Source organism: Alnus glutinosa, chromosome 9, assembly GCF_958979055.1.
Source record: "Alnus glutinosa chromosome 9, dhAlnGlut1.1, whole genome shotgun sequence".
Taxonomy (NCBI): domain Eukaryota; kingdom Viridiplantae; phylum Streptophyta; class Magnoliopsida; order Fagales; family Betulaceae; genus Alnus; species Alnus glutinosa.
The window spans coordinates 14,128,347-14,200,435 of NC_084894.1; the positions used below are offsets into that span (position 1 = coordinate 14,128,347).

Here is a 72,089-nt window from a genome sequence, read left to right on the forward strand (position 1 = left end):
TCTTTTATCACCATTAATTCTACTTTCCATCAAAGTTAGAATTAATTAATAAGAAACATTAACTTCTCGTAGTTAATTAACCAACACTTTATTAAGGTGTATTAATTAACCATTAACCAACAATAAATAAAGGAAGATTAATTAACCAACATTAAGATCGAGTCTAATAAGTTGTCTTATGTGCCAGGTCATGTGGGACATTAAATTCTTACATATTCTCGTTTTATATCCTTCCTTCACCTATCCAGAAAATATTTTGGTGGCAACGTTTTCAACTTCTCTGTCAGTAACACAGAAATAGAACGTCTACACAAGATGCCTCTTAATTCAAACAGTGCACAGGGGCACTTCACTTCCAATTCATCTTCATTGAATTAAACTTCAAATGTTTTTTCTATCATGTGATTTCCAACAATGACAACGTATTCATTCACTTTGTAGGTAAAAATCGCACATTCACTTTGAGATGACAGTTATTACAAGACATAACTTTCACAAACTGCTCATCAAATTCTTTGAACTTTACATTTGTGTAAACATCTTAAAACTGCTTCTCCATAGGAAAAGAGCTTATACATGTTATTGTGCGGTTAAAAGAATCGAAATCTTATCTCATTCTCAACCATTTTCCTCAATGCATTATCAAATCGATCAACAAACTCTTTTAATGTGGCCTGTGAGTGCACGTAAACATAAAAAAATACATTCATAATTTCACTTCGCTATGTGGTATTCATTCCCGCCCAATATGTATCTTTCACGTATGCCGACACCCAAAAAGTCCTCTCACTATATAACCCATGCAGCCATGCATTATCCTGAAGATGATAACTCTCAAGTAGAATTTTTCAATTTTCCTCAAATTCTTCACATGTTTAAGAATCATACAAACAAGTATGTAGAGCACTCTTAATGCCATCAAAATTAGCATGTGCTCTAAAATTTTCAGGGAGTTTTCTCATAATGTGCCACAAACAATATCTATGTCGAGTTTTAGGGAAAACTCACATTTTAAATATCCCTATCTTGGTTTGTCATAATTTCTCTTGAGGCTCAGCCTTTCATGCACCCCAACCAAGAATTAAAGAACCACATAAATGTGTATGTATCCTCGTTTGATATTAGTCATGCCCCTAAAAGTATAGATTGTCCATAATGATTCACTCCTACAAAAGACGCAAATGGCATGTCATATCTATTGGCCAAGTATGTCATGTCAAAAGTAATAACATCACCGAAGAATTCATATGTTGCCCTTTTTTGTGCATCAGCCCAAAAAACATTTCGCAACCTACAATCATCATCCATGTCCATCACATAATAGAAGCCATTATTTTGCTTTTGCATTATTCTGAAGTAATCACAAAGCGCCAGGGCACCTTCTTTACCAAGCCGGAGCTCTCTTGCCTTGTTAATATAATTTCAGCAATCTCTCTCTCCAAAGGAAACACTTTCAAACCCCTCTTCATTTCAACAACCAATGAATTAAAATTCTTATTGGTACGTATTCATGCTCTATCATTTAGTTCAAGCCTTCTTTTGGCAACCTCATTTATAATCTTATTGCTTCTAAAACAATATTGCATTGTCAAGGCTTATGTCATGTCCAAGAAAATAGTTATGGGTTTATTAGGATTAAATAAAAATAAGTCTATTTAGTGTGGTAAAATAAAACAAAGTATTTTATTTTTATCCTATGGACTTGTAAATGGTAGCCATGAAAAGAAAATATAAGTGATATTTTTAGGTCCAAAGAAAATATAAAAGAAAAGAAATAGAAATAAAATAAGAAAAAAAATGGAATAAGAAAAGAAAAGAAAAAATAAATAAATATAAAACAAAAAAAAAAGGGTGTGCACCCCACATGCGGTAAAATGAAGGGCCAGGTGGCCCTTCACAAATAAAAAAGAAAAAAAGAAAAAAGAAAAAGACAAAGACAAAGAGGCGCCTAGCGCCTTTATGCATAGGAGGCTCTTGAGAGCCTCTTTTCTGTTATTCCGGAAAACAAAGGGGAGGGGTTTCTCAAATTCTCTTCGGTTTTTCATAGAAAAACCTTGATCCACGGTGATCCAACAGTCTAAACTCAAATATAATTTTAGAAACGTAATCTACGCGTAAGGATCTACGTTTCTACCGATCGTTTTGAGGTAAATCACTAAACTCATGTTTTAGAGATTTTTTGGTAAAATCTTATAAATGTGAGTTTAATTTTAAGTGTTCTTTAGGTATTTGGCTATTTGGAACTTGCTTGGGGCTACCCAAACCTTGGGCATTGGTTTGGTGAACTTTTAGTAAGTATTCTCACAAACCTAACTTTTGGATATTTTATTTAAGTGTTATTTATGTGATTAACCCTAAGTAAATACTCATGGCTTAACATTATCATGGTTAGATTAGCATTTTATGATTATGGGTATGCCTTTAGAAACCCTAGAATTTTATGGGTAACTTGTAATGTAGCCTTTGAGTGATTCAAAGTGCTACTTAGTGTGGTTAATAGCTAGGAAACTAAATGGTGCAATTAGTTTTGTTTTAGTGGCATTTTGCAAGTTGAATTTAGAGTCTTGGAGTTGGTATACAAGCGGCCTAAGTAGAGTATTCTATTCACTGAGAAAACTACTTTCATATATTTATAGAATTGCAAACATTATATTGTTTTACATAACCAAACCGACTGTATGTTAATTATATCTATAGAATTGCAAACATTATATTGTTTTATATTGTTTCAAATATATCAATGATGTTTATGAACTGATGCATGAATAAAAAGTGTTGAATTGATTTAAAGTGTTTGAATATGTGTTGCGGTTGAGATTTGAATTATGCAAAGTAGATTGATAAAGTTGCATGTTGATTGATTTATTGTTTGAAGAAAGCATAATTTGCAAAGAGTAGGTTATATAGTTTGAATAGCAAAGCATAAGGCATGAGCATATAACTCGAGGGTAAGCCTCACAAGGATAACTTGGGGGTAAGCCCATAACAAAATGACTCAGAGGTAAGCCCCATAATAATGATTACTCGAGGGTAAGCCTCATAACGAACTAGAGGGTAAGCCTCGCAAAGAATAATAAGGCTATCATGAGCATTGTTTAAATTGTGTGATGTTTTCATATTATAGAATATTGTATTTTCATGCTAAACGTATTAGTATTCATATGAGTTTTAATGGCAAAGAACATATGTATATTTTTATCGACTGGTTGCATGTTTTAAAAAGGCATTGAACTTAGAAGTACATAGATGTTCAAGTTATCCAGGTATGAGTAATGCAGTGTCTTGGGAGTAGGTAGGCAAAATGTCACTTGTTCTTCAGTAAAGACATGCTTGCATATTAGAGTTTCACTCTAGCGCTCACATGTTCAACTGAGGTTCAAGAACACGAAGCTATAATGTCCTGGGATTCAGTGTTACCTATATTTGGGAAATGAGGATGTCTTTATATTAATGAGCAAGATGTCGTTGTTTTAAGCTTCGTTGTAAGTAGATGTTTACGTTGTCAGATTAGGTAATGCATGTATTGATAGTAGGTAGGCAGAATGCTATTTGTTCTTCATCAAAGACGTGCTTGCATATTAGAGTTTCACTCTAGTACTTGCATGATCAAACTATCGCATCAAAGGCACGAAGCCGTAATGCCCGCATGATGTTATCTATATTTGGCAATGTTGGGTCTTTGTACAACTGAGCCACCGATCATAAAAGTATTATTGTAGGTGGGTCTATATATAGGAGCGTCCAAAGGATTGGAACTTCTATATATGTTCCTAGCTGCTTAGTATGCTTTAAATGTTTTCTTAATAGTCGGTTTTTACTGTATCAGCTACAAAAGTTTTCAAAAAAAGTTTATAAAATTGGTAGTTGTTACAGTGTACGTAAGGCTAAAAGAAAGTCGGTTCTTTGCGAAAACTCAGTCAGTTTTATATCACTGATACTTCAATAATTTATTACAGAAGTGGTGAACTCATTCTTTCACCTATAAGAATGTGGCTACCACCACAACCGTATAGATGAAGTTCCTTTGGCTGCAGGTACACTTGTGGAGGACGATGATCATGTAGCGTTATATTTGAGATATTACAATTGAAACCTACAGCGACAGTCTTAATGGGTTGGACAAGGGTATCCTCTCTTTTGGTATATTTTGTATATGGCTTGTGACATATATATCACGTATTCTTTTATAAAGCCATTCTTTTATAATAGTTGTAATGTTGCCAAGCCTTAAACAAATAGACTTATGTATGACTCTTTTGTGTAAATAACAGGTTTATTTTTAGATATGCCTTTCCACTGAGTAATGATTGTATCATTATATTTTCTGCTGCATAGATATAACTTAAAATATCAGGTGCATGTTATGGGGAATGTGCCATATGTTGGTTGAGTGACATGTAGTCGTGCTACTGTGAGGATCCGTTTGTATGTTTTAAAAAAAAAAAAAGGGTCGTCACAGCTTAGTTGATGATTATGCTCAAGCATAACTTTACTTAAAAATAACATTCCATCCACACATACCGACTCACAAATCCTGGCATGACAGCTCATTCTATTAATTGTTGGAGTTGGTTTCACAGCAGCTTGTTCTGGGGCTCCACGACTACATACACGGACTTTGTATCTCGATGACCATATTTTGTTTTTTTTTTTTTTGGTGGTTCTTGTCAGCGCACCAAAACTAGTTTGCTTAGCAAACTTCCTATAATATGAGATGACTTCATCTAATGAATAAATGTCATTGATTCCTTCGGTTCTTCAACTTTTTCATCCTCATAGATCATCTTCAATAATACAACACTATCTTCCTTATCATTCAAATCTTTGTCCGAACTAAACGTCATTAATTCCTTCGATTCTTCAATTGTTTCACCAATGTCTATCCAAAAAATGATACAAATTTTAAAACAAGGAAAAAAAACAAAAAGCCATATTGGTGGGTAAAAGCACAATTATAACCCAAACAAAAGTGAAAAGCCTAACCATTTTGAGGGTCATCTTGGTGGTTTAAAGCATTGTCATTTGGAATATGAGTATACAAATATTCAACTTCGCCCTTTTCATCCAAGCATGAACTTGAAGAGTCTATTTAGGAAAGTGCTATAAACGAAAGTTATATTTTCCACCATAAAAAAGTATCAAAATAAGGAATGTGCAATATAAAGCAAGGCCTACTGTACATAAACATAAGATACATAATCAATACGAATGCACACTATAAAAGGCCTCCATGGGATGAAAATAACATAAACAAAAATTTTAACATCTAATAAGAACCAAATCGGTTAAACCAAGAAAAATCACCAACACCATCTGACAGTTAGATTATATTATTTCCAAAATCAAAACCCAAAATAAATCAAAAGAATCAGAACCAAGTAAAATTATATTCTTTTTTTTTTTTTTTTGTCCTCCAACCGAATTAGAACCAAGTAAAATCACCAACACCATCCAACAATCAGCTTAAATAATAACAAAAGTTAATAACAAAATAAATCAAAAGACCTACTGTACCAAAACAAATCAGTTTTTTTTTTTTTTCCTTAAATGGAATCAGAATAAAGCAAAATCACCAATACCATCCAACAATCAGCTTATATAATATCAAAAGCTAATACCAAAATAAATCAAAAGATCTGTTGTACCAAAACAAATAGTTTTTTTTTTCCCCTCAAATCAAATCAGAACCAAGCAAAATCACCAACACCATCCAACAATCGACTTATGTAATATCCAAAGTTAATACCAAAATAAATAAAAAGACCTACTTTACCAAAACAAATCATTTTTTTTTACCTCAAACCGAAACAGAACCAAGCAAAATCACTAACACCATCCAACAATCAGAACCAGCAAAATCAGTAACACCATCCAACAACAAACAAAAGATTGAACATTTTTCCCCCTCAAATCAAATCAGAACCCAACAAAAATTTCAAACAATAATTTCAGAGAGAGAAATAGAGTCGACAGTGGTGGAGACGACACTGGTAGAGAAGAGAATGCCGGTGGAGAAGAACGCTAGCGTGAAAGACAGAGAACGAAGGTTAGATCTGTAACATGGAGAGAGAGAGAGAGAGAGAGAGAGAGAGAGAGAGAGAGAGAGAGAGAGAGAGAGAGTACCTAAAATGATTTCGCCAAAGACAGATCCAGTCACCAAATCCACCAGAGACATGAAAATGCCAGCCAGAGAGAGAGAGGGACGGCCACCTCCTGACGACAATTGCAGAGGCTAAAACCGGTAGAGACCCGTTCTAAAAGGAGAGAGGGAGTGAGGGTTTTCGCGGGGGGGGGGGGGGGGGGGGGGTACCTCCCCCCACCCCACCCCCATGATGGTATCAGCGTTTTTCTTTTTCTTTTTCTTTTTTTTTTTTTAAAAAAAATAGAAGCCACGTCGACAGGGTTGTAAGGGAGTTGTAGGAAAGTAGTCAGGGAAAAGTGCCAGAAGTAGCCGTAGTTGGAGGCTTTTGCCCTTCCTTACTCTGGACAAGGATTTGAACTAGAGAGTATAGGAAAAATTATCTCCAAAAATGTGAAAATATAATTTTGCCCATCACTTTACACTAACTGGATACTTTCTCGTTCATTTGAATGGTAGAGGATCCAGATCCCTTTACTCTCTAGAATGAAACAAGACTTGAACCTTTTTTTTTGGCATTTCTATATCTCTCTATCCCTTTCGTTCTCATTTATTCCAAGTATATACATAGCTACACATGTGGAATATATAGATAAGTGATGTAGGAAGTAGAATATGCAAATACCTAGAATTCAAAACTTTTCTATAAATCCTAAAAAAATTTAAGAATTATAGGAATTAAAAAAAATAAAAAAAAAACTATGTCAAGAGTGCTCATATTGATAAAACTAAGAAAATAACATGAATAGAGAGACTAAGCCGTCTTTGTTGTACTTAAATATAAATGGGGTAGCAACCCTCATAAATGTTGTAAATTGTTTTTTATTAAAAAGATTGCAAGTTCGACCAATTGAACTCTCATTTTTTTCTCCCCTGGCATCAGTCGCAAGTTCGATCCATCAAACTTAAACCAGATTTTTAAACTTCTATTAACAACCCGTTGTAACTCAGTAAATGTTGAAATTGATAACTTTTTGTGAAATAAAAAATTATAGCGCTTTAAATTAGCTTTCCAAAGGTGTTAAATTTTCCCTCATCTGATACTGAAATTTCAAGGTATGATTGTTTTATTTTAATTAGTTTGCTCGTAAACTGGTATCTTTCTTGAGTTAGAGAGAATTCATCCTCAAATTTGAATCGTTTTTACATTAATTATTATGGTGAAAAGCCTCACATGCATCGATGAAACATATACGATTGAATAGAAAATGAGGCTCACATCACACATATTTTGGTCAAAATATTTTTACCTATTGAGCTGTAGATTCACATATCCACTAATAAAATTGTTGTGATTTTACATATGTCATCAAAGAGACTGATGGAGACGAGCCATATGTGTGCTTAGATTTCTATCCTTAAGGCTGGCAAGCGGCCTCACTTTTGAAGAGCTGACTTGTGATAAGTCAGTGTCTGATAGATAAGTATATATGTTGCATGTGACATATTTTTGATGGTCATGTGAAAACAATAAGGATTTGAGTTTTGTAATAACATTATATTATCAAATAAAAGCTATGCTATGTTTACTTTGAACTTTAGATCCTTAATAATGTATATAATACTGTTAGTTTGTAATTGGCCACATTCTGTTGGACAAAATCACTTCTTTGTAAAGATGTTTTTTAACAGGGATTCCACTATTCAGAAGTGCTTCCAGAAGATTCTACACATTTTGCAAGGCAGAAAATTCGATTCCCTACTAGCCATCTAGACGATGTGTCATAACGTCTGGACGACGAGAACTTTCCATCTAAACCTTCCCTTGTGTCGAGAAGTTTCGAACTGCTCCAGCTTGCATCCGTCCGGACGTTTCAGCAGCACGTCCGAACGACTCTCAGTGTTCGACAAGCTTCAGGATTTCTTTCAAAAACACAGATATGGGAAGATCGCTGCAACCGTCCGGACGACGTGGATTCCCATCCAAACGCGCTCCTCCATAAGGCAAGTATTGCATTCAAAATCCAGACGTCCGGACGCCAGTCAACATGGTCCGGACGTGTGTGCATCAAGTATGGAAATTGCGTGCATCAAATCAACCGTTCGGACGACCATTCCCCCGGTTCGGACGCGCGAAGCCTTTATAAGGAAATTGCTTGCAACGGAAGTGCGACTGTCCGAACAATAGGGCAACACCGTCCGGACGCGGCTCAAAAACAGGAAAGAATTTCAGCGAAATTCTCGAGAAATCGATCGTACAGTTGTCCGTCCGAACGGCGCTTAGTTTTTATCAAGCCAGACGCTCATTTGAACCCTGAGCCTATAAATAGAGGTCCCTAGGCTTGAGAACATAAAGAATTCGGTATTGAATTCCATTAGTGCTTAGAGAGCTATATTGTGAGATTATTGAGTTGAGTTGATCTCTTTAAAGCCGTTGTTGTGTGTGCTATTGCTGCGCTTAATCTGAAGTTTATCTTAGGGGTTGGCTCTAAGGTAAAGGATTCCATTGAAGACCCCTTCAAGTAGGAGACCTGGTTGGAAGGCATTCGTGTTGGGTTACACGTTAGAGTGCAAGGTAGAACCACTGCATCAGGGGTATGTGAGTGCTACTACTTTGTAACTAGTCTTGTCTTCTGAATAGTGGATATCCTGGGTTTGGCTGCCCTAGAGTGGTTTTTCTCATATTGAGTTTCCACTTCGTTAACAAAAATTCTTGTGTCTTTTAATTTTCGCATAGTTATTTTGTTAACACTTTGTGCACACACACATTTACTTTGCTTTTAGAAGTCATTTCAATTTTTCATTTGGTATCAGAGCTTGGTACACTCGGTTGAGATTAAATTCTTGAGTTTTATCTTTTTTTGACTTCTATCTAAAATGTCTTAAACTCTTAATACTGTTCCTAACTTTGACGGTACAAACTATGGCTATTGGAAGGCTCGTATGCGGTTCTTTTTAAAATCTATTGATTGTTGGAGTATTGTTGAAATTGGTTGGACTAAACCAGCGGATACAGCACTCAAACTAGTCCCACAGAAAAACGCACAACTTTCAAATGAAAAAGCCCTCCATGCTCTATGTCAAATACTTTCACCATCTGAATTTGCAAAAATTTCAAACTGTGAATCTACTCAAGAAGCATGGCAAATCTTGGAGAGAACATACGAAGGCACCAAACTTGTAAAATCTGCCAAACTTCAAATGTTGATTTCCAGATTTGAAGAAATTAAGATGTTGGAAGAAGAGACATTTGGAGAGTTTTACTCCAAAATGAATGACCTAAGAAACTCCATGGTGAGTCTTGGGAAGCCCGTCTCAAATGTAAAATTCATCCAACAAATTCTAAGATCTTTGCCTGAGCGTTTTAGGATCAAGGTGACTACAATTGAAGAGAGCAAAGATCTAGAAGAAATGAAGATTGAAGAGTTGGTGGGATCTCTTCAAACTTATGAGTTGTCCTTGCCCCCGGTCAAAGCTAAAGACCATTGCCCTGAAGGCTTCCAAGAAAAAGGTAGAAGCCTCATCTGAAGATGACTCTGAGGAGGAAGAAAAAGCTGTGGTTTTGCTGGCCAAAAATTTTAGAAGACTAGTGAGAGATGACCGATTCAAGAAGAAGTTTTCTGAAAAGATGAAGTATGTTCCCAGAGAAGCTGAACCTGAGGAAGCAAAGAAGAAAGATTCCAGAGGTCCAAGATGCTTTGAGTGCTTAGGATTTGGGCATATACGAGTTGATTGTGGGAACCTCAAGAAGGGCAAAGGGAAGGCATACAATGTGACTCTTAGTGATGAGTCAGAAGAAGAAAAAGCTCCTAAGTCAGAAAAGTTTCTAGCCTTTGTTGCTCCACTTGTAGAAGAGGAGGATTCTTACTACTCAGAGCACAGCGACAATGGGGATGAACTCAATGAGGCATACCAAACTCTCTATGTAGAGTATGAAAAGCTAAGGGAAGGACATAAGCAGCATCTTCATGATCTGAACAGTTTGCAAAATGAGAAGAGTTCCTTGCTGCGAAAAATACAAGAGCTAGAGGAGAAGTTATGTTGTGCAAATATCTACCTAAATAAATAGGCAAATACTTGTACGTTTTACTCGCAAGTGCACAAGATCAAAACAATAGTATAGCAGGCAAATACGAGATCATTCCCACAAGGATTGGTATAAATTGTCTTTAAAGAGAAATTCCTAAAAGCGATATGTTGAATAAGACAGGAGAAAAGATTGAATTAAAAATACTATGAAGAAAAGGTAGGGCTTTGATATCCACCGCTAATCATACTCAAATAAGATTCGCAATATGCACAATACTACAATCATAACATGATGCTTAATGCTTACCAGCCACAAGGGAATGGTATCTTCTCCTAAAGCTATTGATTTCCCTAAACAACGAGTTAGGCATGGTATCTACTCTAACTCTTTTCTTCCTTGAAGGATTTAGCATGGTATCTACTAAGTTGTTCTTCAAGGAAGCATAAATCTATGGAAATCGGTAAACACACTCAGATTAGAATATGGTATCTATTCTAGTTGTCTTTATGTTGATTAATCCAAGAACCTGTGTCGGGGTTCTTCCGTTTACTCTATTATGCCCAGGACTCGGTCATCCAAATTGACATAAATAACAAATCCATACCACATGCATATGATGGCCAAACATAAACATATGAGGAATTCAAGAAACTAGAATTAATCAAGTTAAGCATCAATATATAAATTGTAGCAAAGCAAATTGAAAAACTTAAAGAGACATGATTAGGGCTTCAATCGAGCCCTAACTAAAGTATTAGTTACACATAATTTGGACGGAAATCATCCTCATAAGAAATTAATAAAGGAAAAGAAAGAAAATAAAAACTATAAAAAACCTCCTTCTTGATGTAGCCTTTGATTCTTCCTCCAAGTTTTGTGTGTCTTTCTTCAAAAGCTAGAGGCCTATTTATAGGGATTAGAGAAGCTTTAGAAGCTCTAGAATTCCTATTACAATTCTAAGTAGGTTTTCTAGTCCAAAAAGAATAATTACAAGTCTTCTCCTTTTTCTGAAATTTCTATCCAAGTAGGAAAAGGATTCCAAAATTCGTACAGATTTGCGGTCTTTTATTGCGGGGCGATTTTGGCATGGAAAAATTCCGAATTAGGAAAAACCTATTTCTGAAATATTTGTTTCATTTATTATTAGCTTTCCAACGACATCAATTGTGTTGCAATCTAATACTTGAGCCGAAAGTTATGATTAAATTACTGTGACGTGCTCATTCTGGATTCTTTCCAAAGATAACGAATTTTTGCCAACTTCTCTTTCCTTAAATTCAAAATTGATTTGGAGTTTGAATCTATCCAAAAGTGAGTTTGCTGACTTCATTATAATCTTGGAATTTGATTGGTTTTTCTTCTAAAACCGGTAAAATATAAGAAAACACAAAAACAACACAAAACATCAAATTATAACAAAACTAAGGGCATAACATATGTAAATTAAGGGGCTTGAATGTGTAACATTCAGCACTTATCAAGTTACTAGATACACAGCTCCAATTAGAGAGAGTCACTGATGAAAAGCTGACTCACATGCTATCAATTCAGAAGAGCCCAACCGACAAGACTGGTCTTGGGTACGTAGCTCCTCCCACTGACACTCCCTCTACCTCCAGGACTATCTTTGTTAAGCCTGCAGTCCCAGATCCTCCCCCCCACTATTGAAGATAAAGAGAAAGACAAGCTTAATGGAGATGTTTTGGGCACTCAGAAGCCCCCTTCCATCAAAAGATCTCCTATATGCTATCACTGCAGTTTAAGTGGGCATGTCCGACCTCAGTGCTCCCTTCTGAAAGTACAAAAAGCAAAGGTCAAGGAAGAAGTGCCCAGACAAGCTAATCATGGCTCTAGACCGCTGACCCAGCATCAGGCTCCTTACCAAGCTCCATGGAGGCAAGCACCAAGGCATCAAGCTCTTCAATATCAATCTCCTTGGTCTCATGCACCTTGGCACCAGGCATCTCAGTATCAACGACCTCAGCAGCGATTTGTACCTGCCAATCACAGTGGCAAATCCAAGATCAAATCCAAGCACTCTAAAAGGTCGCAGAAGGTGGAAGATGATCAATACTACAGAGAGCCACCTATGTGGATGCAAAGCATGATGGAGTGGATGGGTCAACAGATGAAGTCCTGCTAGTAACCACCCACAGGAAGGCAGGCTTGGGTCAGAAAGAATGGAGATGCTCACCCCAAGAGGGGGAATGTACGCACCTAGCAGGAAAAGGTGTTCATGCCTAGGATTTGGTTCCTAATCCTAAGGCATCGGGTTTGATTACTTGGACCTTTACTTGTCATCTTTTATGCTTATTATGCAATCTAGGAACTAGTTGTGTTTTGCCCCTATTTCTCTTGAGAGAATACAGCAGGTACTATTTAGGGAAGACAGAAAAGCAGGTTGAGAGACTGTTTTTCTGTATTGGCAACATCGAGCCTATACACATTTGATTATGTCTTGCATGTTATATGATGTCATTTCCATATAGCATTTTGTTTAAATATATATATTATATATGGGGAGAAATTGCAAGATTTTTTTTCTTGGCATATCAGATATTGCATGTGTTTTCACCTGATATCTCAATTCTTTATGCATTAATCTACTTTGCTTAGATATGATTGAGAGTTTATGACTATATCTGCCAAGCGTTTTTCCTGTATATGCAATAGTTGGATAGCTTCTTTCCTCATGCAATGAAAATGTACACTATCCAAGACTCCCCTAAAGGTACATCTTTCCTTCTCTAACTTTTTGCTTCTAGAAATTCTAGATAAGAGAAGAGGTTTTTGTTAAAATGGCTAAATTGACCAAATGCTAGTTGAACCTAGAACCTAAAAATTCTGGCATTTCTTCTAGGTTGCAGCATCAACAGAATCAAGCAGTTACTCTTATGAATTATGCGCTCTATATGTATATTTACTGCTTATGTGCTAAAATATGCCTTGTCCTTCATGGTGCAAGTAAAATATTTACCTTGTCCTTCATGGTACAAGTAAAATAATTGGATGCTGCATCTTAGGGGGAGTGTATCAGATGAGGGTGACTAAGCCCTAGTACTGAATAAGGTTTGACTTTTGACTAATCTTACACTGATTTTCTCTCTTGTCTAGAAAATCTGGTTGTTTTTTGTCATATCAGTGAAAGTCATATCTTGTGGGAAAAGTCTTCACACACACACACACACACACACACACACACACGCATTGCATGAGTTGAGTAATCTATCTATATTTTCGATCTACAGGAAAATCTTTGTGTTGATCGAACTCTCAAGTCTATTTTATATCTCTGCATAGTTTTGAAATGCACTCTAATTGCTTTATCAGTTGATTATACATGCGTGTTCTGAATCTGACCTTAGGAAAAATAATTTCTGCAAATTTTTCCTCAATTTTTGCCTTTTTCAGTGTGAAGCGTCCGGACAGCTACTCTTTGCGTCCAGACGAGTGTGGCTCAGTTGGCCAGACAATTCTGTTACACGTCTGGACGCGCGCAACTCCAACGGTTGGACGGCAAGGTTACACATCCGGACACGCACGACCTGTCCACATGTTTACTAGGCAATGCGCGTCCGGACGGGGTTAAAGAGCCGTCCGAACGGGGACCCCACAACTTCTATAAAACCTGGATGCCGCATTTGTGAAGCTACCCCACAAAAATCTCTCTTTTTGCTTCTAGTGAGTGATTTTTCGTGAGTTTTTGCATTATCTCGCTCTCTTTTGTCCTGTTGTGCATTACTCACCACATTCCAGGTATTTTTTTTTAACGTTATTCTTTTCAGTTTCTTTTAAAAACTATTAGAATAGTGATAGTTTGGGGATGTTATTGAGTTTCTTTAGGGAATGTTAGAATTTCCTTTTGTTATATCTGCTGTGTTGAGATTATCTGGTTCAGTATTCTTGAGGACTGTTTTGTGATATCTCCTATTTGTAATCTTTTGAAAAGTCACATTTACTGCTGTTATAATGTCGGATGTTCTATGTGCACTAACAGGATTATTTCTTTTGGATTATTCTTGGCAAATCTTGTTGGTTTCTTTTTGTAGAATCATATCTGTAGGCAGTCCACAGCGCAGGGTCCGCCAGAGGACAGAAGGAGAAAGGGAAGCCCTTAGAGCCAAAATTATGGATTGACCAGTAATTGCTAAGAGAAACGTTGTTCGGTCCGACATCATGGTGGCTCCTCTGGATAGTATCCATGACACTATCCAGACTTATCATTGGGCATATCTGCACACATGTGCTTGTGTTGTGTACACCAGGCTGGTCCAACTGTTCTATGCCAACCTCGAGGTGGTTCATGATGATGACCGCGGGTTAGTGCTTCAGTCTACTGTTGGAGGACATATTATCACTGTTGATCCCCAGATCATCAGTCAGTTCATAGGAGTTCTTGTTCTCTAGATTCCATGTAGCCCTTATAATGAGGTGGTGATCCCTCCTTCTCTAGATGATCTCAGAGAATTCTTTCATGTTGTTCCCCAAGGAGAGAACGAGCCACCACCATCTGGATCGGTGCCTTATCTGCCACTCACCGCATACTAGCCAAGATTGTCTAGCACAACCTTTGGCCTGTTGTCAGGCGCAGTGACCTGATTTTGAAGAGGGCCTAGTTTGTCTATGCTATCTGTATTTGCTTGCCCTTCTGCCTGTGCAAGCATATTTTGGGCGTTATTCTGGAGGCCCGTGATGAAGGCAATACCGGTCTTCCATTTGGCTGCCTACTCACACAGATTATTCTACAGTTAGGCATCAGTGTTACTAGTGAGCAGAAGCTGAAGTTCCAGGATCCGATCAGCAAGCAGACTCTGATGAAGTCCAATACTCAGCTGCGGCATGATGAGCCGAATAATGATGTGCCCCCGCCTCCTCCTATTCTTGTCGGCATACCAGATGTGGCGTCCTCTTCTCAGACTGTTCTGCCACCACAGCCGAATGTCAGCTATTCACAGATTATGGAGGCATTGGCAGCTATTCAGGGGGCATGAGTTCTATGCAACTCTCCATGTCATCCATGCAGCAGTCCATCTCGGCCATGCAACATGAGGTTCACCCAATCAACCTCCGTGTGGAGCAAAATCAGATTGATCTCCGGGAGTGTCTCAAGTTCCACCACCCGTCCAGTAGTGATGATGAGGACGATGCACCAATGGCTGATGCATCCTGATTTTCTTGATGTAGTTTATTTTTTAGACATTTAAGTTATCCTTCTGATAATTTGCTACATTTGTTTAAACTCCTGGATATTTTATTACTCTGTTTACCCTGGTCCTTCTGAGACCTTTAGGATGAGTAATTTTTGTGTGTTTTCTTATTTACTCCATTTTATCCTTTGTCCCTTTGTGACAAAAACGGAGAGTAATTTTTATTTGGGCTGGGATCGTATTTTTAACCGGTCAAGTGATTTTTGTCCCAGAATGGACAAAGGGGGAGTTTGTTAGTTTGTAATTGGCCACATTTTGTTGGACAAAATCATTTCTTTGTAAAGATGCTTTTTAACAGGGATTCTGCTATTCAGAAGTGCTTCCAGAAGATTCTGCACAGTTTGCAAGGCAGAAATTCGGTTCCCTGCCAGCCATCCAGACGACATGTCATACCATCCGGACGCCCATCTGTCTAAAGCATCATCCGTCCGGACGATGAAAACTTTCCGTCTGGACCTTCCCCTGTGTCGAGAAGTTTTGAACTGCCCCAGCTTGCATCGGTCCGGACATTTCAGCAGCACGTCCAGACGACTCTCAGTGTTCGACAAGCTTCAGGATTTCTTTCCAAAACACAAATATGGGAAGATCGCTGCAACCGTCCAGACGACGTGGATTCCCGTCCAGATGCCCTCCTCCATAAGGCAAGTATCGCATTCAAAATCTAGACGTCCGGACGCCAGTCAGCATGGTCCGGACTTACGTGCATCAAGTATGGAAATTGCGTGCATCAAATCAACCGTCCAGACGACCATTCCCCCAGTCCGGACGCGCGAAGCCTTTATAAGGAAATTGCTTGCAGCGGAAGTGCGACTGTCCAAACGACAGGGCACCACCATCCGGACGCTGCTCAAAAACAGGAAAGAATTTCTGCAAAATTCTCGGGAAATTGATCGCACAGTTGTCCGTCCGGACAACCCGTGACTACCGTCTAGACGGCGCCTAGTTTTTATCAAGCCAGATGCTCATATGAACCCTGAGCCTATAAATAGAGGTCCCTAGGCTTGAGAACAGAAAGAATTTGGTATTGAATTCCATTAGTGCTTAGAGAGCTATATTGTGAGATTATTGAGCTGAGTTGATCTCTCTAATGCTGTTGCTGTGTGTGCTGTTGATGCGCTTAATCTAATGTTTATCTTAGGGGTTGGCCTTAAGGTAAAGGATTCCATTGAAGACCCCTTCAGGTAGAAGACTTGGTTGGGAGGCGTTCGTGTTGAGTTACATGTTAGAGTGCAAGGTACGACCACTGCATCAGGGGTATGTGAGTCTTACTACTTTGTAACTAGTCTTGTCTTCTGAATAGTGGATATCCTGGGTTTGACTGCCCCAGAGTGGTTTTTCTCATATTGAGTTTCCACTTCGTTAACAAAAATTCTTGTGTCTTTTAATTTCCGCATAGTTATTTTGTTAACACTTTGTGCACACACACATTTACTTTGCTTTTAGAAGTCATTTTAATTTTTCAAACACCCTCAATATAGATGATATTTATAATGTTGTTAAAAGATTAAAGGCTCTGTTTGACAAACCCCTCCCTATCCCTTCCCTTATTTTCATTTCTCTAAAAAAAAAACATTAACTTTAAAGCATTATAACCTTTTTTTTTTTTTCATTTTTTATATCACACCAATAATTTTTTATTAATATTCAAATAAAAAAACTTACTACAATACAAATTTTTTTCACTTTTTTATACAAATTCTTTCTACTTTATGTCACATCAATCATTTTTTTACTACTATTAAAAAAAAAAATCACCTCAACTAAAGGGGGAAGGGGTTGTCAAAACAGGGTCTTGTCCTCAAAATTTTAGGGAGCAATAAAAGAGTAGTTAAGCGACAAGAGTCAATTTTTTTTTTTTGAGCGTGTCACATTCGGATTCAAATCCACAACAATTTCTCAAAATTGTTGTGGTGGTTTTTTTTTTAATCTAGGCTGTTAGATGCATCTAACGGCCTAGAATATGTCACCTCAGTGATCCGTGTCATCTTCCCCATTCTCCTATTTCTTTTTCTTTTTCTTTTTCTTTTTTTTTTTTACCCATTCTCTTGTTTCTTTTTTTCTTTCTTGCCCATTCTCCTTTCTCCTTTATCGTGACTCACACTCCATTCTCCTGAGTTCGAGCCTCACCTTCACAAAGGAGATGGTTGTGATGGGGTCAACACTACAGATGACGGAAAAAATTGCTTGATGCCATGGAGGTAAGGTTTTAGGCAGAAAATTTTGGGATGAGATCCTCCCCGTCATCACCTGTACTTGCGTTTGATGGGTACGTAGGGTTTGAAAGTTCTGGAATTCTCTTTTTCTCCCTTCTTCATCTTCATCTTTTCTCTCTCTCCCCCATTTTCTTACCCTTACTACTTCTCACTGAATATGAGGACCAACCATCTAAGAAAATCAAAAAATAATAATGACCACATGGGTTTTTAACCCAATATGGTGTTTGTGAAACTGACAATCTTTTGAGAAAAATTCGGTAGCATGGAACTGTGTGTGTTTTGGAATTCTATTTTTTATCAAGTCATTTAAAAAAAAAAAAAAAATCAAATAACTCACAAATAAAAGCCTCAAAATCTCTTAATTTTATTAACGAAAACTGCAATTTTTTTTTTTCAAAAAAATGATGTTGGGAATAAATTCCATTTAACTCGGTCCATGGAGGAGACAGTAGGACTCCCAAGAAGTCCAATCCTGGGAGATAGACACTTAGCAATTATTCCCGAGAAATCAAGTATCATTTATCCCAGTAGATCTGGATTAGGACTCTACTCTGAGTTGAATTGAAGTAAGAGTCATAATCCGATTAGCAGTCCTATCTCGGTAGAATCGGGATAGGACTCTTAGTCCAAGTATAGTTTGATCAGTAGTCCTATTCCCAGTAGAATCGGGATAGGACTCAGGGTCCAATCAGATCAGAAGTCAAATAAAAGATCAAATCAGAAGTCTAATAAAGGATCAAAGTCCTATTAGAACTCTGACAGCAGTTCTAGATCAATAAGGAGCAGGAATCCTAATCCAGGTTTGACTCCACATCTTTACCTCTAACTAGGCTCATACCCCAGGTATAAACTCAGATTAAATTTTTGGAGATTAAGCAGATTCTTTTTAGCAGAAGCTAACTTAAGCATCAAAGAGGACCCCCAGAAGGGATCCTTAGGTTTGCTCAATTTGCAGAAATATTGATGAACACACGTTCCGAAAGCTAGGTTAACCGAGAGCCCATAGTCCAAATGGAACCGGTTATTCAAAACAAACAATAGCCTCCACCATTCCCTCCCCCTGGTGGTGGAGATCAGGATCGCATAGCCGTGTTGGAAGCCCAGATCGAGTCCTTAACACAGCGGAATGCCAAATTGCTGCACAAGAGGCCGAGACAACCTTATGAAGAGCGCAACAGCCATGCTGATGTCCACGATTGTCGAGAGGACGATCACCAAGAAGATAATTTTCGGGAAGTCCATCCCTGGGAATTAAGAAACAGAAGGCCCTACCGTCATGGAGACCAAAATGAGGATGCACGAAATCTGAGCAGAGTTATTGCTGACTTGGAGAGAAGGTGCACGTACATGGAGAATACAAAGACTCTCGGATCAGTCCTTGCTGAGAACAAGAGGGAAGCCTCTCGAATCAATCCTTGTCGAAAGCAAATCCTTGTAATGAACCAGTTTGTTTTTGGAATTTTGATTGAATGAATCGTAATGGAAAAAAGAGAGAATGAATGGAATGGATGAGTAGTACGCAGGAAGTGTATATTGAAAGATAAGGAATTGGATGATTCGAGCTAAACCAAAAAGGCTCCAAATTTACTAATACTCCGTTTGTTTCGATGTAAAATGATTTCCGTCGTAAAATAATTTCGACGAAATCATTTTCAGAAAAAATGATTTTCTCGAAAATATTTTTCGGTGTTTGGCTCGTACGAAAAAATTACAAAAATGCAAAAATTAGAGTTTGGCAAATGTCGTCGAAATCCGGCAACGTCCGGTCGCCGTTGCCGGATCTTGGTGAAAAAGTTTGACCAGATTCCGGCCGGAACAGGTCATATCCGGCCGGATCCCGGCCGTTTTGGCCAGATCCGGCCGGAATCTTCCGGATCCGCCCCGATCAATGGCAGGATCCGGTCATATCCGGCCATTTTGGCCTGATCAGTGGCCGGATCCGTCCAGATCCGGCAAGAGCCGGCCGGATTCCAGCCATTTGGCTGGATCCCGCCGGCTTAGCCGGAATCCGGCGCCGGTGGCCGGATTCTAACGCCGGCAGGATACCGGCGACCGGATGTTGTCGAACTCCGGCGCCGGTTGTATTCTGACGATCGACAATTGCTAAATTCTGACAATCGGATATTAAACGTGCGTGTAAGAACAAAGAGTTTAATTTCGGAAAACGATTTACGGTTTTAAAAATCGTAAATCGTTTTCCAAAAATTAAAGAAGCTTTTACAGTCAAACTGAAAATGATTTTCGTTGACCATTATTTTCACCCCTACCAAACACCGTAAAATGCCGAAATCATTTTCCAGAAATTATTTTACGCCAAAACAAACCGAGCATAAGAGAAACTAATTATACAACTTCGATACCCAGCCTAAATAATTCAGAGGCTTTTGTACCTCATATATCTGCTAACTAACTAACAGCTCAGCCCAACAGAATACCCACTAACAGGCCTTATTTATTTACAACGTGCGTTTTACGAACTCAATATTAGAAACTATTTGGTGTAAAATTCCATTACTAGACCGATCAATTCACTAATCGCAAATTAGTTGTTTAGGATTGGAAGATTGGGATTAACTTAAGCAATGGAATGTTGATCACTAAGGGGAAGGTTTCATTGAATATTAATCGCTTGATGGATGGAAAATCAAGGATGAGTATAGTAAAGGGATCAGACAAGTGAGAGGCAGACATTGGAAAATGCGTTGACACCAAACAGAACATCAGAAAAGAATATGGACCAGTTAATCAAAGATCTAACAATGCACATGGTCAAGTATTGTTAATTTTGAGGTTAGGGGTTTGTCTTTAGCTTATGTTGTTATCATTTGATTCATGTACTTGGTCAAATCTTAACAATGTACATAATTGATGAGAAATTACACCACATAAATTCTAGTAATTAACATAAGAGCCCCTTTGATAAGGATGGACCGTAAAACTCAACTTTTACAGGCTCCAATGAAATATTGACATATCATCTAAACACACAATAAACATTAAACATAAAAAGACCGGAACCCATTTCTCCAAACCTCCATATCTGTATCTCTCTATCTTTTTCACATATTTCTTTACAATGAGAGGCATGGTGGTTTCTTATTTCAGCGAAAGCACAATAAGTGTCTTATCTTTCATGTTCTAGCTATGCAAACACAGCTTGTATCAATCCAAGCCCTTCCCCTTCCGTCCGAAATTCAGTCGCCAACCCTTGGGTGACACCTACTTCTGGGAATGGATCGCTTGCTACAAGAGAGGATGTTAACAGTTACGAGTCCAACCCTTCTCTCCCTTTAGTGGCTACATCGGTCAGTGGGCTTCCTTCAACATTTCCCTTCACTGGAGATGCTTGATTTGTTTCAAAAGATTTTGTGTTTTCATATTTTTTGGTTTTTAATAACTTGTCCTCTTATAATAAGTTGTAAAATGATGGGTTTACAGTCCATCCTTATAGAAGGTATTCTCCACCAATAATAGAATGGTGTAAAATCACCCCCAATGTAAGGCCTGCATCAACTGGACAACTCAAAGTCTCAAACCCTTGGAAGACATCCGATCAATTGAGGCATCGTTTCCACACCTAAGATCAAAACCGTTACTCGATTTGGTGGCCTATTTCATGATGAAAGGGAGCGATAATAGACAAATAAGGAAATTAACCAATAATGTAAGCACCGTACTAATCCCAAAGAAATTTGTTATACAGTCTTCTTGGTTGATGTGACATTGTTAATCTCCTTTTAGATTAATTTTAATTAAAAAAAAAATTAATGGCGAATTGACAATGCCATATCAGTGGAGAATAATGAAAGATGAACAAAAGAATATAAATTAGAATTTTTCAATCCCAAAGAAATATATTATACATCATTCTTTGGCCATTCTTTTATCATTCTCTATTAACGTGACATTATCAATCCACCTTAAGATCAATCTTAATTAAAATAAAAAATAAAAAAAAATCCAACAGTGAATTGATAATGCCACATCTAAGGAAAAATAATAGAAGAAAAGACCCAATATAACCAAGGACGAAATTTTTAGATATTTATCTAGAGGAAACCCAATATAATTCTAAAATAAAATCTTTAAAAAACAAATTTATAACATTTGATCTATTATGTCTAAATTTACAAATTCTTATATAAAAACATGATTTATATAATATTATAAAGGTCGTACTGTTTGACTCTCTCCTTTTCATTTTTATGAGTTCCTTTTCTTAGGTGATATTTTAAGTGATGTCGCAAAGTTAAGTAGTGCTTACTTAACGACATCTACACGTGTCAACATTTTATTGGATACAACATGCCCATCGGCTTTACCGTTAAAAAAATCTGATGGAGAGTGATTTAATAACAGTGCATACTACGAGAAATGATTTGATGTGTTTTAAATCCTAAAGAGTGATTCGGTAAAAAGATCAAACCTCTACAGTATTTTTCCAAAATTGGGACAACAGTCAAATAATCTCTAAGAAACTAATATTCCATTTTATTTCGAAGTCTTTTTTTTTTCTAAGTTTACACATTGTGATTTGATCACGTGATTTAATATGTAGTACAAAATCTAAATTTTTCTGTGATTATCATTTTTTAATTTTATTAGTTAAAACAAAATTTAAATTATTTTGATTTGGGTGTATGCAGTTTCAACAGTAATCCCATAATCCAGCATGCATAAATGCGCCTGAAAACCTCTTTCAATAATGGTAAAAGCCTCTTGAATTTGATGCAACAACAAAAATAATTATACAATAGTCCCGACTCCGAGAACAAGGCTCACAGTTGTACTATCATTCATCTTGTACTTGTACTCTTCTTATCCTGATTACATTGAAAAAATTTGTGTACGGATTTATTTTTCCCCAAACCAAAATGTAGTAAAACAAACACCAGAATGCGATACCCAACCACCATAACAAACAGAATGAGTAAATTCTCCCACTTGGAATTATTGTCTGAAGATATGTCATATGCACTACGAAGGGCCTGAAATCCGGATATGGTCCTTACCTGCCCAACTGCAAAGGAAGTCCCTAGGTACTCATTCTCCAAGAGGCCCTACAACATGAGAACGAATTAACGTTTACGCGGTAGTACAACAAGAAATCAACGGTACGAGGTTTCGAAGATTGTTTCCGGCCAATGCCAGGAAATTCAGAATAAAAAAGCCAGCAAATTTGATTTGATATAATAATAGAATGGCCTTGTAAATTTACTTGCCTGAATAGAATATGTATGGAAAGCAACGTAGGATAATGGATACATCCACATTGGTCCAGGCAAAGCATTTCGAATTCTGAAATAGCCCGCAGCAAGCATCATTAATACCTGAAATGTCATACAAACAACATATAAAGCAAGACTCTTGTACTTAACACTTGCGAAATAGAAGACTTAGAAATGCTAATCTAAAGTTAATAAAACGATTCTTCTCGGGATCATAACTCACATGTATGGATACCAGTGTCAAGATGCTCCAGAAAACATCTTGCCATAAAGAAACAACTACTAGCATTAGTCCTTCGTTTACTAAAAGGCACATGAAGAAATTCAGCACAAAGTACATCAACAAGCTGAATTCGTCCTGCAATCCTATAAGGAAATAGAAGACAAGGCTCGATGAAATGGAGATTAGAAACAGGAACGGAATGCTAGAGAGAAGCTGCCCCAGTAGAAAGACAAAAGCACCCGAATGCTGGTTTGATTCTTCACTAGCATATATCTGCAAAATGGCAAGCAATATGAACCTGGGGGATTTCATTACTATATAACAAGATAAAAGCACAAAAACTAAAAATTGAGTCGTTAAAATTAATTTAATATCCCATGTTGGCAATAAATCTACATCAGTCTGAGTAATTGTGTTGGATACGCATATGCAAGTCATTATCATCCAGGGCATGGATAGGGAAGAAATGAACAATTTGATTATTCAACCATGTCACCAAGGGAATTCTGAGCAGAAATGAGCAGAAGGGAAGAGGGGGGGGGGGGGGGGGGGGTGGGGGGGAATATGTATTCATACAGATGCATGTATAAACATGTCTTTCTCGATATTTAGGAATTTCTGTTCCCAAGCGCTAGAAGCATGTAATGAATTTTCTATGACCATTAACAATCCGAGTGAAGTATGGCACAAACGTTTGGGTCATCCTAACTTTGTTATTTTGTCTCGTCTGTTCAATTCTGGTTTGATTGGCAATAAAGAACATGTTTCTAAACTGTTGTCTTTTGATTGCTCTGTATGCAAACTTGGTAAGAGTAAGACCCTTTCATTTCCTTCTCATGGTAGTCGTGCTACTAAATACTTTGATATTGTGCATAGTGATGTGTGGGGTATTTCTCCTGTAATTTCTCATGCTCGATATAAATATTTTGTAAAATTCATTGATGATTTCAGTCGGTATACTTGGGTCTATTTTCTTCGGGCCAAATCTGAGGTCCTATCGGTTTTTCAGAACTTTGTTGCATATATTGAGAATCAATTTTCTACATGTATTAAGTTGTTGAGATCTGATTCTGGTGGAGAGTACATGTCCCATGAGTTTCATGATTTCTTACATCAAAAAGGAATTATCTCTCAGCGTTCTTGTCCTTATACTCCTCAGCAAAATGGGGTGGCGGAATGAAAGAACCGACACCTATTAGATGTTGTTCGCACTTTATTGCTTGAATCATCTGTCCCTTCTAAATTCTGGGTTGAGGCATTATCTACTGCAGTTTATTTAATCAATAGACTGCCTTCTCAGGTATTGAATTTTGATTCTCCGTATTATCGTTTGTACCATCAGCATCCTAGCTATATTAATCTGCATACTTTTGGATGTGTTTGCTTTGTTCACTTGCCTCCTCATGAACGTAACAAACTCTCGGCTCAGTCTGTTAAATGTGCCTTTATGGGTTATAGTATTTCTCACAAAGGTTATATTTGCTATGATTCTTGTGCTAACAACTTTCACATATCCCGTAATGTTGTTTTCTTTGAAAATCAATATTTCTTTCCTACACTTGTTGAGTTGTTGCCTGAGATTAGTATTCTACCTAATTTTGATGATTTGCCACCACTTCCTGACCGATTCAAATCGGGACTTGTGTATACTCGACGTCGACTAACTTTGCCCCTTCCTGAGCCTGATCCTGCATCTGAAACTGCTCTGACAACTTCTCCTGAGAGTGAAATGACATCCGAGACAGATCCAATCAGTTCTTCCATGACTCCCGAGCCTGCTCCTCGACGATCTACCCGGGTCGTACGTCCTCCTGAGCGGTATGGTGATTATGACACTTCCTTTAATGCTACTTTGTCGTCTATTTCCATTCCTACATGCTTTTCAGAGGCTGTTAAACATGAGTGTTGGCGAAAGGCGGTGGATGAGGAACTCCAAGCTCTCTAGGATAATCATACATGGGATGTGGTTCCTTGCCCCTCTACTGTTGAAGCTATTGGTTGTAAATGGGTGTTCTCAGTTAAGCTCCGTTCTGATGGGAATCTGGACAGGTATAAGGCGCGTTTAGTTGCACTTGGGAACCGGCAAGAATATGGGGTGGACTATGAGGAGACATTTGCTCCGGTGGCAAAGATGACTACAGTGCATACAATTCTTTCTATTGCCGCTTCTCAAGGCTGGCCACTTCACCAAATGGACGTCAAAAATACTTTTCTTCACGGTGATCTCAAAGAGGATATTTACATGAGCCCTCCTCCGGGTTTATTTTCTTCCCCATCTTCCACTGTGTGTAAGTTAAAGCGGTCTCTCTATGGTTTAAAACAGGCTCCCCGGGCATGGTTTGAAAAATTCAGGTCTACTTTGATTCGCTTCTCCTTTGTTCAAAGCCAATATGACTCCTCTTTGTTTTTGTGCAAGACTCCGACTGGTCTTGTTCTCTTACTTGTATATGTGGATGATATTGTCATTACTGGCACTGATTCCACCTTGATTGGCAACTTCAAGCAGAATCTTCAGGCTTCTTTCCATATGAAAGATCTTGGTCCTCTTTAAGTATTTTTTGGGTTTGGAGGTGCACACGGATTCTTCCGGTATATTCTTGAATCAGCGCAAATATACCCATGATTTGATTGGGCTCGCGGGTCTTTAGGATTCGCCTTCGGTGGATACGCCTATGGAGGTCAATGTGAAATATCGAAGTGAGGAGGGTGATCTTCTTGCTGATCCCACTATGTTCCGACAGTTGGTAGGGAGCTTGAACTATTTGACTATTACTCGACCTGATATTTCCTTCGCTGTTCAGTAGGTTAGCCAATTTATGCAAACTCCACGCCATCTTCATTTAGCTGCTGTTCGTCGTATTATTCGATATCTTCGAGGGTCACCTGGTCGTGGGTTGTTCTTTCCGGCTGGCTCTTCGCTTCATCTTGTTGCTTATAGTGATGCGGATTGGGCCGGATGTCCTGATACTCGGCGGTCCGTCACAGGTTGGTGCATGTTTCTTGGTGATTCTTTGATATCATTCACCAAGAAACAAGCTCGAGTTTCTAAATCCTCTACTGAATCTGAATATCGGGCGATGTCTGCTGCTTGTTTTGAGATTGTTTGGCTTCGTGGGCTTTTGGCTGAGCTTGGTTTTCCTCAATCTAATTCTACTCCTCTTCATGCTGATAATACTAGTGCCATTCAAATAGCTGCTAATCCTGTTTATCATGAGCGTACCAAACATATTGAAGTAGACTGTCATTCTATTCGGGAAGCAGTGGACACTCGGGTTATATCTCTTCCTCATGTTTCTACTAATCTTCAGATCGCTGATGTCTTCACAAAGGCCATGACCCGACAACGCCATCAGTTTCTTGTGGGCAAATTGATGCTTCTTGATCGACCAGCATCAATTTGAGGGGGGATGTTAGCTAGCATATATTTGATTATTCAACACATATATTTAGCCGTAATATCAGTTGTAGATATTCTGTAATTATTATTCTTGCCTTATTTAGTTTCCTAGAATCATGTAATTGCTGATTTTCAGCATTGTACTTATCGTTCTATTTTCTATATAAGATGTGAACCCTCACAAAGAGTGGTATTCAATCCAATTGACATGGTATTCAATCCAATTAACATTTTCTAGTTTCTAGGATATAGATGGAAATGGATAATGATGATTGAATGTGAATGACGGATGATGAATTAAGGAAGGGCAATTCGAAATGCCCAAGAACTCCAATGGCTGATTTGAGAACAGCTAATCTCCAAGACACATTTTACTAAATAATCCTTTTGATACCTACTACGATCAGTCCCTGAGTCTTCCCTGAGTCTTATATAGACTCAGCTTACTCTGGGCCTAATTACTAATATTCAGCCCAGCTAACTATTCAATTATATCCCTTACAAAGTATATGCCCGGCACTGAGGAATCACTGCAACAAAGGGAGGCCCATAAGCCCAACATACCCTTCCTGGGAAAAACCAGTGATTCTTATCTTTAAAAACAGACATGTAAATATCATTATCATCATCATCATCATGGTCAGTCAGAAGTTGAGGACAGCCCTCTAAAACATCCCCAAATCGTATCACAAGAATTACACAATGTTAAGAGGCGCTATCCCAGATGACTAAAATGTCGAAATACAGATGAGTATAAATATGCATAATTAACAAACCAGAAATTAGATAAACACTTTAGCTAAAATGAGTTATGCTTTATTTTGCATGCATATCAACCACATATTGAAACTCTCAAGCTCCTTGAAGTGAATATTTAAAAACATATATATATAGCAATCAGGATTACCTTGATTTCTTTCAGCAGTGCTGGTACTCCAGCAATGCTTAGAAGCGAAGTGAATGATACAAATACGAATATGGCTGCAACTCTTGTCTGCAACATAAGAGATTAGTTAGGCACATTATAAGCAGAAGCAGTCATGAAACCATTAGAGTTCACCTAAGACAATGATCAGCATTTGAAAGATATACATATATATATTCATAACTACTGCTCCAAAATAACATATAAAAATATGATTTGAAGATACTCACCACAACTGAAGACAAAGAATGCCCCAAGCCAGAAAATACAGTACCGACACAGAGAGTAAGAAGCATACAAAGAATAAGTCGTAGCCAGTAGAATTTCCATTCCCTTGACATAATTAATAACGATCTCCAAGTCAGGACTGCAATTCGTGTAGCATTGCTAGCCTTGCCTTTACTTTTGAGGAGTGGACCTTCCTGTAGATGTAATTGCATGTCACAAGTTAATGAAGGCTACAAAAGCCACTGAACACCTCTTGATGAAGACAAGCAGGCAAGAAAAAGAAGGTAGAGAAGACTGAATTAAGTCCAGTGTGCGTATTGGAATTGTTGCAAATTTAAAGAGGGGGTGGGGGGGCAAATGTAAACAAAGATTTTTGACTTAACAATCATTACTAAGTTCACTCAAACCTCAAGTCTATGAAGTTACTTAACATGATTTAACTATAATTTTCCAATCTTAGCCTTTCACCCACTCAACTTATTTAGGTATCTAGTTCCCATTTTCTTGATCAAGGAAGCTCCTTTTCTCCAACCTTTTATTTATACGCACACCACTGAACAAAAGGGATTCCTCCTTTGGAGCCATTTTTTTGTTGGTTGCCAAAATTAACCAACCTCTCTCCATAGTGGAACAGGTGCATAATCACTGTATACATGATTGCATCTGTGTGGCCACATATACGATGACAAACAATTTTGCCTTCTGATGTGTCATGATTCAGAAATGCTTGACATAGAACGAAGCTGGCCCTTGGAGAACATGGCTCTCCCCCATTCTGCTGTAATACAAATCAAGCATGTTGAAATCAATCAAGCCATATTTCTGCTGTAATACAAGCAGCATTCTACATGGCACAATGTGCTACTGTGACCAAGCAGAAACGTGAAGATTGACATTGCTATTCCTGTCCTCAAACAATTAAAGAGAGAACTAACGCATCCCCACAACAGAACATAGTATGCGTAATATGTAACTCACTGTGATGACAAACATAGCCAAAGCTAGATACATACAAATATACAGAAAATTTATCAATAGTGCTGCAGACAGAACAATATAATAATCATACCTTCTCTGTGAGTCGCAGTATCATACTTTCAACTGCAGCAGCGTCTGCTGATGATTTATAAGTTGCTTCAAGGGTGCGTATTGCTACAGCAGTATCCATATTCACCGATGAGAAGTCCCCATGCTCATCCTGTTATATTGCACCAGTCCATGCAGAGCACATGTTCAACCAAGCAATAAAGAAAAATGGGCTGCTAAAATTTGTGGCACAAGTTCAATTACCTGCCAATTTTTGCACATTGCAATGATCCTGTCGAAATCTGTGTTTATAGCCCGTAAAAAGTGATCAGAAGGACTTTGCATTATTGGGCAAGGAAATCCAGCATTTGCAAAGTGCTTCATCAACAGAAGACAAGTTAATTAATATTAACCTAAAGTGCTCCATTTAAAATCAAATAAGACATAGAAAAGGCCCCTTGCAATTTTCCAAAATATACAGGTTTCCAGGATTCTCTACTACATGGAAATTAATTTTATTTTATATGTATAATGGTCCATATGATGATTACATTATCAAATTCTTTATGCAAAACCAAAAAAGGTTCTAAAGAAAAGAGAGAAAATCATATACACAGTATTATTTACCTGTAAGCAAGCCAATGTTTCTCCAAAAAACAGGGTATTCCCATTTGAAAGCAGACAAATCCTATCAAAGAGGCCAAATACTTCTGTGCTGCTCTGGTAAATGGTAAAAATAAGAGTGCACCCCGTGCTTGCAAGTTTCTTGAGTGTAACCATCATCAGAAGTGCAGAGACGCTGAATCAAATGTTTCCAACAGAAACAAAGAAATAATTATGAGCAAGTAGGTAGTGTAACAATCTGTCAGAACCACATTTGAATTTTACAACGGATAACTCCAATGCAGAGACAATCAAATATGGGAATCTTTAAAATAGCAACACAGCAACAGCGTGATGCCAAAATTATCAGAGTCACACGTACTCTATCCCAATATATTTCTAATTTTTAAAACCAGTTGCAATTTTTCGGCAAGATTGATGTACAATGCGGGGAACATAGCCAGGTCTATGCACACAACGACCAGTGTAGAATGTCTTGGGAATGATTGAGTGTAATCTAATCAAGTCTTTCCCTACTCCAGAAATAGTGCTACCAGTTATCCACCACGGAGCATCATTCAATTGTGCACCAGTGTGGCAGGGAGCAAGCAACAAGTTCCAGGTAACTCTCAGAACCTCTAAAATCTATATTAGAGTAACAGAAAAAATCACCTGTCAAGATGATAAAGTGGCTCATCTATAAATAAGATATGCGGCCTCATCACAAGCTCCCTGGCAATGCCAACTCTCCGTCTTTCACCACTAGGAAGGCCCTTCATATAACAGTGGCCACCTATCAATTTGTTTGCATAATCACCAAGAGACATAGCATGGATGGCATCCTCTACTACATTCTTTTTCTGACAAAAGAAACCAGGAAGCTGAAGCAGTGCCGAATAGTACAGAAACTCCCGGACAGTGAGGGATCCAATCAGAGTGGTCTCCCTCTCAACGAATCCCTGCAAATAGGAAAACAAGGATGACGTATTCCCCAAAGCAACAGAACACAATAACCTTTGTTTGATTGTTACACTACAACCTTAATATTTTGCCCAATCACTAATTTAACCACTAAACCAAATTTATTTCTGAAATGTGCAGCTAAAACTTATGATTAAGCACCTTTCACAATGAGAAAAATCTACCGCGAGCCCAGCTTGAGGGCCCAAAATAAGGAATTAGGAAAGGATTGCAAGATGTAAACTTCCAGATGGCATCTAGATTACTTTCACTCTGATTAAATTAGGCATGTAGAGTGCCAAAAAATATACTAAGTAAAAGCGGAGGAGGATTTTTTTATACAAAGGCAAGAATAAGGGAAAAGATTAAACAAATGCATTAGTGAAAAACTGCGGGGAAAAAAGAAAAGAATAAACTGAAGAAATTAAGATTTGATAGGAAGTGCAGTTGCATAGAACTTACATATGACCCATAAGGCATGTGAGATTTTGCCGCATTAACAAACACTTCGCCATACATTTTGGCTGAAGGATGTAATCTTCCTAAAGTAAAAAAAGAAAACACTACTTGAGTTTCAAAAAATCCAATGATTAAAAAATAATAAAAAATTGAATTACAAGAGATGACATGATTTACAACCTGCAAGAGACCTTAGTAGCGTGGATTTCCCTGATTTAGCAGGACCCATGATAACCGTCATAGTCCCCGGCAAAGCATAACCATTTGAACTCTTAACAACTCTGTCAGAGTACTTCCTTTTCCCCTTTATTGTAACAGTCAAGTCTTTCCATACAACTGAAGCCCCTGCAATTTTCCTTGCGACAACTGCACCCTCTGGTAACGGTGGAGATGGCAAGGACCCACTATTAAGCTTCGAAAGAGATGGGGAGGCTGGTGTGGTTGCAATGTTAATAGAGTCACCTCCTTCCTCCACCCTTACATCAATATCTGTATCCTCCCATTCTGGTGAATCCTCAAACGAGATGGGTTGTCTTAGTGAACCAGGTTTACGCAAATAGAAAAAGTTACTTGAGGGAACCCTACTTGCTGGACTACTTGCTGAAGATGACGAAGACCTATAATTATCAGATTGAGACTGTATTTCTTCCATTATGTACTCCCAATTTCCAAAACCTCAATTTATGATGGTCTAAATCACAAAACCCCAACAACACCCCATTTTGAATGGAATCCTGCATCAAGATTTAAAGAAAGAAAACTAAGCTCCAATTGCAAAAATCCCAAACTCCAATTTATGCATCAAATACCACAGCAAACGTTATCTATTTATTTGTTGAGAAACTGAAAGGAGGAAGGGTGGAGAAGTAAATTCATTTAGGATTGAAAACAGTCAGCTTAACATAAGAAAGCAAAGCTGCCTACGATTAAGCAAATCAAAACTGTTAAAAGGTTCTAAGAAAAAGGGTCAAGATTGGAAATAACATAGAAAATATGTCTATCAGCACATTTCAAAAAGTAATCTTTAAAAAAAATTCTGAGAATGACCCAACATTTGGAATATCGTCCTTGTTTTTCACACTTCCATTAGCATTTTAAGAAAGTAAGGGAACAACAGAAAATGAAAACCAATGTATGACTTTTAACGCCGAATTGGACAAGGCTCTGGTTAGCTTTTTGGAAACCAAAACAACAGAAAGCAGTATCCGCTCAGTTTCCTCAGCAATTTAAACCCAGCTTAAAGGAGAAAAGAGCTCTGTTGGAGAGCTTCACTTCAAGACAATAAGAAATAATTCAGAATAGAATGAATAGGAAACTGAAGGCAAAAACCCAGAAGCTCAAATACACTAACAATCTATCTAATCCCATCGGTGTTATCTTTTCGCTTTCCTATTCTTTTCATATCATACACAAAATAAAAACAATAAACAACAGGAAACCAAATGGCGAATGCATTTGTTTTGTACAAAAAAATCACTCTGTTTTGTAATCTTATAACCAACTTCTCAATTATAAAAGAATTCAAATAACCAATGCTCCGTTTGGATGCCGAGAGGAAGTAAAAAAGAAAATACCAAACCTTTAAAGCGCAGCCTTCTCATTCTCTGAGACCCAACAAGACAAAAACCACTACTCTCAGTCACAACAGAAAGTAAAACCTTTCTTCGGCCTAGCTGAGCTGATTATATCATGTTCAGTAAACATCAAGAAACACAAAACCATGGACAAAAAGAAATATATGCTTTTTCTTTTATTTTCATTGCTCAGCAACCAAAAAGAGGATAAAAGCTACCATTCGAATCAAAGTAACTTAAAGAATCCAATACAATAACGGAAAGCTGGAGCGAGAGGATGGACATAAGAGACAAACCTGGATCTGAGTGAGAGATACAGAACAGAACCCAGAGAAGAGAGAGAGTGAGTGTGAATGTGAAAGGAGTGAGGAAGACAGAGATAGCTCAGCGTAGGTTGTACTATAATTTAAGTGGATTATTTGACCCGCTTTTTCGGGGTTTTTTTTTTTAATTTTTTATATATATATATATATATATATATATATATTTTGCTTCGCTTTGCCTTTGTTTCGCTCATTACCACTTATTTTATTTCCTGTTCTCTTTTCCTTTTTAATGTTTTGTCCCTCTTTTTTCTTTTTTTCTTTTTTTTTTTTAATTTTATCTTATAATTATCTCAAAATGCAAATGTAAGACTATCACTTATTCTTAATTTTTTAATAATGTATCGATGCAAATGTTAGTTAGGATGGTCACAGGCAGTATTGCGAGGGTTAAGGATCTCTAAAAATTTGGGCAAAAACATGAGAAAGAGTTTATATGAAATTTATTTGCCTAAAATAAGTTGTGGGACAGTCCAAAAAATTTTTGGGCAAGTAAGTTGTATATAAAGTAATGTTATGAATCATCTTTTTATTCTCTCAAATTAATGTGACTTTTGAAATTATCATTAAATTTAAGATGGATCACTATCGAATTTTGATTCAACGTTGATGATAAAAGCCACATTAATTTTGAGATAATAAAATAAAGATAAAAATATAGTTTCTAACATTATTTGATGTCATATGGGTTCTCTACTACCTAAATTATTAGTTGTTTAAATAATAAAATATCTTAATTTTATTGATGAGATAAAAATGTGATATATAATATAATATTTGTTTTTAATTTTTTTTTTTTTTTTTTTTTTAAGAGAAGTGAAAGAGGGAAAAATCAAGAAGAACAGCTTCCAAAGATAATAAAAAATAATAATAAACGAGGCCGGAGCCATATAAGCAGATCATAATTAATGGTTGGGTGGTGGATTTTGATTGTTGAAGAAAAGCAAAGCAACTTTAAAGTGTCTGACATGATACGGGAGATGGAAATCTGTAGTATTGGGTTCAGATTTTTAAATGTAATAATTACTTTGAAAGAGTCATCCTCAAGAATAATATAATTATTATTATTATTGTTATTATTAAGCCCCCGGCCAGGAGAAATAGCCTTTAAAGTGGGCATCATACTGCTCCTCTTCGTGCTTTTACTGCTTTAGATGATGATTACTACTCTACACCTTGGTGTTTGTGTTTTTTAATCTCTTTTCTTTTATATTTCTTTTCGTTTCAGTCGTACTATGATTATGGTTCCAACTTCCAACAGAGCGGGTCTCTTTTACGCTAGCATAGCATAATAATTAGGGAAAACTGTATATGCTCTTTTCAAATGAACACATAATTTATAATGTTTTTATCAAACCAAAAAATTCATCAATATCTCCCTTAAATTATTAAAAAAAATAAAAATAAAACTGTAAGGTCTTTCAAATGATAAAAATATCCTTAATGAAAAATTCAAAAAAAATGGTGAAGACCCACAGCCTCAGTGGGTCTTGGGTTTTATTTTTATTTTATTTTTTGCACTCCAGTGGGTTTTGCCTGCTTTTTTTTTTTTTTCAAATTTTTAAAGGTATTTTTGTCTTATTAAAAAAAATTAAAATAATTTTAATACATTGCAAATTTTTGATAATTTAAAAAAATAATAATGCAATCTTTAATTTGACGAAAATCATCAAAATTAATTGATAATTTAAAAGAAGTATATGTACTTTTTCTTTGAGTATTATAAAGGTGGCCCATTAGCTTATGTAGGGAATCATCTATGGACTTAGAGCACTAGTAGCAGTTACCCTATATTGGTTCCCTTCCCTATATTTAGGGAAAATTTCATGAAAAACATTAAAAAACCTCCCACAGCAGATGCCCTATATTTAGATGAGGGAGTTGGGAATGAATAGTGATTCCCTATGTATACATGTCTACTCTTCATTCCCTATGTATTATTTTAATAAAAAAGAAGTATAATTAATTGATATAGGGAAGAGAGAAAAAGTAGGAAAGAGAGAAAAAGAATAAAATAAGAGTAAAAAAATAATATTTAATTGATATAGGGAAAAGTAAGGGAATCTATTGTGGGGTATTTTTTATAGGGAAGCAAAAAGTAGTTTTGATCTCTAAATATAGGGAAAATGGTTGGAAATCTGCTGCTAGTGCTCTTAGAAAATTCACGAAAGCCTCCTAACCATTTTTCTTAAAATAGAAATAATATTACTTTTTGTTTTCCTATAAAAAACACCCTATAACAATTTTCCTTTACCTTTCTTTATAACAATAAAATATTGTTTTTTTTTTTTTAACTTTTACTTTTAACTTTTTTATTCATTTCGTTTATTCTCGCTCTCTCGTCTTCTCCGTCACACAGATGCAAAAAACCAAGCCCCATTTCCCCTAGAAATGAGCCAAGGCTGGGTTTGACGAAAGGTGAATCAATCCTACGCATCTTGCTTCAAATCAATGACTACAATCCAAGATGACATCTGTCTCTCCCCTTCCAATTTTTGTAGTTGATTCTCAATCTCTCACGCAAATCAGAATATCCAAGCAGAAGTAGCCATGAATCAAGTTGCTTTGTTGCTTCTCTCACTCTGTTTCTTCCTCTCTGTAACCTCAGCAGCTCCTGAGAATCCCATGGAACACTTCACTCTTCAAACAGTTCCCACACCCACCTCCCAATACAAAACAAACGAAACGTCATGCTGCCAAAACCTTCTCTCCCTCTTCGGCATAGCACTTGCCCAACTCCTTAAAGAAATGTCTCTGTTCCAGCTCCCCGACCTCCCCACCTCCACTCGCCTTCTTCGTAGGTAGAGTAGTCAATGTCTTCATTCCTAACGCAATTGAACATTAGAGCCGCAAAAGACGCAAATATGCCTACAAAACCCATCAATCAAACACACACAAAATTGAAAACCCTAATACCACAAATATACAAGAATTGGCTCAGAGACTTCGACGGAGAGAGAGAGAGAGAGAGAGAGAGTACTAGGGAGGTAGTGGACGAAGGAGACGTTAACAGAGCTGCAGACGACGGCGTCGACCCAGAACCACCAGCCGGTGCCAGATACGACTCCCGCAATGCCTGGCCTGAAGATTGCCCACAGCTCTATCAAATCCATTTGTTGAAATTTTCTATTCACTGGAACAAATGTTACGAGTCCGATCTCAGTGATGTGTTTGATTTTGGCCGCTTATTTTTAAGCTTAAGCTCGCTACAAGAGTCCCAGCCAAATGTGAGCTATGAATTGTGACTTGATCCAATTCCTTCCAGCCAGTATACTTTCCCTCCTTCTGATTTCTCTCCTGTGGCAGATAGGTGACCATGGTGGTCTGAGTTTGGACGAAGAAGAAGAACGGACGGCGATGGACGATGAAGAAAAAGAATGGAGAAGAAGAAATGAGTGGGGTTGCGTGGAAATGTGTGAGAGGAGAGAGTGTTTTTAAATGATTAAAATAAGCTAAGGGAATGCAAGAACGTAGAATTTATAAGGAACAGACAAATATAGGAAAGCAGTTTGGTGTGGTTTTTTTTTTTACTTTCTTAAAATTTAAGAAACCAAATCTTTACAGGGAAGTTACTGTAAATACTCTTACAAAATAATATTTTACATTGCTCAGAAAAAAAAAAAAGAAAAAAAAATGTTTACTTGATTATTGAATCAAACATTCACTTTTCAACCTTTTGCATAGTCTCTTTTTTTTTTCTTTTCTTTTTTTCTTTATATAAAGGTGTATGGACCAATAAAATCATGACTATCTATTATTTGTGAAATATTAAGAGTTTATAGTGAGAAGAAACATCTTTTTAATGATGAGCAGGAGATTTGAGGTACCTTTCCCAAGAGATCCATATCCCATTGGTTGAGATAGTGTTTTGAGTTATTTCAATATTTTTCTTATTATTATAAGAACCCATAGGAATTGTTTTTATATATTATTAACATTATAAGAGGAAGTAAGACACTTGTTACAAAAGAGATTAGAAATAAAAATCTCCATTAGTCATCCTAGTCAAAACATTTGGTGTGTTTTAAAATGCTAGAACTCCTTTTAATGTCATTCTGGGGTCCTTCTATAATAATATGACAACATGTATTTTTTAATAAAAACAAGAGAGAGAAATCAAGCTGTAGTTTTTCTTTGTTAAAAACAGGTTGCCATGTCAGCATAAAAGGACCCTAGAATGACACTAGAATGAATTCTAACATTCCTCATATATATATATATATATATATATGAATCTTCTAGAAGGACTAGTGAGACCTCTTCTTTTTATTCTTTTCTTAGCTTAGTTCTAAAGTAAATGACAAGTGGACTTCATGGACAATTTACGTGTCTCAAAATTTTTCATTTCCTTGCCACATTTTAGCCAAGAGATATGATCCCTGCACAGTAGTTACACAATTTCTACACAACACTACTAACATGTAAACTGGTTTTTGTTATTATTATTATTATTATTATTATTATTATTTTGACTGAAAACTAGTTGGATTCATTTCCCCTCCAACGCAGTTCTCTCTCTCTCTCTCTCTCTCTCTCTCTCTCCAACTTCCATACGAAACTGCCGCCCCCCCTCTCTTTCCCTCTCGCTCACTCGCCGGTCGTCCCCTTCTCAGCGGCGTTGGTTATGTCGCACCTCTTCCCCGGCGTTCTGTCTCCTCCGTTCGAAACTGCCGCCCCCTCTCTCTCTCCCACTCGCTCGCTCGCCAATCATCCCTATCCCCCGTCCCTCTTGGCGTTGAACGGGCAGCGTTGGTTCTTTCTCAGCGATTGGCCACCCTTCATCGGGCCATCCTTCACTGACGTTCTATCTCCGACGGATTAGTTTAGTTTAGGTTTTCTTTAAGTTAGGTTTTATTTTTCATAATCATGTGTAGCTAATTTCTCAACTAAGGTTGAGGATAAAACCTCATCAATTAAGAACAACAATACTTCCATGTAAGTCTTTATTATCCGATTTTATTTGGTTTAATTTTTCTAATGTTTTACTTCTTTGCAATGTGTGGAATGATTCTTGGATATCTTTTGTGATTCAATGATACATTTGATGATTTGAGAAAATTTCACATAATTGATTACATGGTTTTTATTTATAAAACAATTGAATATCCCTTGTGATTTATTCTATGGATACAATTGATGTTTTGATTTAAATCGGATTTATTGTTATGATTTACGGATACACTTGATGATTTGATTTAAATTGGATTTCTTTTGTGATTTTTGTAAAGAATAGATACATGGAATGGTTTTGATTATCTGTTTGAAGCATAATAAAACATACCTAAGATTTTAATTGTGAGAACTTCAGATTAATATTGATGAACATGGAGTATGTTGTTATGATTCGGTGAGTGTGGATTTCAAAACCTTAGTACCTTTTTGTTTTGTTTTATTTTATTTTATTTCATTTATGTTTTCTTTTATTCACCAAAATCAAACCCTTTTTTTTTAACTAGGTTAAGATTTAATTAGTTTAAACATAAATTTTGTTTTCAAAAACACAATTCCCTATGGGATCAACCTCACACTTGCAATCCATTAACTGCAAACGATTCGTGCACTTGCGAGTACAATTAAAATTCACATCAACCCACTAAGATGGCTGTCTTTTTTTTTTCTTTATTATTATTATATTTTTTTTTAATAAACACAAACTTTGTATCCTTTTTTGGATAGATGTGGATGAAAAATTTGAAGAACCGAAGGATTTAATGACGTTCATTTTGGATGAAGAGTTGAATGATGATCCAGAAAATGTGGTACTACCCTTGATGTTAAAGGATGATGAGAAAGTTAAAGGATGATGAGAAAGTAGAAGAACCGAAAGAATCAATGACATTTAGTTCAATAGAAGAAGTTTGCTCATATTATAGGATGTATGCTAAGCAAGTTAGTTTTGGTATAGCATAAAACCTCGAGAAAAAAGAATGGTAAAAAAATTACGCAGTGCTTATATGTACTCGTGGAGCTCTAGAGCGAACCAACCCCAACAACTAATAGAACAGGGTGTGGTGCCAAGATTTGTGCAACCTTTTGTGATGATAGAACGTGGTTTTTTAGTAAAGTTGAGCTGAAGCATAATCATTCGTTAAGCCCGGGCAAAGAAAGATTTTTATAGAAGCAATAAGAAAATAAATGATGCTACCAAAAAAAGGCTTGAGCTAAATGATAGAGCATGAATACATATGAGTAAGAATTTTAGTTCATTAGTTGTTGAAAGTGGGGGGTTTGAGAGTCTTTCCTTTGGAGAGAGAGATTGGCGGAATTATATTAACAAGGCAAGAGAACTTCGTCTTGGTAAAGGAGGTGCTCATGCACTTTTTGATTATTTTCAGTAGAATGCAAAAGCGGAATAGTGGCTTCTACTTTGTGATGGATATGGACAATGATTGTAGGTTACAAAATGTTTTTAGGGCTAATGCATAGAGTAGAGCAGCGTATTGTTAATTTTTGTGTTGGCTGCATTCTATTGGACAAAATCACTATCACGCACTATTGCTGATTTCACAGGGATGCCGTATTAGTTCAGAGTCTTCAAATATTCAGAGTTTCTTTCTCTGATATGGTAAGGGCCTCATTATGACAAGATCAGTGTCACAAGCGTCAAGAAGGAATGACTGGACTCCAAGAAGACTCTGCAAAGTCTACAGCTCAGCAAAAGTCGGATCCCGAGTTTATCGTCCGAACGGCCTAATGAAACGCATGGACACTCATCAGTCAGTAACATAAACAATGATGCTTTTAATCAAGGGTTCAGTCAGTTTTCAAAAGTCTTCTTCAGAGATATGTTTCTAGAAGATTCTGCACAGTCTACAAGTCAAAGAAATTAGATCCTGTACAGCCGTTCGGATGACATGATATACCGTCCGAATGCCCAACTGTCCAAAGCATCATCCGTCCGGACGACAAGAACTTTCCATCCGAACCTTCCTTTGTGTCGAGAAGCTTCGAACTGCTCCAGCTTGCATCCGTCTGGACGTTTCAGCAGCACGTCTGGACGCCACTCAGTGTTCGATGAGCTATGGGATTTCTTTCCAAAACACAAATATGGGAAGACAACTATTAACCGTCCGGACAATGTGGATTCCCGTCCGGACGCCCTCATCCATAAGGCAAGTCGCGCATTCAAAAATCAGACGTCCGGACGACGGTCTTCATGATCCGGATGCGCGAGCTTCATATACGGAAATTGCGTGCATCAAATTCACCTCCTGGAAGACAGATGCCATGGTCCAAACACGCCAAGCCTTGATATGGAAATTGCATGCAGCTAAAGTACGACCATCCGGACAACAGGGCAACACCGTCCAGATGTGGCTCAATTCAAGAAAGAATATCTGTGAAATTTTGGAAAGCCGATCCCACAGTTATCCGTTCGGACGCCTTATGTCTATTGTCTGGACGACGCCTAGGTATTTCAAGCTAGACGCTCATTTGAACCTGTAGCCTATAAATAGAGGTCTCTAGGCTTGAGAATTGTAAGAATTCGGTATTGAATCCGTAGTGCTTAAAGAGTCATATTTTAGAGTGGTTGTGCTGAGTTAATATCTCTCAAGCTGTTGCCGTTGTGTGCTATTGCTGTGTTGATTTGAAGTCTATCTTAGGAGTTGGCCCTAAGGTAAAGGATTCCATTGAAGACCCCTTCAAGTAGGTGACTTGGTTGGGAGGCATTCGTATTGGGTTATAAGTCAGAGTTCAAGGTACGACCACTGCATAAGGTTATGTGAGTACTACTGCTTTGTAACTAGTTTTGTCTTCTGAATAGTGGATATCCTGGGTTTGGCTGCCCCGGAGTGGTTTTTCTCTTAATTGAGTTTCCACTTCGTTAACAAAATTCTTGTGTCTTTTAAATTCCGTATTTATATTATTTTGTTAAAACATTGTGCACACACACACACACGGTTAAATTAGAAGTCATTTATTTTTCAATTGGTATTAGAGTAGGTATACTTCGTTTAAAGGATTTAGTTCCTGAGTGTGATCCTTATCTCTTTGTGACTTCTATTTTTTTATTACACCTTTTATCATGGAATTCTCTTAGTTCTCTGAAGAAAATTATGATATTGAACCCTCTAAAGTTTTTGCTAAATTGGATAAAATTTTTTATCCAAAATAGCTCAAAAAGGTGAAGCAAGAAAAAGTGTCTTTGATTGTTCAGTTATCTGAATCACATGTTTTGATTGACTCTTTGAGATCTGAGAATACCATGCTATTTGACATTATTGATACACTTGAGAATAAATTAAAAGAATCTGAAGATTTCTTGAAAAAAATTCTCAAGTGATAATTTGTAAAGCATGCTTTGTATTCATTCAGATATTTCTAACAAGCCTGCTTTAATTGTTGATGATATGAGTACTTCTATTTCACATGCTTTTGATTCTGAATTAGATTCTATTGATATTAAGCCTGTGATAGTAGATACAGCTTGTTTAGAAAATTCTTGCTTAAATAATCATGTGATGCCAAAGTCCAAGGAATCAGGAACACGAGGTAAGTTTGTTCCTACTTGTCATAATTGTGGGAAAATTGGTCATATTAGGCCAAATTATTAATTGTTGAAATCCCACAGGCCTTGGATTAAGCAGGATGCTCTGAGGAAAAGTGAAGCTGAATATTCTTCCTCATCAAAATATGTCCCTCCACATAGGAGACATATAAAAGGTAAGGACAATGTTATTTGTAAGAATGCTAACCATAATTCTGCAGAGAATGTTAAAAAGCATTCAAACAAAAGAAGCTTTGCCACCTGTCATCACTGTGGCATCACCGGTCCCATCCAATCCAAATGTCCACATCTCTAGGCTCAGAAGTCAAAGGTTCAAAGGGAGCTGCCAGCAAGAGCTACATCAGACAACACATCAAGCTCCACGGCATCAGCAACAGTTTGTTCCTGCCAATCAAAGTGGCAAACCAAAGAAGAACAAATCAAGGCGCTACAAGCCGCAGAAGCCCATTAGCTACCATGACTATGAAGGGTTTTTGAGTCTGATGCAAGGTATGCTAAGAAGTATGGCCAACATGGACATGACCTGCAAACCATCTCCACTGGTTAAGCAAGTATGGGTCAAGAATGATGAGACCATTCACCCCTTGAGGGGGAGTGGACTCACCTAGTAAAGGTGAAGTCTCACCATGCCTAGGATTTTGGTTCCTAAATCCTAGTGCATGTCAGGTATGTTTGCATTACACTGTTTATCATGTCATATCTTATTCATGCCTTGCATTCTGTTTGAGGAACCATTTATTCTATCCCCTATATTTTCTCTTGTTATCTTGAGAAACTTTTGCAGATATTTTTTTTGGGGATGACAGTTAAAAGCACGTTGGACGACTGCTTTTCTGTCTTGGTATTTCTAAACCTCTCTCTCTGAGGACAAGTTTGATTTTAGCTTACATGCTAGGACTAGATGTCATTTCCTTTTCCATAAGCATGTCTTTGTTGTTTTTTTTGTTGATTGGTTTTTAACAAAAAAAAAAAAAAAAAAAAAAAAATTTGGGGAAGAAGATGCGGAATTTTTATTTTTTCTTTTGATAGCTTTTTAGATATTGTATTTGTTTTTGCTTGATATCTCAGTTCATTGTGCATTAATTGAATATGCTTATATATGATTGAGAGTTTATGTCTGATATCTGCTAAGTTTTCCTGTTGCATCTTAATGATAGATAGTTACTTTCCTCATGCGATGAAAATGTGCACTATCCAAGGCTCCCCTAAGGTACATCATTTTTCTCTCTGACTTCTTGCTTCTAGAAATTCTAATGAGAGAGATGTTTTTGATTAGATGGTCAAATTGACCAATATGCTAGTTGAACCTAGAGCCTAAAAATTCTAACATTCGCTCTAGCTTGCAGCACCATAAGAAACAAGCTATTATTCTTCTAAATTTTGTGTTATATCTTTATATTCATTGCTTCTGTGCTGAATTAGCTTTATATCTTGTCCTTCATGGTGCAAGTAAAATTTTATATTGTCCTTCATGGTACAAGTAAAACAATTAGGTACTGCATCTTAGGGGGAGTGTATCAGATGAGGGTGGCTAGGCCCTAGTAAGATAAGGTTTGATTTTTGACTGATCTAACATTGATTTTCTCTCTTGTTTAGAAAATTCAATTGCTTTAAGTCATATCAGTGAATTTCATACCTTATTAAGAAAGCTTTCACACATAATTTGTGCTTATTGAATACTTAACTCTCATTTTTATTTTTGCATATTTTTGCAATGCTATTTGACTGCCTTATCAGTTGATTATATATGCATGTTCTGAAGCTAACTTTAGAAAAAAAAATATTTTTCTACAAATTTTCCTCAAGTTTCAGATTTTCAATGTGAAGTGTCCGGACGAATCTTTTCTTACGTCGGACGAGCGCAGTCTTGCCATACGCTGACCTAGCAGTAGTCGTTCGAATGGCTAAGTGACACGTCTAGACTGGATCTTTACAGGTTTAAGACTTGCGTCTCTTTCTCTGCCATACACACGTCTCTACATTTTTAGTGATTTTTCATGTCATGTTGTGTGCTTTTCTCGCGGATTTTTCCCGAGATTTTGGCATTCTTTGCACATCTATTCTCTTCCCATGGTATTTACTGTATCTTCCTTTGTTCTTTTAAGTTTTTGTGCATTTTAGAATATTGGAATATTTTCTTGAGATACTGTGCATGAAAATCCTATTATGTCTACGTGTTAGGTTGATATTGATATATCTGGGTCATTTGGATTGCGATCTTTGTTTTTGTAATACTTGGGCATCCAATTGACAGCTGTCATAATACCACTTTCTTTTTGGATTAATAGGATCTAATATTTCTTTATGGTGGTATTTTTGAAATATTTCTATTTAAATCTTTTCAGGAATATGTTGCCTAGCAGCTCCCAGCACAATATCTGACAGATGAATCCTTTGGAAAACTGACTGTTGTTGAAGTCGGATGTTCAAATTCCAAAGGTCTCAGGATTAAGATGAGCTTTTTCCTCTAGCTCATGCAGAGCCTTCCGTAGCATTCCCTCATATTTGTATAAGTTAGAGGTTCAGTGGTGAATCTCCTCATTTATCTTGCAGACCAATTGCTTAGAGGATGTCAATTTGCAGATAGCCAGTTTCAGCTTTGTAAAATCAAGAGACTGAAGGTTTTTCAGTCCATGGTTCCCGGCTTCTAGATCTAGAAGCCGAAGTAGTTCAAATCCAGCCTTTTGTACGGCTTTCTCCCTGCTACTTGATTTCAGTGGATCAGCGGGATTCGGTACTAAGAGGATTCTTTTGTTCCTCTCTTTTGGGCTACTTGCAAACTCTTCTCTATTTTCCTTTTGTTTTGGATTATAGAACGTTTTTGTCTGTGGATTTAATATACTCTGTTTACCCTTGTCCTGTTCAGACATCAAGGGGAAGTATTTTATTACTGTGGTCTTTATATACTATGTTTTACCCTTTGTCCCCTTGAGACAAAAAGGGGGAGTATATGTTTGATTTGGACCGGGATCGTATATTTAACCGGTCAAGTATTTTTGTCCTAGAATGGCCAAAGGGGGAGTTTGTTAGTTTTTGTGTTGGCTGCATTCTGTTGGACAAAATCACTATCATGCACTGTTGCTGATTTCACAGGGATGCCGTATCAGTTCAAAGTCTTCAAATATTTAGAGTTTACTTTTCTGATATAGTAGTAAGGGCCCCATTATGACAAGATCAGTGTCACAAGTGTCAAGAAGGAATGCCTGGACTCCAAGAAGACTCCGTAAAGTCTACATCTCAACAAAAGTCAGATCCCGAGTTTATCGTCCGAACGGCCTAGTGAAACGCATGGACACTTATCAGTCAGTAACATAAACAATGATGCTTTTAATCAGGGGTTCAGTCAGTTTTCAGAAGTCTTCTTCAAAGATATGTTTCTAGAAGATTCTGCACAGTCTACAAGTCAGAGAAATCGGATCCCTTGCAGCCGTCTGGATGATGTGATATACCATCCGGACACCCAACTGTCCAAAGCATCATTCGTCCAGACGATGAGAACTTTCCGTCCGGACCTTCCTATGTGTCGAGAAGCTTCAAACTGCTCCAACTTGCTTCCGTCTGGACGTTTCAGTAGCATGTCCGGACACCACTCAGTGTTCGATCAACTATGGGATTTCTTTCCAAAACACAGATATGGGAAGACAGCTGCAACCATGCGAACGATGTGGATTCCCGTCCGGACGCGCTCATCCATAAGGCAAGTCATGCATTCAAAAATCAGACATCCGGACGACGATCTTCATGGTCCGGACACGCGAGCTTCATATATGAAAATTGCGTGCATCAAATTCACCGTTTGGACGACAGATGTCATGGTCCAGATGCGCCAAGCCTTGATATAGAAATTGCGTGCAACTAAAGTTCGACTGTCCAGACGACAGGGCAACACCGTCCGGACGTGGCTTAATTCAGGAAAGAATTTATGCAAAATTTTGGAAAGCCAATCGCACAATTGTCTGTCCAGACACCTTATGTCTATCGTCCGGACAGCGCCTAGGTATTTCAAGCCAAACGCTCATTTGAACCTGTAGCTTATAAATAGAGGTCCCTAAGCTTGAGAATTGTAAGAATTCAGCATTGAATTCCATAGTGCTTAGAGAGTCATATTTTAGAGTTGTTGTGCTGAGTTGATCTCTCTTAAGCCGTTGTCATTGTGTGCTGTTGCTGCGCTGATTTGAAGTCTATCTTAGGGGTTGGCCCTAAGGTAAAGGATTCTATTGAAGACCCCTTCAAGTAGGTGACTTGGTTAGGAGGCATTTGTGTTGGGTTACACGTCAGAGTTCAAGGTACGATTACTGCATAAGGTTATGTGAGTGCTACTACTTTGTAACTAGTCTTGTCTTCTGAATAGTGGATACCTGGATTTGCTGCCCCAGAGTGATTTTTCTCTTAATTAAGTTTCCACTTCGTTAACAAAATTCTTGTATCTTTTAAATTCTGCATTTATATTATTTTGTTAACACATTGTGCACACACACACACACACGGTTAAATTATAAGTCATTTATTTTTCATGTATGATTTCTTCGGGGATGTTATTACGTTTGACACAACGTACTTGACCAATAGATATGACATGTCATTTGCTCTTTTTGTAAGAGTGAATCATCATGGTCAGTCAATACTTTTAGGGGCAGGACTAATTTCAAGCGAGAATATAGACACATTTGTGTGGTTGTTTAAATCTTGGTTGGTGTGCATGAACGACTGAGCCCCTAGAGCAATTATAATAGACCAGGATAGAGCTATGAAAAATGAGTGGCACATTATGAAAAAAAACTCCCTAAAAAGTATGGATCACATGCTAATTTTGATGGCATGAAGAGTGCCCTACATACTTGTTTATATGACTCTCAAACATGTGAAGAATACAAGAAAAATTGGAAAGATCTACTAGAGAGATATCATCTTCATGAGAATGCATGGCTGCATTGATTATATCTGGAGAAGACATTTTGGGTGCCGGCATACATGAAAGATACGTTTTGGGTGGGAATGAATACTATGCAGCGAAGTGAAAGTATGAATGCATTTTTTTGATGGTTACATGCACTCACAAACCACATTGAAAGATTTGTTGATGAATATGATACTGTTTTAAGGAGAATGGTTGAGAATGAGACACGTGCTGATTTCGATTCTTTCAATCGCACAATCCCATGTATAAGCACCTTGCAGTTGGAGAAACAGTTTCAAGTTGTTTACACAAATGCAAAGTTCATAGAAGTTCCATGAGCAGTTTGTGAAAATTATGTATTGTAATAACTTTCATCTCAAAAGTGAAGGTGTAATTTCTACCTTTGAAGTTATTGAATATGTTGCCATTGGATACCGCATAATAGAAAAGACATTTCGTGTTTACTTGAATGAAGATGACTTGGAAGTGAAGTGCATATGTGCATTGTTCGAAGTAAGAGGCGTCTTATGCAGGTATTCACTTTTTGTGTTACGGACAAAGAAAGTGACAATGTTGCCACCAAGATATTTTATTGACAGATGGAGGAAGGATATTAAGCGAGAATACTTGAAGCTTAAAAGTAGTTGTGATGCCGTTGGTGATAATCCTAATCCCCAAATACATGACAAGTTGAGAAACAATTTTGAAGAATTACTATCGCTCACATCAGTAAACATGGAGAAACGTTGAAAGGATCTACTGAAATGAATGGATAAGTTAAAGGAGTTGTGGCGTTGCGAAAGTCAAGCTTCCCATGGCATTCTAGATGCTGTCGCATCTTCCAACTGTAAAAAGGTGCTTAGTCTTGTGAAGGTTAGACGTAAAGGGAAGTTACCAACAAGGAGAAAGGTGGCTGTTATAGAAACAGTGGTCAAGAAATCCAAAGTATCGAGCAAGCCACCAAGAGACAACAACGCTAAACAGAAGAGACGAAAAATTCAAGTTGGTATTTTTTTTTTCCACCTTTTACTTAAAAACATGTGTATTTCCCCACATTGCATAAACCATTTTTTAATGTAGGCCACCAAATCAATGGAAGATCAAGACAACACATGTCAAACTCCATTGCCTTCTGCAGTTCACCATCATATAATGAGTACTAAGGTGATTAGCCAACATCTCTCTATTTATCAATTAATTTTTTGACAATTATTTGATATTTTACGTACTTATTTAGTGTTTGTTTATGCAGGATTACATCGCTTTATCATCGACAGTAGCTCAAACTTTGGGTGGTCACCATAATTTTATTATTTCTCAGGTATAGTTTGTGTATTTTTTTAATTCATTGTGTTGGCATTCCATTTATATGGTTTCCTGATTGGAATTTCATATGCGTACAATAAGGGAAACAAATCATTTGTGCATTAGGTGAATTTGCCGATTGACCCTAGAAATTTGTTATCCACATTGGTAAGCCAACACAAATGCCAAGAGACTTTCACTACAACCCTACAAACACGTGATGTGTCAATTGTGAACTGGCTATTCTTTTAGGTAAATTTTTGGAACATTACTACATCAGAGACAATAAAATCTCGCAACGGAATATATGCGTAGCTTTTTTTTTTTTTTTTTAAAGAAAAAGATAATTCCCACATGACACATTGGAGCTGTCTAAAATACCTCAAAGATTAATAAATATGAAAATGAAGTTCTTACACATTAAATACACACTAGAGGATTATTTACACATAAGTGCCACAGACGACACAATAGAAAATACAAATAAAGTGTTCACATGCATTACAGCAAACAAATGCCTAGTAATGAAAAGTAGATACATAGCAAAAGACCAACTAGATATAATAGTCTTTCATAAAAAGACAACATATGTCCTTATCCACAGATATCAATGAAAAATATAATATGTGACCCCTATGTGTGTGTGATCAATACTACAACAAAATATTTAAATGCGAAATTTAAAGAACACAAATATTTTGTTGATGAAGTGGAAACTCTTTACCAACAAATAGAAAAACCACTCTGGGCAGCCAAACCCAAGAAATTCACTATTCAGAAGATAAAGCTAATTACAAGGCAGTAGTACTCACATAACTCGATGTAGTAGTCGTAGCACTAATTCTAACACGTACCTATACGTGAACGCTTCCCAACCAGACCTCCTGTCTAAAGGGGTCTTCAATGGACTCCTTTAGATTAGGGCTCCTCCATAAACTAGACTTCAAGTTGATCAAATCACACATAAAGAAAAACTCTAAGAGAGCTTGCTGATCTCACAATTTCTGCCTAAACACCATCTCTTAGCACAATGGATTTCAGTACCGAATTCTTACAAAACAATAGCCTAGAAGCCCTTTAAATAGACTTTGGAAAACCTATTTTGACACAAACTCGGATTTCCCTAGGCGGCATCTAGACTGAGACAGAGGACGTCAAGCAGCAACCGACTTCAAATAACACGCTTTCTTCAGAAGTCTTTAGTGAGCGCATCCGGATGACGTAGCCTTAGCGTCCGGACTGTTGCATATTGTCTTCACTGTTTGTAGCCTTCAGTTTGCTGTTCAAACTCCTCATTGGACAGGAGTTCTCGGGTCTAGATGTTCGCTGGGCTGTCCGGACATCTATGTGAACATGTGCTCTTTGTGATTGGTGTTTGTTGAGGTGTTCAAACACTTCTTTGAACACTAGTGGGCATCCAGACTTTACCTCTGGCCGTCCGGACAGTCACAATGGAAACTGCTTTTGCTGAGCTGTAAGCGCGTAAGAATCTTCCTTGAATTCCAGAAATTGCCTTTCTTGATACTTGTGACACTAAGCTTGTCATATTAGGCCCTTTCCATATTGGAGAAAAATATTATGAATATCTTTGGAAAATTCTCTGAATTATGGCGTTCCTATTTCAGCAGTACCCTAATATGGTAGTGATTTTGTTAAGAGAATGTAGCCAATAAACTAACAAACTCCCTATTTGGCCATTTTGGGACAAAAATCACTTGACCGGTGAAAAATACAAAAACTGGTCCAAAATTAAAAATACTTCCCCTTTTGTCTCAAAAGAACAAAGGGTAAATGTAGTATTAAAAACCACAGCAATTACAATACTAAAGTCCAAACAATAGGAAAGGGGTAAACTATAAACAAAAAGCCCAAAATAAAGAACAACTTGCTGAAAAAACAGAGAAAGGGAAACAAGATTAGTCTTTCACAAGTAAAGCAGCACACACATGTATCTAAAACTAAGAAATCAGTCAGATAGAAAATAAAAATATGCAAACATATAATTGAGAGTCAAGTAATTAATGAGCATCATTTTCCCTGTAGATAGAAATGTTAAACAGTATACTTAACTCATGCTATACATGTGTGTGTGAAAGCTTTCTCAGTAAGGCAAGATGTTCACTAATAAGGTTTAAAGACAGCTGAATTTTCTTAGGGAGAGAAAAATTCATGTTAGATCAGTCAAAAGTCAAACCTTATCTTACTAGGGCCTAACCACCCTCATCTGATACACTCCCACTAAGATGCAGCGCTTTTTCTTTTACTTAATTCGTTAGTGACCGTCTGTTTCTGCAATGATTTGGTCACTGACTCTTTCTATAGGGACAAATTCAAGAATATTTTATTAGCACATTCAATAGTGGATCTTTTTGCATATCCATATTTTTTTGAGAATTTAATGCTTTTTATTATTTGTGCTGCAACCTAGAAAGAATGCCAAAAATTTTAGGTTCTAGGTTCAACTAGTGAGTTGATCAATTTGACCATCTTTGCAAAAAAAAAAAAAAAAGAAAAAAAAAATCTCTCTTACAAGAATTTTCTGAAGTTAAAAACCAGAGAGGAAAATTTTTTTTACCTTAGGGGAGCTTTGGATAGTGCACAATTTCATCGTATGAGAGGAATATCAGTTAAACATACATGTGATAGCTGAAAAGCTTGTAAAGGACAAACTGCATCTGCCCCACCCCCTTGCCCCTTTTTTTTGTTCAAAAATAAGCAGAAAAACAACAAAAAGATGTCAGACAGGATGAGTTTGCACAAGATTGTGCCCTTATATTGTCATAGATTTATTATTGTAATCTTGTTTCCAATCTTTATAGGTAGATTCAAAAATTATAATAACAAGACCAACATGCATTACGGAAGGATCAAAGAATGTAAAAATTGTAAAATAAGAAAAATATTAGGACATGAATTATTTTAGCAAATAAATGTCATATGAAAACCTAATGACAACATATAATATTTAAAATGCAGCGATGATAAGTGTTGAATGTTACCCATTCAAGCCCTTTAATTTACATATGTTAAGCTCTTAGTTTTGTTATAGTTTGATGTTTTGTATTGTTTTTGTGTTTTCTTGTATTTTACAAGTTTTGGAAGAAAGTACATCAAATTCCAAGATTATAACGAAGTCGGAAAATTCACTTTTGGAAAGATTCAATTCCAAATCAATTTGAATTTAAGAAATGAGAAGTCGGCAAAATCCGTTATTTTTGGAAAGAATCCAAAATGAGCACGTCTCTGTATTTTTATCATAATGTTTTTCTCGAATATCGAATTGTGGTAAAATTGGTGACGTTGGAAAGCTAAGAAAAAATGTAACAAATATGTCAAATATATATATTTTTCCTAATTCGGACGTTTACTATTCCAAAATCACTTAGCAATAAAGAATCACAAATCTGTACGAATTTGGAATCATTTTCCTATTTGAATTGAAATTTCAGAAAATGAAAAGAGTTGTACTTGTTCTATTTGGACTAGGAGACCTATTTACGATTTTTCTAGGATTCCTAGGGTTTCTTGAGCTTCTTTAATTGATAAATGATGAATGTTACACATTCAAGCCCTTTAATTTACATATGTTAAGCTTTTAGTTTTGTTATAATTTGATGTTTTGTGTTGTTTTTGTGTTTTCTTGTATTTTACAAGTTTTGGAAGAAAATCCATCAAATTCCAAGATTATAACAAAGTCAATAAACTCACTTTTGGAAAGATTCAGCTTCAAATCAATTTTGAATTTAAGGAAAGAGAAGTCGGCAAAAAATCGTTATTTTTGCAAAGAATCTAAAATGAGCATGTCTTAGTAATTTAATCATAACTTTTGGGTCAAGTATATAATTGTGACAAAAGAGGTGGCTTTGGAAAGCTAATAAAAAATTAAACAAATATGTCAGAAAAAGGTTTTTCCTATTTTGGAAGTTTACTATGCCAAAATTGTCCCGCAATAAAGAACTGCAAATCTGTACGAATTTGGAATCATTTTCCTACTTGGATTGAAATTTAAGAAAAGGAAAAGACTTGTATTTATTCTATTTAGACTAGGAGACCTATTTACAATTGTTCTAGGATTTATGCTTTCTTGAAGAACAACTTAGTAGATACCATACTAAATCCTTCAAGGAAGAAAAAAGTTAGAGTAGATACCATGCCTAACTCGTTGCTTAGGGAAATCAATAGCTTTAGGAGAAGATACCATTCCCTTATGGCTGGTAAGCGTTAAGTATTAAGTTATGATGGTATCATTGACATTGTGAATCTTAATTGAGTATGATTAGTGGTGGCTATCGAAGCCCTACCTTATCTCCTATTATTTTTCTTCAATATTTTTGTCTCTTCTTTTATTAGATCTTATTAATATTTTTATTTCTTTGCACTTATCTTAATTATTTAAGGAATCTTTTAAGCATAATTTACCAATCTTCCTAGGAATGATCTCGTATTTACCTACTATACTATCGTTTTGATCTTGTGCACTTGCGAGTAAAACGTACAAGCATTTGCCTATTTATTTAGGTAGATATTTGCACAACATTAATCCCTATAAATAGGCCTCTAACCTTTGAAGAGAATACACACAAGCTTTGGAGAAGAATCAAAGGTTACTCAAGAATGAGGTTTTTTCTAGTTTGTTTTATTTATTATTATTATTATTATTATTATTATTATTATTATTATTATTATTATTTTCTTATGAGGATGATTTCAATCCAAATTATGTGTAACTGATACTTTAGTTAGGGCTCGATTGAAGCCCTAATCATGTCTCTTTAAGTTTTTCAATTTGCTTTGCTACAATTTATATATTGATGCTTAACTTGATTAATTTTAGTTTTTTGAATTCATCGTATGTTTATGTTTGGCCATCATATGCATGTAATATGGATTTGTTATTTACGTCAATTTGGATGACCGAGTCCTGGGCATAATAAAGTAACGAAAGAACCTCGACACAGGTTCTTGGATTAATCAACATAAAGAAAACTGAAATAGATACCATATTCCAATCTGAGTGTGTTTACCGATTTCCATAGATTTATGTTTCCTTGAAGAACAACTAAGTAGATACCATGCTAATTCATTCAAGGAAGAAAAGAGTCAGAGTAGATACCATGCCTAACTCGTTGCTTATGGAAATCAATAGCTTTAGGAGAAGATATCATTCCCTTGTGGGTGGTAAACATTAAGCATCATGTTATGATTGTAGTATTGTGCATATTATGAATCTTATTTGAGTATGATTAGCGGTGGATATCAAAGCCCTGCCTTTTCTTATTATTATTTTTAATTCAATATTTTATCCCGTCTTATTCAACATATCTCTTTTAGGAATTTCTCTTTAAATACAATTTATACCAATCCTTGTGGGAATGATCTCATATTTGCTTGCTTATACTATTGTTTTGATTTTGTGCACTTGTGAGTAAAACGTACAAGTATTTGCATATTTATTTAGGTAGATATTGCATAACAAACGACAACCTAATCCTATAATTAAAAGAACATCCTCCAAAGGGAGCAGGGCTAGCGGCCAAAGGGAGCAGGGCTAGCGGCCAAAGCGAGATGTATTTAAGTACGAAGATTAGCTGAGAGTACTTTCTCATTATTAACATCAGGTAGATATTAACATCTTGCCTTAACTTCAGTCTCTAACTTTAAGATAATAGAGCTTCGAAATGAGGTTAAAAGCTTAAATTAGTCAAGTGTGTACTATCAAGTAGATTTGGCGTGATTATTAAGTAACTCCACGAAAGTGTTCTCGTTCCCAATACATAACCACATCTCCCCTATCTGTTAGTTTTATTGGCTACATTTTGTTGACAAAATCACTACCATGTTAGTGTACTGCTGAAACAATGACACTGTAATCATTCAGAGTATTTTTTTCTCAACTGTGGAAAGGCCTTAATATGACAAGTATCAGTATCATAAACATCAAGAAGTCAATTTCTGGATTCTAGGAAGATTCTGCGCAATTTACAACTCAACAAAAGTCGGTTCCCTAGTTGCCGTCTGGACGGCCCAGAGAAACGTCCAAACACCCTTTAGTGTTCGAGAAGTTTCTGAACAGCTCAGTAAACAAAGTTGGTGAAGACAGCATGCAACCGTTTGGACCCTAGGGCAATACCGTCCGGACGTGGAGACTGAAGTTTAATAAAGAAATGCGTGAAGCATGTTATGGAAGTCGGTTGCTGCTTGCCGTCCGAACGCCCTCTGTCTAAGTCTGGACGCCATCTAGAGAACTTCGAATCAGTATTGTATTAGGTCTTCTAAAGCCTATAAATAGATGTCTCTAAGTTTGTATTATTTATAGAATTCAGTAGTGAATTCCATTGTGCTAAGAGAGGGTATTTAGGCAGAAATTGTAAGATTTGCAAGCTCTCTTAGAGTTTTCTTTGTGTGATTTGATCAACCCATTGAAGTCTAGTTGAGGGAGGAGCCCTAAGCTAAAGGAGTCCATTGAAGACCCCTTTAGGTAGGAGACCTGGTTGGGAGGCATTCACATATAGGTAAATGTCAGAGTTAAAGATATGACTACTGCATCAGAGGTATGTGAGTATGAGTGCTTTGTAACTAGCTTTGTCTTTTGAATAGTGGATTTCCTGGGTTTGGTTGCCCTGAAGTGGTTTTTCTCTTAATTAAGTTTCCACTTCGTTAACAAAATATCTATCTTCTTTTAAATTCTGCATTGAGATATTTTGTTGCACAATTGATCACACACTCACGGTAATTAGAAATCTATATTCATCAATTGGTATCAGAGCGAGTACATTCGTGTTTGGATTAATTTCCCGAGTGTGATCCATATTTTTTGTTGACTCATTTTATCATGAATTCTTCTCAGCTATCTAAAGAGAATTCTGATAATGAGCTTTTTGAGGATTTTCTTAAATTGAGTAAAAATTCTAAAAATTTCAATAAAGAGCTCAAAAAGGTTAAGTAAGAAAAAAAGTCTTTAATCATTCAATTGTCTGGCTCACATGCTTTGATTGACTCTTTGAAATCTGAGAATACCATGCCGTTTAACACTATTGATACACTTGAGAATAAATTAAAAGAATCTGAAGATCTCTTGAAAAAATTCTTTAGTGATAATTTAAAAGCATGCTTTGTATTCATACATATAATTCTAACAAGCCTGGCATAATTGTTGATGATTTGGGTGCTTCTACTTCACATGTTTCTGATTCTGAATTAAATTCTCTTTTTATTAAGTCTGTGATAGTAGATACAACTTGTTTAGATAATTCTAAAAATTATTATTTAAATAATTGTGTGAAGCCTAAGTCCAAAGATTCAGGAATGAAAATTATTGGACTTTTAATTTATCAAGTGTGTGCAATAGTGTGCAACAAAATATCACAATGCGGAAAATAAAGAGACAGATATTTTGTTGACGAAGAGGAAACTCAATTAAGAGAAAAACCACTTCGGGGCAGCCAAACCCAGGATATCCACTATTCAGAAGACAAATCTAGTTACAAAGCACTCGTACTCACATACCTCGATGCAGTAGACATACCTTTAACTCTGACACTTACCTATACGTGAATGCCCCCAACTAGGTCTCCTACCTAAAGGGGTCTTGAGCCGCGTTCGGACGGTGTTGCCCTAGCGTCCAAACGGTCGCACTTTACCTGCACGCAGTTTCCATATCAAGGCTTGGTGCGTTCGGACCACAACAACTGTCGTCTGGATGGTTGATCTGATGCACGCAATTTCCATATATGAAGCTTGAGCGTCCAGACCATGAAGACTAACGTCCGGATGTTTGAATTTTGAACACACGACTTGCCTTATAAATGAGAACTTCCGAACGGGAATACACATCGTCCGGACGGTTGAAGCTGTCTTCCCATAACTGTGTTTTGAGGCAAAAACCCTAATGCTTGTTGAACACTGAATGGCATCCAGACGGTATAACCACGTCGTTTGGACGATCTCACTTGAACGCTGGATTCTTCTCGAACTCTGAAAAGCGCGGCTGGACAATTTGCCATTACGTTCGGACGGATGTAACCTTGAATAGTTCGAAGCTCCTAGACATAAAGGAAGGTTCGGATGAAAAGTTCTCGTCGTCCGGACTGATGATGCTTTGGACAGTTGAGAGTCCGGACGGAATATCACGTCTTCCGGACGGATGCAAGGGATCCGATTTCTTTGACTTGGAATCTGTGCAGAATCTTCTAGAAACATATCTCTGAAGAAGACTTCTGAAACCTAACCCACTGAACCCCTAATTAAAAGCATCATTGTTTATGTTACTAACTGATCAGTGTCCACACGTTTCACTAGGCCGTTCGGGCAATAAACTCGGGATTCGACTTTTGCTAAGCTGTAGACTTTGCAGAGTCTTCTTAGAGTCCGAAAATTCCTTCTTGACGCTTGTGACACTGATCTTGTCATAATAAGGCCATTTCCATGCCAGAGAAATAAATTCTGAATATTTGAAGACTCTAAATTGATACATCCCTGTGAAATCAACACCAGTACATGATAGTGATTTTGTCCAACAGAATATAGCCAACACAAAAACTAACAAACTCCCCCTTTGGCCATTCTGGGACAAAAATCAGTTGACTGGTTAAAAATACAATCCCGATCCAAATCAAACATATACCCCCCCTTTTTGTCTCAAAGGGACAAAGGGTAAACAGAGTATAGATAGACCACAGTAATAAAATACTCCTCATTGATGTCTTAACAGGACAAGGGTAAACAGAGTATATAAAATCCACAAACAAAAACGTTGTATAATCCAAAACAAAAGGAAAATAGAGAAGAGTCTGCAAGTGGCCCAAAAGAGAGAAACAAAAAAAATCCTCCTAGTACCGAAACCTGTTGATCCATTGAAATCAAGTATCGGAGAGAAAGCTGTACAAAAAGGCTGGATTTGTACTATTTCAGCTTCTAGATCTGGAAGCCGGGAACCATGGACTGGAAAACCTCCAGTCGCTTGATTTTCCAAAGGCTGAACTTGGTTATCCGCAGATTGACATCCTCTAAGCAGCCGGTCTGCAAGATAAAAGAGGAGATTCACCACCGAACCTCTAACTGATACAGATCTGAGGAGGATGCTACGGAAGGCTATGCATGAGCTAGGGGAAAAGCTCATCTCAAACCCTGAGACCTTTTGAAATTTTGAACATATGACCTCAAAATTAATTTTCCAAAGGATCCATCTGTCGAACATTGTGTTGGGAGCCGCTGGATGTCATATTCTTGAACCAAAACCAACCAGAAATATCTCCAAAAATACCATTACTAAGAAAAATCAGATCCTGTTAGTTCCAAAAATAATGTGGCATTTAAGACGGCTGTCAAATGGATGCCAAAGAAAAATATAAGCAATGCAGCTATTCATAAGGCATAAATATATCAAGATCAGCCCAGCACACAGACAAAAGGATTTTCATGCACAATATCTCAAGAGAATATTCCAATCAACAAATATTCCAAAATTCTAAAAAGCACAAAAACTTTAAAAGAATAAAGGAAGACACAACAAACACCATGGAATGCGAAGAGACGTGCAGAGGATGCCAAAATCTCGGGAGAAATTCACAAGAATTACACACAACATGACATGATAAATCAATAAAAATATAGAGATGTGTGTATGGCAGAGAAAGAGATGCAAGCCTTAAACCTATAGAGATCCTGTCTGGACGTGTCACTTAATTGTCCATACGACTACTGCTAGGGCAGCGTATGGCAAGACTGCTCTTGTCCGGACATAAGAATAGGTCTGTCTGGACACTTCACACTAAAAATCTGAAACTGGAGAAAAATTTGTAGAAAAATATTTTTTGCTAAAGTTAGCTTCAGAACACGCATATATAATCAACTGATAAGGCAGTCAAATAGCCTTGCAAAAATATGCAAAGATATAAATGAGAGTTAAGTATTCAATAAGCACAAATTTCCCTACAGATAGAAAATTTAAATAGATTACTCAACTCTTGCAATGCGTGTATATGTGATTTCTCAATAAGGTATGAAGTTCACTGATATGACTTAAAGCAACTAGATTTTCTAAACAAGAGAGAAAATCAATGTTAGATCAGTCAAAAGTCAAACCTTATCTTACTAGTGCCTAGCCACACTCATCTGATACACTCCCCCTAAGATGCAACACCTAATTGTTTTACTTGTACCATGAAGGACAAGATAAAATTTTACTTGCACCATGAAGGACAAGATATAAAGCTAATTCAGCACAAAAGCAGTGAATATAAGCATATAACACAGAAATAAGAAGAAATACTGCTTGTTCCTTGTTGGTGCTGCAACCTAGAGAGAATGCTAGAATTTTTAGGCTCTAGGTTCAACTAGCATGTTGGTCAATTTGACCATCTTATCAAAAACATCTCTCTTATTTAGAATTTCCAGAAGCAAGAAGTGAGAGAGGAAAAGATGTACCTTAGGAGAGCCTTGGATAGTGCACATTTTCATTGCATGAGGAAAGTAACTATCCAACTTGAAAAATATAATTGACTTCTAAAATAAATAGCAAGTGTGTGCTCAAAGTGTTAACAAAAATAAACAATGTGGAAAATAAACAACACAAGAATTTTTGTTAACGAAGTGGAAACTCAAGATGATAAAAACCACTCCGGGGTAGCCAAACCCAGGATATCCACTATTCAGAAGACAAAGCTAGATACAAAGCAATAACACTCACATACCCCTGATGTAGTGGTCGTACCTTGCTCTCTAACGTGTAACCCAACATGAACGCTTCCCAACCAGGTCTCCTACCTGAAGGGGTCTTCAACGGAATCCTTTATCTTAGGGCCGACCCCTAAGATAGACTTCAGTTGTAGCGCAGCAATAGCACACTTGCAATGGCTCGAGAGAGAACAAATAAGCTACAATAACCTCACAAAATAACTCTCTAAGCTCTGATGGAATTCAATACCGAATTCTTCCAGTTCTCAATGCCCAGGGGCCTCTATTTATAGGCTGAGATTCAAATGGACGACTGCAGTGAAATATACGGGTGCCGTCCAGACGATGGACAAGGGCCGTTCGAAAGGACAACTCTGGGACTTGAATTTTTGAGATTTTCGCTGAAAATCTTTCCTGTTTGAGAGCCGCGTTCGGACAGTGAGACACTGTTGTTCGAATGGTTGCACGTCCGCTGCAAGTAATTTCCATATAAGGCTTCGCACGTCTGAACCAAGGGGGATGGCCATCCGGACGGTTAATCTTCAACACACAATTTCCATATCAGATGAGCGCGCGTCCGGACCATGATAGGTAGGCGTCCGGACAGTTGAAGTTGAATACGCAATTTCCTTATCGGATGCACGTGAGTCCGGACCAAGCTGACTGTCGTCCAGACGGATGTATTTGAATTGCGATTCTTGCCTTATGTATGAGGGCGTCCGGACGGTTGCATCAATCTTCCCTTATTTGAACTTGGAAAGAATCTGAATCTGATCGATCACTGGACATCGTCCGGACGGGCTGCTGAGTTGTCCGGACGGATGCAAGCTGGCACAGAAGCTTCTCGATACAGTGAAGGGTCCAGATGGAAATACACGTCGTCTGGACGGATGATGCTTGATCTATCTGGCGTCTAGACGGTATGCCACGTTGTCCAGACGGATGGAACAGTGGACAGATGAGCGTCCGGACGGCTGACAGGGAACCAGAAATCTTTTGACTTGGAAGCAGAATCTTCTGAATTACTTCTGAATAGTGGACTCCCTGTTAAAACATCATCTTTACAAACAAGTGATTTTGTCCAAACAGAATGTAGCCAATCACAAACTAACAAACTCCCCCTTTGGCCAATCTGGGACAAAAATCACTTGACCAGTTTGGAAATACATTCCCAGTCCAAAAATAAAAATTACTCTCCTTTTTTGTCACAAAAGGGACAAAGGGTAAAACAAAGTAATAAAACCAACTGCAATAAAAATTACTCCCCCTAACTGTCTCAGAAGGACCAGGGTAAACAGAGTAATATTAGTTCAAAAGTTTAACAAAACATAGCAAAATATAAACCAAATGTCTCAAATACAGACAAAGAAAACTATACAAAGGAAAAAACACTCAAGCGTCCTCTGCCATAGGTGCAGTCCTAGGTGCATCATCCTCATCATCACTGTTGTCAGGATGATGGTACTTGAGGCACTCCTTGAGGTCCAGCTGGTTCTGCTCCGCACGCTTGTTGATGGAGTACACTTCCAGCTGCATAGCGGTGATGGATTGCTGCATGGAGGACATAGCAACCTACATAGTGCTCATCCCCCCCTGAATGGCAGCTAAAGCCTCCATGATCTGAGAATAGTTGACCTCCGGCTCAAATGGCTAGATGGTCTATGAGGATGAAGCCATGTCCGGAAAACCAGCAGGCATGACAGCAGGTATGGGCACCTCATCATCGGATGTCACGCCCCCGTTTTGGGATATAAGGGAAAACGCGAACTTGAGTGCCAAAAACATTTAAATGGAAGCATGCATTTACAACATCTAGATTTTTAACTTCTTATTTTATAAATTCTGTCTATTAATAATTCTTTACAAAGCCATGAACTCCAAATGGAACAAGACATACTATACAATACTAAGGTTTGGCCGGTTCACAATAAACTATTGCTCTTAGCGAGGCCTACGCCCTTACAAGGAAATGACTTCGTCTTACTGTTGTCATCTGAAAAGGGTTGGGGGAAAAAAGGGTGAGTTCGACAACTCAGTAAGGAAAATACAACACCAGAAAAATAAAACATGCTATAAACCTTTATGCCATAATCTTTAGTCATGCATAATGACAGATTTATTCTACTCACTAATAAGAATTAATTTCACATATGATGAATTGCATAATGTAAATTGTTTTACAACCTGAACCATTTGTATGTTGATTTTAATTTATTATGGATGATTTGAGTATATTAAAAATTATGATGATGTTTAAAAGTATAAATATGATATGTGATTTTAGATTGAGTATAAGTTGGATATTCAAGTTATGAAAATCGTTTAAGAAATGATATGCTAGATTGTTTATGTTTTATAAGAAAACACGTGTTAAAGCATGATTCGTGATATGAAATGTATTGTTTTAAAGCAGGAGGCATAATCATATGAACAATTAACAGAACAAGTGAATGAGGAATATAAATAATGGCATATGAAATTTATAATGATTTAATAAATTCTTTTTATCTGTTTTCTCTTTAATCCTTTATCTGTGGTTTAATCCTTTACAGACTCTACACCGCTATTACCAGTGAGCGGAGCACGTTGGCTTTTGTCCCAAGGACCTATGGACTCAGCCTGTCGTCACAGGGGAGAGTCATCCGGGTTGGGGATCTTCCCTAGGTGAAGGCCAACCCCGGCTGGTAGCACACACCGTCTTTCGGTATGCTTGCCATGCTACCCTATGGGTACCGATCCTAACTGTAATAGTGCCTCAGGGTTAAACAATTATTACTGCACATGTACGTTTTCTGTAATTTTGTAGGCTCTGCAATACTGTAAACTTTACTTTAAAACTGTAAGAGCCGCTTTCATAACTATAGTCATGTGCAGAATTTAAACTTTAGATTCTCTTTTCTTTCAGAACTGTATTCATGAATAAAATCATATACTTTGGAATGCTCTATAATCATAACTTTGAAAAGCTCTTATTCATAACTGTAAATATGAAAAATCATAACTTTTCAAAATGCTCTTAATCATAACTGTGATTTATGCACAAAATTCTTCAATAATATATGAGTAATAAAGCTTGGCATTAAAAATCACATAAGCAAACGCTTTGTAAAATTCCCCAACACTTTTTCAAAAGATTTGTAATAAAATTTTGTTGAGGGTTTTTCGGTGTTGTATCCCCTTACCTGGATTTGCCCTTAACGTCAGGGTTGAGCTTTTATCTAAATAAAACAGAAGGATAAATTTAGTGGAGCGTTCTGAAATTTCAGTTCTAAAAGTTAAACTAGATTATCCTATATGTATATTCTATATACAAAATCTCTATCCAAATTTACAGCATAATTTAATTATCCAAAATCTTCAATATCTATTCTGTTTTCTACTTAATATCCTTCACAACATTCCCCAAATTAAATCTCAAGTCAGCCCTCAATCCACAACCAATTTCCATCAACATAACTCAAGAAAATCATCAAAGAATCACAAATACTCAACACCTCAACCTCAATAAGCACCCAATCAGCACCAATAGAAACTCTAAAATGCTCATTGGTAATTAACAGAAAATCCAAGGATACTACAAATAAAACATCACTCATAAGATTCAATTTTTATTGAAACTCTATCTCTTCTAAACACAACAGAAGCATGAATACCCAGTACACACAGATTTAACCAGAAATGAAATGGGTACTTTAATGGTCTTGTCTAAAAATTTATACATCAATGGGTAGTAAAATTTTCTAATGGGGATCAAGGATTTGAATCAGTACTCAAAAAGAACTAGAACACCCATTCGGTTCTGCCATCCAAAAACAAACCCAAAATTCCAGAAACCAACCTAACAAATCAGTATATAAATAAAATCCAAAAATCACCAAACATAAAACTCACGGCTTGTATCACTTCTAGAACACCCCAACAGACCGTTCAACAAGAACACAACCAACCTACAACCAGCCCAAACAGAACAATCCCCAATCGAAAATCATCAAACACCCACTTTCAATTCTCCATAAATCATCCACAATTTAATCGACTACCTCAAAAAATAATCTAAATAGAATCACAAGAATTTACAAAAATCACTTACAAAGGGATTTCCGTTCAACACAGAAAATCCACCGGAGAAATCGTTCTCTGATGACCCACCGAAAAACGCCACTGGCTCGACCGGAATTCGCATCTCAGGCGGCCGATTCATCTCTGGTTCGCCGGAAATTGGGTCTGGGTTCCGCCGAAAATCACTCTACCTCGCCGGAATTGTATCCTGCTCTGCTGGACGACACCGTTGGCCAGCCGTCGACCCACCAGAATTCGGGCTTCCAGTCTTGGTCTTCTCCCGGGTTCGGTCTCTCTCTCTCCCAGTGACCTCCCTCTCTCTCTTGATCTCTCGGATCTCTCTCTCTCTTCTCATCTCTCTGTCTCTCCCTATCGGCATCTCTCTTTCTCCCTCAGTCTCTCGCTCACTCTCTGTTCGTGTCTTGGGCGGAAGAAAGAAAAAAATAATAAGGAAAGAAGAAAAAGAAAAGAAGAAGGAAGAAGACTAAGAAAAGAAAGAAGAGAATAAGAGATAATAAAGAAAAAGAACAACTTGCCATCCAAGTTGTTGCTTCTCTTTTCTTTTCTTTTTTTTTCTTCAACTTACTTATTAAGTTAACTTACTTAATAAATTTTTTTTATTATTATTTTTTTTAACTTAACTTACTTAATAAGTTATTATTATTATTATTATGTCTAATAAAAATCTGGGATATTACATCGGAGTCATCTTTCCACAGCTGCGCATTAGACTTCATCAAAGTCTGCTTGCTAATGGGCTGCTGAATCTTCATCTTAGGTTCTCCAGTAATATTGATGTCGGACTGAAGAATGATCTGAGTGAGTAGGCAGCCAAAGGGGAGACCAGTATTACCCTCATCACGGGCCTCCAGCATAACGCTCATAATATGCTTGCACAGGCAGTAAGGCAAGCGAAGGTGGATAGCATAAACGAACTGGGCCTTCTTCAGAATCAGGTCACTGCGCTTGACAATTGGCCATAGGTTGTATTGAACTATCTTGGCCAACAAGCGATGAGAGGGAGACAGTGCGACGATCTGGATGGTGGTAGCACGCTCTTCTCCCTGTGGAACTGCATGGAAGAACTCTCGGAGAACGTCCATAGAGGGAGGAAGCACCACTTCATTATAGGGACTGCCCGACAGCTTAAGAACTGGTACTCCGATGAAGTGACTGATGATCTGGGGATCAACAGTGATGATATGCCCGTCAACAGTGGACTGCAGTACCAACCCACGATCATCGTCCTGTGCCACCTCTAGGTTAGCATAGAAGATTCTGACAAGCCTAGTGAGGACAATACAGGCACATGTGTAGAGGTATCCCTAATGGTAAGTCTGGATAGTCTCATAAATACTATCCAGCGGAGGCACCATGATGTTCGATCGAACCACATTTCGCTCAGCAATGACTGTGCGGTTCATGATTTTGGCTTGTAGTGCGCTCCTCTCTTCCTCTGTCCTCCGACAGACCCTGCGCTGGGAATTGACTACTGACATGATTCTGCAACAAGAAACCAACAAGAATTTGCCAAAAATAATCCAAAAATATTCTTGTTAGGTCACAACAAAAATTAGGCAAAATAACAGCAGTAAAAGGACTTCCCAAAAATATAGACAGTGAAAATCGAAATTGACTTCTAAAAATAAAGTGTGTGCAACAAGTGTCAACAAAAATTAAGCACAGCGGAAAGTAAAAGACACACAGATTTTTGTTGATGAAGTGGAAACTCAATCAAGAGAAAAACCACTCTGGGGCAGCCAAACCCATGAATTCCACTATTCAGAAGACGAAGCTAGATACAAGATAGTAACACTCACATGTACCGATGTAGTGGTCGTACCTTGCTCTTTGACGTGTAACCCAAACCGAACGCTTCCCAACCATGTCTCCTACCTGAAGGGGTCTTCAATGGAATTGCTTACCTTAGAGCCAACCTCTAAGATAGACTTCAGTTGTAGCGCAGCACACTTGAAATGACTTCAGAGGGATCTTGAACTTCTCTGAGCTCTTGTGGAATTCAATACCGAATTTTTGTAGTTCTCAATGCCCAGGGGCCTCTATTTATAGGCTGAGGTGCAGAATGGGCGGCTGCTGTAATATGTACGGACGCCGTCCGGACGGTGAACTTGGGCCGTCCGGACGGACAACTGTGCGACAGGATTTTCTGAAAATTTGGTTGAAAATCTTTCCTGTTTAAGACCTGCGTCCGGATGGTGAGACACTGACGTCCGGACGGTCGCACGTCCGCTGCAAGTAATTTCCATATAAGGCTTAGAGCGTCCGGACCAAGGGGGATGAACGTCTGGATGGCAATTCTTCAACACGCAATTTCCATATCTGCTATGCGTGCATCCGAACGGTTGAAGTCGAATCTGCAATTTCCTTAACTGATGAGCACGCGTCCGGACTAAGGCTGATTGATGTCCGGACAGTGATATTTGAATTGCGATTCTTGCCTTAAGGAGACGTGCGTCCGGACGAGATACAACATTGTCCGGACGGGCTGTTGAGATGTCCGGACGGATGCAAGCTGGAACAGAAGCTTCTCGATACAATGTAGGGTCCGGACGGAAAAGATACGTCGTCCGGACGGATGATGTTGGTCTATCTGGCGTCCGGTAGGAATGAACACATCGTCCGGACTGATGGAACAGTGGACAGATGGGTGTCCGAATGGGATGACATGTCATCTGGACGGCTGATAGGGAATCTGAAATCTTCTATATTTTTTGCAGTGCAGAGAGTCTTCTGAAAATGCTCTGACAAGTGGAATCCCTGTTTACAGCATCTTTACACATAAGTGATTTTGTCCAAACACAGAATGAGGCCAAAATACTAACAAACTCCCCCTTTGGCCATTCTGGGACAAAAAACACTTGACCGGTTTGGAAATACAATCCTGGTCCAAAAATTAAAAATTACTCCCCCTTTTTGTCACAAAGGGACAAAGGGTAAAACAGAGTAATAAAAACCAACTGTCATAAAAATTACTCCCCCTAACGGTCTCAGAAGGACCCGGGTAAACAGAGTAATATTAGTTTAAGTTTTTAACAAAATAACAGAAACTAACAAAATGTCTCAAAATAACAAAAAAACAATAAAACAGAGGGAAATCAAACATCCTCTGGCATGTGTACAGTCTGAGCTGCAGCATCCTCATCATCATTGCTGTCCGGATGATGGACTCGAAGGCATTCCTGAAGGTCTAAATGGGTCTGCTCCACCCGCTTATTGATGGACCGCACTTCGAGCTGCAAGGAGGAGATGGATTGCTACATGGTGGACATTCCTCCCTGAATGGCAGCTAAGGCCTCCATGATCTGAGAATAATTAGCCTCTGGCTCAGATGGCGGGACGATATGAGAGGATGAAGCTACGTCTAGAAAGTAACATGCATAGCAGCAGGCATGTCATCATCAGAACCCTCTCGTCGCAGCTGCGCATTTGACTTCATCAGTGTCTGTTTGCTGAGGGGCTGCTCGATCTTCATCCTAGGCTCTCCATTCACATTGATACCTGACTGAAGAATGATCTGAGTGATTAGACAGCCGAAGGGGAGACCAATATTGCTCTCATCACGAGCCTCGAGCATGACTCCCAGAATATGCTTGCAAAGACAGAAAGGCAAGCAAAGATGAATATCATAAACAAATTGTGCCCTCTTCAGTATCAGATCACTGCGCCTGGCAACTGGCCAGAGATTGTGCTGAACAATTTTGGCCAACATACGATGAGTCGGAGCTAGTGCACCAATCCTGATATTAGTTGGACGCCCCTCACCCTGTGGAACGGCATGGAAGAACTCTCGGAGATCGTCCATAGATGGAGGAAGCACCACCTCATTGTAAGGACTGGCAGGCAGATCAAGGACTGGTACTCCGAGGAACCGACTGATGGTCTGGGGATCTATAGTAATGATGTGTCCGTCAACAGTGGACTGTAGTACCACCCCATGCTCATCATCCTGAGCTGATGAGAATGTAAAATGTTATATTTTTCCCCTTTATATTTAATCTCTTATACTTATTTAATGCCTAAATACACTCATTATTCTTATATTTTGATTTAGGATACAAATTGAGGCATTAAATGCAAAACAAAGCTAATTGGGCGATTTTGGACAGATTTGATGTCAGTTTGTAATCTGGGCATAACTCTATCATAAAAGCTCCGATTGAGATGATTCAAGATGCTGTGAAACGCCAAGAAAAATATCTGCAACTTTTATGTTTTGCGTTTTGAGAGATACCGAATGAATCAAGGTCGAAATCGGGCTTGAAGTTGACGTTCTGATGCGGTTTAATTGCGGAAGTTTTCAGATATGGAAATTTCTTTACTTTGAGACTTTTCATAATCATCCAATCAATTCCAGCCAAGCCAAGCAATAAATACAAAGTCAAGCAAAAGGAAGAAAAGGAAGGAAAAGATGTGTAGAGGATCAAGAAAATAAAGAAGAGATTTGTGGGGACCACGTGGAAGAAGACAACATGAAAGGAGCATCTCTTTCCATGACAAAGGAAATTGATTTTCTCTCCATACTTGGCTGATTTGTGGGGACTTAAACAAAGAAAGAATCGAGAAAGCATATGGCAACAAAAGTCCCCATTGAAAACATCACCTTCCTAGTTATCCTAGCCTTTATTTTATGTTTAATATTTTCCTTAATTAGTAGATTTGTGTATTGTTATTTTAGGATAGTATTTACAATATCTTTCTTTAGGAGATTTCCTAGGTTTCTAGCATATGGGATGAAACTTGTATAAAAGGGGAGAACCATGACACACCTTCGACCTTACATCATCTATCTTCCATCTTCTCCCCTCTTCTCTAACTTCTTTGAGTCATGGCCCTGCGTTGCTAAACTTTCATAATTGGTCGAAGGAAACAGAAGCCTCGGAATCAATAAAACTGTGAGATCTAATTTGCTTTTATTGTTCGATTTATGCTTTGAGTATCAGATGTTCTTCTATACTTATTTTCATGATTGTCTCGTTTAATTGCTAGGAGTACTACTAGTTTATTATTCGTTGCAATCTATTGCTAGGTTGGATATCAAATCCATAATTGTTTGATCCCTCCAATCTGTGAAGCAACTAAGATTTAATGATTTGCTACTTCTCAGTGATTATTAAATCTTAGGAAGAACATCCGACGAAATTAAATGCAACCGCTTGTGCTTGTGTTGTTTCGCTTCATCGATCTCTCTAATTCTTAAGGCTGCTACTAGATTAAACCTATAGTGCTTGTCTTAGGTTGTTTAGTAGTTAGGGTTAATTAGAGCGCTTGTCTACTAATTAACTACGACTAAGGAGAGATAGGAAAATAGTTCCAACGGTGAATATTCAAGCATGAATTGATATATATTTGCATCGATGATCAGTTGCCAGATTCCGATGGTGGAAGTTGACTTAGACCAATGTTTCTTTACTTGATTAATATTTTAATTTGAATTGTTTCTTAGTTATTTTTCTTAAAATTATTTTTATACTCAAAACCCCCCCATCCTTGTTCATGTAGCATAAAACTCGGCTAATTACTCTCCGTGGGATCGACCCTTACTTCCACTGCTATATATATATTTTCACAAGTAAGGTTTTATTTTTGGGTGCCTGCGACAGCACACCAACCACCTTAAGGTTGGCATAGAAGAGCCTGACTAGCATGGTGAGAACGATGCAGACACAAGTGTAGAGATAGCCCCAGTGATAGGTTTGGATAGTCTCATAAATGCTATCCAATGGAGGCACCATGATGTCAGCACGGACCACGTTCCGCTCAGCGAGGACATTGTGGTCCATGATCTTGGCTTGGAAAGCACTCTGCTCTTCCTCTGTCCTCTGGAGGACCCGGCGCTGAGAGCTGATGGCAGACATGATTCTGCAAAAGAACCAACAAGAATTTTTGCCAAAAATAATCCACAAAAAAAAAATATTCTTGTTAGTGTAACAAAAATTTGGCAGAATAACAGCAGTAAAAGGGACTTTTGTAAAAAAAACAGAATTTATCACAATTTTAGTCCTAAAAATATCATCACAAAAAAAATCCCAATATGCATCACATAAATTCAATCTCAGTCCAGAATTAACTCTCTAACAGTTTGAAATAAATGAACTGAAAAAGAAAGAGACTAAGAAAAAATACCTGGAATGGAATGAGAATGCACAAGAAGACACGTGGAGAAAACTCCAAAGACTCAAGAAATTACTCACAAAGTGTCAAAAGAAGGGATTTTGTGGGGTATGGTCCGTATGGAGGAGTGAGATTGGCGATCTGGGCTATTTATAGCCTCTGTGGGGTGCCTGTCCAGACGGTGTTTTGATGACGTCCGATCGAATTAAATTACCCGTCCACCCGAGGATGACAGCTCACGTCCAGACGTGGAACGGATCCCGTTCGGACGACAAGAAGCCGTCCGTTCGGAATCCAAAAAGGGAACCGTCCGAACTGCTGAACTCCACCCGTCCGGATGCCAAGAGGGACCGTCCGGACGCTTCACACTGAAACACCAGAAAAACTAAGGAAAATTTTACAGAGATAAAATTTTCTCAAGTCAGTGTCAGAACATGCATGTATAATCAACTGATAACACAATCAGAGAGCATCTCAAAACTAAACAGAGATATAAAAGAGAGTTGTGATTTTAATTAGCACAAATATTTTTCTTGGTCATAGAAAATTCAAATAGACAACTCAACTCACTCAATGCACGTGTCTATGTGAAGACTCTTTTCCCACAAGGTATGACTTTCAATATTTTGACCAATAGCAACTAGATTATCTTAGATAGGAGAGAAAATAAATGGAAGACAAGCCAAAAGTCAAACCTTACTAGGGCCTAGCCACCCTCATCTGATACACTCCCCCTGCAATGCAGCACCTAAGTGATTTACTTGTACCATGAAGGACAACGTAAATGTTTTACTTGCACGTAGAGGGCAAGGCATAAAGCAAATGTAGCACATAAGCAGTGAATATATACTATAAAGCATAGACACCATATGATTAACTGCTTGTTTCTTATGGTGCTGCAAATTGTAGGGAGTGCCAGAGTTTATAGGCTCTAGGTTCAACTAGCATGAGGTCAATTTGGTCATCTTATCAAAGACTTCTTCTCTTATCCAAAATTTCTAAAAGCAAAGGTCAAAGAAGGAAAGATGTACCTTTAGGGGAGCCCGGGATAGTGCACTTTTTCATTGCGTGAGGAAAGAAGCTATCCTACTTTTGCATAAACAGGAAAAACACTTGGCCAATATAGTCATAAACTCTCAATTATATCTAAGCAGAGTAGATTAACGCTTACATAATTGAGATATCAGGCAAAAAGACATGCAATATCTTAAAACGCCAAGAGAAAATAAATCCTGCAAATTCTCCCCATATATATATATATATTTTTTTTTAAAAAAACAAAACAACAAGCAATATGGAAATGACATCATATGCAAAGGCAAGATCAAACCTGATGCCACTATAGAAAAACAGTCGCTCGACCTGCTTTTTCTGTCTTCCCCAAAAAGTACTTATACAGTTCTCTCAAGAAACATAGGGGACAAAGACAACTGGTTCCTAGATTGCATATAACAATATGTCAAGTAAACTGAGGAATCAAACCTGATGCCATAGGATTAGGAACTGAATCCTAGGCATGAACACCCGAAACTGCTAGGTGCATCTATACCCCCTTATGGGGTAGCTGTCCTTTTCGACCCAAGCTTGCCTTCCAGTGGGTGGTTGCTGGCAGGACTGCATCATCCACTCCATCATGTTCTGCATCCAGATAGGAGGCTCACTGGAGTATTGCTCTTCTTTCATCTTCTGAGGCCTTCTAAACTGCTTGGGTTTGCTTTTGTAGGTGCCACTGTGATTGGCTGGTACAAACCGTTGCTGAGGCCGCTGATGCTGTGGAGCATGAGACCAAGGGGCTTGATACTGATACCTTGGTGCTTGGTGAGGTGCCTGATGCTGAGCCACAGGTCTAGTGCCATAATGAGCTTGTCTGGGCACTTCTTTCTTGGCTTTGGCCTTTTGTGCTTTCAGGAGGGAGCACTGAAGATCATTCAGGTGTTGCTTTCGGCCTTCCCTCAGCTTCTTATACTCTATGTAGAGTGTCTTGTAGGCCTCCTTGAGCTCTTCCTCATTATCGCTATGCTCCGAGTAATACGAGTCTTCTTCTTCAACATGTGGGGCTACAAAGGCCATAAATTTTTTAGACTCTGGAGCTTCTTCTTCTGACTCATCACTGAGAATCACATTGTATGCTTTCCCTTTGCCCTTTTTAAGATTCCTGCAATCAGCCCGGATATGCCCAAAGCCTGAGCATTCAAAACATCAAGGTCCTCTGGGATCTTTCTTATCTTCTTCCTCAGGTTCAGCTTCTCTGGGAGATTTCTTAACTCTTTCAGAAAACTTCTTCTTGAACCGATCATCTTTCATCAGTCTTCTGAAATTTTTGGCTAACATAGCTACAGCCTTTTCCTAATCCTCAGAGTCATCTTCAAATGATGCTTCTACCTTCTTGTTGGAAGCCTTTTAGAGCAATGGTCTTCAACTTCTTGATCGGGGGCAGAGATAGCTCATATGTTTGAAGAGATCTCACCAGCTCTTCAATCTTCATCTCCTCAAGATCCTTGCTTTCTTCAATGGTGGTCACCTTGATTCTGAAACGCTCAGGCAAAGATCTTAGAATCTTTCGGATGAGTTCTACATTCGAGATTCCCAAGACTCACCATGGAGTTCCTCAGGGCACTCATCTTGGAGTAAAACTCTCCAAAGGTCTCTTCTTCCAACATCTTAATTTCTTCAAATCTTGAAATCAACATTTGAAGTTTGGCAGATTTAACAAGTTTCATGCATTCATATGTTGTTTCCAAGATTTGCCATGCTTCTTGGGCTGATTCGCAGTTTGAAATTTTGGTGAATTCAGAAGGAGAAAGTGCTTGGCATAGAGCATGGAGGGCTTTATCATTGGAAAGGCGTGCGTTCTTCTGAGGGACTAGTTCAAGTGTTGTTTCCTCTGGTTTAGTCCAACCAGTTTCAACAAAACTCCAACAATCAATAGATTTCAGGAAGAAACGCATACGTGCCTTCCAATAGCCGTAGTTCGTACCATCAAAGGTAGGAACAGAATTAAGAGTTCGAGACATTATGATCAAAAAGAAGTCAAAAATAAATGACGCTCAAGAAATTAATTTTCTCAGAGTGTACCAAGCTCTGATACCAATTGAAAATCAAAATTGACTTCTAAAAATAAAGTGTGTGCAACAAGTGTTAACAAAAATTAAGCACAGCGGAAAGTAAAAGACACAGATTTTTGTTGACGAACAGTTTTTCCCTTATCAACTCTTGAGGGTGGAGATTTAGGTCTAATTGGCTTTACGAAAATGGTCTTGGAGGTAGAAGGAGTATCATAACTAGAAGGAGGAACATACTCGAGTCTGGTCTTGTCAGTTGGGCACTTCTGAATGGAGAGCATGTGAGTGAGCTTATCGTCTGAAACTCTCTCTAGCTGCAACTGTGTCTCCAATAGCCTATCTTCTAAATCATTGATCTTTATGAGCATAGAGGTCTTCTCTGTCCTGAGGCTGTTAAGCTTTAGTACCTATTTTTTGTATTTCTCCCTCAGCTTTAGAAATTCAACGTATTGAAGTTGATAGGCTGACTGCATATCTTCTTCTTCACTATTCTCAAAGTAGTAGGACTAAGAATCCTCCTTATCTTCATGTGGGGCTACGAAAGCCAGGAATTTTTCTTCCTTAGGAGTTTCTTCTTCCTTCTCAGACTCATTGCTGAGAGTTCCATTAAAGGCTTTCCCTCTTTATTTCTTCAGATTTGCACATTTAGTCTTGATGTGCCCAAAGCTTGAACATTTGAAGCACTGGGGACCCCTCAGATCTTTCTTCTCTGCTTCTTCTATATCAGTTGTGTGGGGAGCCTTTCTTAGTCTGTCAGAGAACTTCTCTTGAATTTATTATTCTTCATAAAATGCTCGAAGTTCTTGGCTAACATTGCCACTGCATCTTCATCAATATCGGAGTCTTTGTTAGATGAGACTCTTGATTTCTTCTTGGATGCCTTAAATGCCTTGAGGGCAATTGTCTTTACCTTTCTGACTGGAGGTAAGGAGTATTCATATGTTTGAAGAGATCCTACCAGCTCTTTGATATG

The 72,089-nt window shown here is 37.7% G+C and overlaps 1 protein-coding gene across 2 annotated transcripts; it reads right to left on the reverse strand.

Annotated features, from left to right (window-relative positions):
* Nucleotides 1-22,205: 22,205 nt before the first annotated feature.
* On the reverse strand, nucleotides 22,206-32,591 carry LOC133878405 (ABC transporter G family member 3). 2 transcript variants are annotated; one of them, XM_062316959.1, is made up of 12 exons: nucleotides 32,452-32,591; nucleotides 30,762-31,315; nucleotides 30,585-30,664; nucleotides 29,835-30,121; nucleotides 29,187-29,358; nucleotides 28,824-28,937; nucleotides 28,603-28,731; nucleotides 27,536-27,727; nucleotides 27,288-27,374; nucleotides 22,984-23,256; nucleotides 22,755-22,862; nucleotides 22,206-22,592 (listed from the first exon to the last, which is right to left on the reverse strand). In XM_062316959.1, exons 2-12 carry the CDS (start codon nucleotides 31,231-31,233, stop codon nucleotides 22,329-22,331), a joined length of 2,178 nt encoding a protein of 725 aa, XP_062172943.1. In that variant the 5' UTR covers nucleotides 31,234-31,315; nucleotides 32,452-32,591; the 3' UTR covers nucleotides 22,206-22,328. The 2 variants fall into 2 exon arrangements, with proteins under 2 accessions (XP_062172943.1, XP_062172941.1); XM_062316957.1 differs by lacking the exon at nucleotides 32,452-32,591 and adding an exon at nucleotides 32,161-32,314.
* Nucleotides 32,592-72,089: the final 39,498 nt, after the last annotated feature.

What these genes read in the sequence shown, in the direction of transcription:
- LOC133878405 (XM_062316959.1), bottom strand. Translation starts at nt 31,233, where the DNA reads ATGGAAGAAATACAGTCTCAATCTGATAATTATAGGTCTTCGTCATCT. An exon ending in AAACATTGGCTTGCTTACAG is followed by an intron (nt 28,938 to 29,186) that starts GTAAATAATACT and finishes CTGTTGATGAAG; the next exon opens with CACTTTGCAAATGCTGGATT. An exon ending in ATTCTTTGTCTTCAGTTGTG is followed by an intron (nt 27,375 to 27,535) that starts GTGAGTATCTTC and finishes CTTATGTTGCAG; the next exon opens with ACAAGAGTTGCAGCCATATT.